Below are 71184 nucleotides of genomic sequence, written 5' to 3' on the forward strand. Positions count from 1 at the left end.
GACAACAAATTGAGTCTAGGTTCAATAGCTCCACCACCATCTAACAGAAGAATCAAGGGGATTGAAAGAAACTACTGAATTGAGGTCACAGACCTTGTTAAACGAGTAAAAAGAAAATGAAAATTCAAGACATAGGTAATAGGTTTTATTAAGCTACAGTACATTAATAAACATAGATCAGAGAGATAGTGTAGATATCAAAAGAACTGAAGGATAAGATTGAACACTATGCATAATATATGGTAAAACCAAACAGAGCCTTCTCCTGTACTTGAGATGCATATATAACTACAATTCAAATTCAAAGAAATAAGGCATACATTTTTGAGCGTTTTGCTGGAGGTGGCATCACACAGGCTGAGTGATCTATATTCTCAGGACTAACTCTTGAAGCAACCATCACAGAAGCTGTATCTACACTAGCAGAATTTCCTAAGGGAAATAGTAGAAAACAATAAATCAAGCTAAATTCAAATGCAAGTATATGACTTTCTTCAAATGAACACTTGTCTCTGATGGATTCCCATGTATGTCAGCAAAAATCAAGAAAAAGAAAATGAAAAGGAAAAGGAAATAGGGGAAAAAGAAAAGAAGATGATAATTCAACTAAACTCAACAAAGCCGCAGTCCAAACTATTTGGCTTTACAACATGATGAGTACAATTAAGTGGGAAAATAAAACCAATCATGTTTAAAGAAAAAACTTGGATGTTAACAACTTCAAAGAACATAAAGATTATATAAACCATCTAGGAGAGAAGAAACTTAGTTCGATTATCCGACCCAGGAGTGAAGCTTTGGCTTCCTTTACAAGCAAAAGTGATTTTCTGTTCTTGTTTCATAAATCATAAATCTAGCTCAACCAGAAGACAGAGGAGCACATTTAGCTACCATCAAATTCTACAGGTGACAATTGCAGCCAAAAACCCCACACTGTTTCTGTTTTACTACCCCATACCCCCCCCCCCCCCCCCCCCCCCACCCCCCCCCCAAAAAAAAAAAGTCATAGAAACTTTGATGACCTAATAAAGCAGGTGTATTTGGGGAAAAGCATCGACACAGAAGGATTTTACAGAAAGAAACAGACAGAGAAAACTCCCCGAGGTCACTTCACATTGATCCATCAGGAAATCACAATGTGAATGCCTGCATGTCGACAAGAAACTTACTTTTTACATCCACGGACAAAGAAGAAGAATCATCATCTATAGACTCCGGCCTTTCTGCTCCACAACCGGTGTCGTTGGTTTAAAAGAGGTTAAGAACTCTCAAATTATCAACCAATAATTGAGTAAAAATTAATCTGTACAGAACCAAAATACAAGAACTTAATTTAATGAAATACAAAACTCAAAGATTAAGGGGGGAGACAGCAGAGAGGAGATTAGTTCTGAATGTGACGGTATCATACCAATTTTTTTAAGCTACATTAAGTTAACATATCATTTTAATATGGGAAAAAATGGTCCACAAAGGAAATTTTCTAAACAACAAGTGCAGTGTGTAAAATGGCCTATGAGTCTTGCAAGAGAAATACTTATAGGGTGAAAAAAAGAAAAAAGGATACTAGCATAAGCTGTAAGTAACTTTTTCCTCTCCTTCCTTGGAGGTTTCCTATTCCCTGTACCACTATAAACATCCAACATAGGTTCCCCTGTAGCATTTAATGACCTACAAAGTTCTGAAAAAATCAAGAAAACAAAAACAGTTCAGTGAAGCAACAGCATCATTCCACTGGAAGAGTTCTAGCATGGAACCCCAATACAAAAAATCAGTGAATCATCAAGACAATCAGAAACAGGCAAGTAATTTTCCCATCAATAAGCATATATTTTGTTAAAATCACCATCAGGATCCTAATCACCTGCATTAATTATGGATCACCAAGATTTGTGATAGTTCAGTTTACAGAGAAACAGGGAATATTAAAATGAGATAGAAATGCTTTTAATTCAGCAGATAACCAGGAGAAGGAAAGTGCATTTAGAATATAACTTAAGTCGACCTAGTAGGACAATGACCAAGAGACTCATATGAAAAATGTAAAAGAAAGCTCTTTCCCAGTTATTATATATTAGGTTAGAAACCAAGTCCTAATTGACAATTATGGAATTGATTTCCCAATTCACATGATACAGTCAATGCTGATACTAACGAGTTTGTGTTGTTAGCAGCCAAAACACTCAGGATGACGAAGGCTAAGATTATTAATGAATCACATCACTGTGATCTTGAGTCTTTCCATTAAAAAATATGAGAGAATCATTTACCATGTCTTTTATTAGCTCAGATGTGTTTCGGCAGATTATGAAACCATACCAAACTGTTCAAAAGCTTAAGAAAACATGAGCAAACCTGCATGAGCAGCATATTGACTGGCTTTTACTGGCTTCTTACAAGCATTGCAACATACCTTCATGATAATGTTAACAATTAGATAAACAAAGTGAAAGCAACATTTGGATGTAAATGCAAATGTATAGCATGAGTGGCCAAACCAAAGATTGCAATTGATCACATAAATCAATAATTTCCTGAAGGTTTAAGAAAATAAAAATAAATTAAACGAGAGATAGAGAGAGAGAGGGAGGAGGTAATGAACAAAGCAAGAAATACTCTTATGAAGAGTTTCCATATAAACTCCAGTGTGAAAATAAAAGGACTTTCTAATGCAATGTTGCCTGTGTCTCCTTTATTTACAAGCAGATGGGAACAGATATTCTGCTTCCAAGCTCAAATGTTTATATTATATCCATAAAAATAAATAAATGAATGGAAAAATTCAAGAAGACAAAACTTAGATAATTAACATGAAAACAGTAGTGAGTTATTAAAAAGGACAAATTTAAATTATGACAACACTTACCAAATGTAAAGAATCAGCCATAGGTTTCAAACCAAAGACATGCATATCTGGAAAAGTCATTTGTCAAGCAGTTAAAAGAAACCAAATGCGAGCCAAATAAAATATTTAATAAAAAATTCTCAAGAAAGCGACTACACTTCAAAGTTCTTATTTTTTTTTTTTTGTTGTTGGAAAAAGCCAACTACTTGATGTATGATACAATACAAAGGCTTAAAACAATAATAACAATGTCCCAACCCAGCAATAAAACCTTCATCTCATTTTTATTCAACACTACACTATGGATCTATACAGTACCTTATAATTTCAAAGGAGAATCTTTAATTGAATCAACCCAAAAATTAATAATTAGTCCACATATGAAGAATCTTTAATTGAATCAACCCAAAAATTAATAATTAGTCCACATATGAAGAAATCACCTTCTTCATCAAGCAAATTAGCTTCATCTGCCTGACGTAATTCTCTGTAAATGTTTTGAGCAGCTAATTTCTGATGGGTTACCTCATCTGCCAAGGACAGAGAAATGTCAATAAAAAGGTGAAGCAACCAATTCAGTGTTACTTACCCACAAAAACTTCAAATTTAATCTGCTAAAGAAGTTAAAGATAACTAGATGCTATGTCATAGAAATCCCCAAAATTTCTGACATATAACATTTTATGTTTTGTATAAATTTCATCATGATGAATTCTTAGTTATACATACATTTACAGGCAATAACCAAAAGCAAATGAAGTAGACACTCAACTGAGGAAACATAAAAGTCAGAAGTTAAAAACTATTTGTTATAGAAAAGTTAAAGCTGTAGTCTTTTTTTTTCTCTTTGTGTGCGTGTTGTGAACAAGGCTCAAGGGTGATGAGACATGTAAATCTGGTAAAAGTACATAATAAAAACAACTAATACACCATAACAAAACACAGGAACCTCAAACCCCGTTCTTTACATTCATTTGCAGTTCATCTAATGAATTTTGGTACTCTGGAAGTTCTTTCAACTTCCAACACACCATAGGTTCTACATATTGAACAAAGAAATTATTTTGTTCAATTTTGTTTATCTTTATCCCACCAGTACATTTGGACCAAATCTTTGTGTTCCTTGAACTACTAAGCGCAGAGTAGAAAGTGTAAATTAACACCCAAAACACCATTAGACCCACAGTTTCTCTTCTTTTGTTTCCATAACCACATATCATGAAGTTTCATCATAGTCTCTTAATATTTTTCTTTTAACAGAAACGGTACAAGAATTTTAATGTATAGGTAAACAGATGTTCATAGGAGCGAACAAACTAGCATAAACAAACAACAAAGAGTTCATCTTACCTGCTCTATTCGGCGAGAACCTACCCACTTCCAGAAGTCTAGCCATAACTGCCATTCTCCCACTTCCTACAGAGCATACCATTGGGACAAAAACTACCCTTGTATCTGTACCTTAAAACATCCCCGTCCAAAAAGAAAAAATCAACTCCTCTTATCACATTAATAAACTATCAGGATACCAGCCTGAACTTGATTGGCACAGCCACTAAAAACCCGCTGCTGTATACACTCAAGCTTAACTTGTAAGCCACCTACTTCGCAATTTTATTTCTCTTTTCTCAAGAAAACTTACGTAATTGCATGTAAAGAACATCGGGGTCGAAATATAACAAAAAGACAAAAAGTAAGGGTTAACAGAGGAACAATCAAGGTACATTTACGATACACAATGTAATTTCATGAAAACGCAATTCAAATCATTTCAAAAAAGGAAAATGAAAATCATTCTTCGATGTATTTAGTCAAATAACCTCGCGTAACCTAATTAATCAAAGCCCAATTCCTCCAAATCAAACAATAAAAACTCACCTTAACCTATAAATTAATATTTCTACCAGTATAATCGCGATAAAACGTCGATAAATTGAAGAATCGAAGACGATTGGTAAAAAAGGTCGGTTGATGTCTGAAATATGAGAGAATGCGAGAAGAAGAGAGACAATGGGGAAAGTGAAGACCTAAAGAGTGAGTATTTGGGTAATGGTTTAAGTTTATCTGGATGTCGTACGTTCTTCTCCTCTTCTCCTCGCAGTGGTGGTGGCAAATGGCAAAGCTAATGCTCAAAATGGAAACTTCTCTGCGGGAGTTGTCTGATTGAAATAAATGATAATAGTTAACGCGGGCCTGGGGAGATTTTGTACAGCCAATAATAATCGAGTATTTTCAATCTTTTAAGAAGTTAATGTGATTAGTAAATGAGTGGGGTGTATTTAGTATTACCCTTTTTCCGGCCCAGATGAAAAGCCCAGACTATGTCCATCCACATTTTCGGTGCCATTAGAGTGTAGTGTAGCCCTCTTCTTAATTCGAATTTTAGCTCAACTTTGGCAAAAAGTTTTTCATCTATATGGATCTAATCAAAAGCTAAATTCAAAGTTTTCTCATGCATTAATTACAATAATGTCGATTTATAAAGCATACAAAATCTATATTGATCCTGTTATATACAACGCTGGATGTAAAGTATTTATGAATTACACTTTCACAATAATATTGAACATTTCTGACAAATTTAAAATAATATAATACAGTATATACAATCTTGTCATATAGAATGAATAGATACATAATATCAATTTGATAAATACTCAAACGAGAAAAAAGATATGTCAATCAATTATTATGTTACATCAGTTTGTATACAAGAGTTTTTAAATTTAGTATGTATATGTAGCATATTAAAAATATCCCACTAATTATAAGGTAGTATTAAGTTAACATTATCTGAACGAATATCACATTATTTAAGATGCTCAAAAATTGGAGAACAAACTTTATAAACATATTATTTTTCTTCCATTATATGTCAAAATATATTATTAGATTTTGGAATATTAAATGAAGAATTCCAGAAGAACAACTCTTATTGTATTCAATAGAGTGTTCATGTTTTGTATACAATAATCATGGTTTATTCTTTTACCATAGTTATATAGTTGTAAACCAACAAACTAACTAAACCAATCTTAACAAACTTAATTGCTACAGTAACAACATGTAACCACTTCAATAACTAAACCAACTATTACCAATTAACTACTACAAACAAGCAATATGCCACCACCCCCCAAACCCCCACCGGCCCCGGCGCCGCCCCGCCCCCACCCCCCCCCCCCCCCCCCCCCCCCCCCCCCCCCCGGGGCCTCAAGTTGGTGGGTGATGAATATCAATTACTCCCAACTTGCATAAGAGATGTTGATGAAGGATACTGCTAACAGCCTTGGTGAACAAATCGGTAGGCTGCTCATGTGTAGAGATATGAGAAATCTTGATCAATCTTTCCTTGAGTTTAGTACGAACAATGTGACAATCAATATCAATATGTCTTGTACACTCATGAAACATGGGATTTGAAGCAATATGAAGGGCAAATTGATTTTCACAAAAGAGAGGAATCGGAAGCAACAATGGAAAACCAAGATTTGTAAAAAGTTGTGTGAGCCAGACAACCTCGCAAATTGTAGAAGCCATTGTTTTATACTCAGCTTCAGAGGAGGACTTAGACACAATGGCTTGCCTCTCAGATTTCCATGAAATAAGTGAATTACCCGAAAAAATACAATAACATGTAACTGACTTGCAGGTCGTAAGACATGATGCCCAATCCGATCACAAAATCCCTGCAACTGCATAGAACCATGAGCTGGAAAAAATAAACCCATACTAGGAGAAGCTTTAATGTATCTAACAATCTTTAGAGTAGCAGTGAGATGAGATTGTTTTGGATGTTGCATAAACTGACTCAAAAGGTTGACAAAGTAACTCAAATCAGGCCTAGTTAAACACAAATATAGCAACTTGCCAATAAGCCTTTGAAACACAAAAGGATCAGATAAGGCAGGATCTTCATTACCATAAAACAACTTGTCATACTCTATAGAAGTTAATTTCAAATGTTGATCCAAAGCAATAACAGTAGGCTTAGCTGCAAACAATCCTGAGGCAGTAATGAACTCAAAAGCATATTTTCTTTGGCATAAACTAATACCCTTAGAAGATCGAGCAACCTCAAAACCAAAAAATAATGCAATGAACCCAAGTCTTTGAGCTTAAAATGAGAATGCAACTGATCTTTAGTATTCTGTATCAAACAAGAATCACCTTCGGTAATGACTAAATCATCCACATATACAAGTAAAATAACAATATGTGAATGAACTTTCTTGAAAAAGAAAGAATGATCTGAGGAAGATTGTTGAAATCCACCAGATAGCAAAGCAGTAGTAAGCTTGGAATTCCAAGCCCTTGAAGCTTGTTTTAAGCCATAGACTGATTTGTGTAGTTTACACAGTAATGACTTACCACCTTGTTTAGAAAATCCTTAAGGAAGAGTTATATAAATGTCTTCTTGAAGATCACCCTGCCAAAAAGCATTATCCACATCCATGTGGTAAAAAGGAGAGAAAGTCTCTTCATAGTCAACTCCAGCTTGTTGAGTATATCTTTTGACAACTAATCTTGTCTTGTACCTCTCCAAATAATCATCTACCTTATACTTAAGCTTATAAATCTACTTACAACCGACTGGACTCTTACCAGGGGGCAGAGGAACTAAAGACCAAGTGTCATTTCTTTCTAAAGCTTTAATCTCTTGTTGCATAGCAACCACCCAATTAGGATCTCTAGATGCTTGGTTAAAAGTAGTAGGTTTAGTATGTTGAAAAAGATTCCCACAACTCAAACGCAAAATTATGGCAAGCAACAAAAAAAAGAGCACACCAAACACAAGAATTTTAAAGTAGTTTGGCCCAATCAATTTAGCGTATGTCCACTATCCACTCAAATAATCCACTAAGTAAAAGCTTACAACTATACAATTTTTAGAAGAGAAAAATTGCAAACTCCTTACACTATCCCAAAAAGCCCAATTACACCCTTAATAACAGCCTACAATGACTAACTTTTTTTTTGTCTATTTTACATTTTTTGAGATACTTTAAAAGCTCAATCTACTAGTCTATTTAAAAAGGAGAGTCCCCTTGCAACTCCTATTCCCAAGTAATATGGGATTCAAGGCACAATCCTAACATAGTAAGGGTAGAAATTTTGGACAAACAACTTTGATATGATGAGGAAAGGTGAGCATAGGAGATGTAATTCTGAATTGGATATTGAGTCAAAGAAGTAAGATTAGATTTAGGCAAGGTTGGACAGATAAAATCAATGGTCCATGTTGGTGGTTTTGATGTTCTACTGGATTTTCGAGGTGAATAATGATTTATAGGTTGCTATGAGGATTAAAGAGGTGAGGAATAAGAAGGAGATAAAGAGGAAGTTGGTTTTAATACTGGTAAAATGCATGTATCTTTAGGACAAGTAGTAAAATCGAAGAAGATGAATTGGAAAAGTCTTCCTCCATGAAGGTTTCTGATAAAAAAGTTGTTGATTAGATTGTTTCCAAGGAAAATGAAAGATAGTCTCATAGAAAATCACATCTCGAGTGACATGAATAGTTTTAAAATGTAAATCATACAAGATATAACATTTCTGTGTGGAAGAATAAATAAGGAGTGGATCTTGGAGATAGCTTGTCTTTAGGTGTCAAAGTAGTAGCATATGCCAGGGAACCAAACACCCTTAAAAAAACTTTTCATAAGGTGACATGCCATTAAGAACTTTAGTAGGTAACCTATTTATAATATAGACAACAACCTTAACAGAATACCCCCAAAAATGATTTGGAATATGAGACTGAAATTTAAATGCTCTAGCAATTTCTAGGATATGCATATGTTTCCTTTCTATCACCCCATTTTGTTGTGGCATATAGACACATGTACTTTGATGTATGATGCCTTTTTCAAGAAATAAATCATGGCATTGCTGATTAAAAAATTACAAACCATTGTCAGTCCTAATGCATTTGCGAGTCTGTTGAAACTGATTTTGGACCATGTGAAGAAAATTTTTGAAAGTTTGGAAAACATCAGACTTATAGTGCGTGAGAAATAGCCAAGTTGTCCTAGAATAGTCATCCACAATAGTACGGAAAAATCTAGCATTACCCTATGTTAGTGTCTTATATGGCCCTCATACATCTAAATGCAAAAGCTCAAAAATATGAGAAGTGACTGGAGTACTCAATGTAAAAGGTATCTTAGTTTGCTTGGCTAAGGGACAAATAGAACAATGAAGTGTGTCCATCTCTTGTAAACCACGATGCAATTTCCTCAGAACATAATAGGATATATGCCCCAACCTATTATGCCAAAGTGCTACATCACTTTTTATAGAATGTGTAGGAGATGTTGAAGAAAAACAAGTGCTTTTTAATGAAGCAACAAATACATCATTAATACCACAAGTTGGTGTACAAACACTTTTATTAATTCCCAAATCTGAAGAGTTCGAATTTATTCTTGAAAAGGGAAGAAAATAGTATAGTCCCTAGCTTTACTTACCAATCCCCTTCAACTTGTCACTCCAAAGATCATGAATGACATAAAAATCAGGATAAAAAGTAATGGAGCAATTACAAAATGAAGTCAACTTCGATAATCATAAAAGGTTATATATACTATCAGGTAAATGAAAAGCCTTTTCAAGACACAAATCATATTACTTTGTGACAGAACCAACGTGTCTAATAGGAGTTTTAGTTCCATGTGGAAGGCCTACAAATGTTGTCATGGATGAATCACTGGCAATCGGAGATTCTACATTACAAAAGTTATGGGTCATATGGTCAATAGCCCCTGAGTCTAATATCCAATTTTCACCAATTAAACAGTAATATAAGGAAACAATTTTACTTGCCAGATTTGTCGACGAAGTTGCTATATTTTCTTTGCCCAGTAATTGACTATATTGCTCAGCTGACAGAACATTCCCAAGACTGGTTCCACCTTTAATACTATCTGACGAAGACTTCGAGTTTTGTGTCTAGGATTGTTGTGATTGCACCTCATTAACTTTGGCCTTTGTTCCAAATTTACCTTTTGTGAATTGAAAATCGGCAGGGTATCCATACAATTTGTAACAATTTTCCTTCTTGTGTCTTGGCAAGTGACAATGTTCACACTCAATGTAAGGCTTCTTCCCTTTGTATTTGGAATTTTGTCCCTAGTTTCTTTGATGACTTTGTGAATAGAGTGTCCGTTGTCCCTTTTGTGTTATTATTGAATCCAGTTAACACCTTCTAACTTTCACCTTGACTTGCCACATAATACACTTTTTTAACTGATGGCAAGGGAGCCTAAGCAATATCTGACTTTGCACCAGTGCATAAGATTCATTCAACCCCATCAGAAATTGCAATAGCTTCTGTTGATTAAGATGATCCAGATACACTTTAGTAGAATCACTATCTGGAGATGGCAAACTTACTAAAGAACTTAGCTCATGCCATAATGTCTTGAGTTTATTGTAATAGACAACTATTGAATTTGTCCCCTGAACTAAATTAATAATCGCCTTATGTATTCCAAAAACTCTCATTCCATTGATTTTGTTGTACTGCTCAAGCAAATCTTGCCATACCTGATGAACACTTGTTGAGTACACAATACTATTGAATATTTCTTTTGAGACCATATTAAAGATCCAAGCCAAGACCAAAGAATTGCATCATTCCCATTGTGCATGTAAGGATGGATTGAATTTCGATTTCTCACATGTTCCATCGACGAACCCTAGCTTATTATTTGCTCGCAAAGACACAAACATTGCTTAACTCCAAATCCCATAGTTCTCTGTTCCATTCAATTGTTATGAGATTAACACTGATCTAGGCGTATTCGATGGATGGATGCAAAGAGGTGAACTTGAATCTGTCACATTCACCATTTGAGTAGTTGTTCTTGAAGAAAACAGCTTCGAACAATTGTAAAATGAAAAGAAATATAGACGAGAAGCTCGATTGAAGAAGCTAAAGCTTAGCTAAGCTTAAACTCTACTTAATCAATGCGCCTTGTGCTCTGATACCATATTAGATTTTGGAATATTGAAGGAAGAATTCTAGAAGAACAATTCTAATTGTATTCAATAAAGAGTGTTTATGTTTTATATACAATAACCATGGTTTTTTCTTTTACCATAGTTGTATAGTTGTAAACTGTAGATGCAAAAATCTACTTGTACGGAAAGAGGGTCTGATCCTGTGAGGTTGAGGCCACTAGCGATCAGTTGCACTTACACACGTAGTAAAACAAACGTGAAGCAACGGAAAACACCGGGGTGGTGTTTGCCGTAGGCACTCCGACGCTCAAGTCAGCAAGGCTGAAAAAGGCTAATTTAGTGAGGTTTAAGGAGTAGAGAGGTTACCAGAAGTCTAGTCGGGGACTGTGACTACGGCGGTGATGTGAAGTTCTCAAGTAGGAACTCCGGGTGTGAAGGTGTAGTAAAATGTACATTGTGAGAAGGATGACATCTGATTATATAGTGACTGTTTGGTCTCCCAATCCTGGTGGGAGTAGGAGTCCTAGTGTGACTCTGATACGAACCCTAGAGGAGTTAGGGCGGTGGTGAGCCGTCTTACCAGTGTTCGAATAGGAAAGTGATCCTGAACAGGAAAGTAACTTCGAGTGGAAAAGTGATATGAACATGAAGGTAACCTCGAATAGGAAATTGATCAGGAGTAGGAAAGTGATCTATGGGGGCCGTGGGCTCTGAACTCGCTCATAAGTCCAGGAAGTGAATTGGGATTGGGAGGCTTGGGCCCGGATGGTTTGGGCCAACTGTACCTCATATCAAATGGGTCTAATTCAGATTGGGCCACATTCGGGATTGGGTCTGTCTCTTCCTCATTGTCAGTCCCGTTTTCCTATTTGGGCCAAGAACAATTTTTGGCCCTAACAGTTTGCCCCCTACTCTCTGAGTTAAGATTTTCTTAAGTCAGAGAGTAGAAAGCGATCGAGGTGTGCTCGGTCTCTCTTCCCAGATGACCGATCGTCAGCACAGTTGACCAGTTTGATGTAGGTGATTTGTAGTCAAGGGTCGCTCAGTATCCAAAGCCGATCCGAAATATGCAATCATCCCAGGAGGTGTGCCCGATCGGTATGAAGGGCCGAAGGTACTGAGATAACGAGACTTCTGGAGCTCATGTGTTCATTCGGTATGTTCGGCTGACTGGAGAAGTGAGCTAGCATCCCATGATAGGGGTATCTGCTCGGCATGCCGGGTCGAGCGAGTTAGAGACCATTAAACTAAAGGTTCATTCGGTCGAGGTACTCGGATGATCAAGTGGATGAAATGCGCAAGTTTCGACCTTTGCTTGTCTACTCATCCGCTATGGAAGACCAAATGGGCAAGGCCTCCTGCCTTGATCATCTAGAGAGTGAACACGAGCCGAGCCGTTCCAAGCTGATCGACCAGTCGGGAGGATCTCCTGAGCCTGTGAAGCATGGGAGTGTCAGCTTCGTTGCAGAGCTGGCGTGTTGCAATGTGTTGGCTCGGTCTGGTAGGAAGGGCGATTGAATCTTTAGACAGGTTTAGTTTGTGTGTTGACCGGTGGCATGGGGTAGGGTGAGTGGTGATAGTCATCAAGTTTGAAAAGGTCGGGTCGGTCGGTGGTGTAGGCAGAGTGATGATCCAATACTTGGTTTCTGGGGGTGAGGATTGCAGCATTGAGTCGGTCGATAGGTTGGGTAGAGTGGATACGCTAAAAATGTCTGGTTCGAGGTCGAATGGTTCTAGTGGAGCTGGGACAGATGTCAGGAATGAGTACGAGAATGCCCCGACCATGGTGATGATGCCCGAAGGGGGCGTTCCAGTAGGTTTATCGACCGATGTGAACGTAGCTGCCCAAGGGATGAATGCTGCTAATCCGAGTGGTTTGGGCAGACAAGGGGGGAGTGGGGAAGACTCCGAAGGAGTTGGTAGTCCATTCTCATCCAATAGTAGCTCTAAGGACGAGCCGAGTCAATAGGGAAGTGGGATTCTAAGCAGGGATTATCCGCTCGTGTTTAAAGAAAATGACGTGTGGCGGCTCCGAACAATGTATCACATTCCGGATTCGATCCAGATCAGGGTGCCACGTTCGTATGAATGGGTAGACTGGGAGGTAAAAGGCTGGGTGAGTGTTGGCGATAAGGTGACCGAGTCAGAGATGGGAGAGACGACTAGCACCGATGACACTTAGTTTTATTTTTCTTTTGCTCATGTATTTTGGGGCCTACGATGCCCTTTCCTGGCGTGTGTGCCTTTCATTGTATTCTGAACTTAGTCGCTTGAGGCTTCTTTTATACGGTACTTGTGATTCTGTTTTTTATGCTTTTCCTTATAGTGAATGATTTGTTGATTGCTTCCTTATTCGTAGATGTGCTAGGGGTTGAGTCGTATGCTTGTGTTATGATTTTGGTGCAGCCCAGTTGCTGAGTCGTGTGAACTTTGTGTTGGGTTGGGTCGATGACTTGTCGATTTTGAGGTGTAAGAACCTTTCACTCGGTCTGGCTGACTGAATGTATGGCTTCATAAACCGGGCAGGGCTGATCAAAGGTGTAGATCCGTGAATCTGGCAAGGTCGATTCGAAGGTGAAACTGTGGATCGAGTAGGGTTGATCCGAAGGTGTAAGTATGTGGATCGGGCAGGGCCGATTCGAAGGTGTAAATTTGTGAATTGAGTAGGGTCGATCTGAAGGTGTAAATCCGTCGGTCGAGCAGGGTCGACCCGAAGGTGTAAAAAATTCGTGAATCGAGCAGGATCGATCCCAAGTTGTAAATCCGTGGATTGAGCAGGGTCAATCTGAAGGTGCAAAAATTCTGTTAATCAAGCGAGGTCGATCCAAAAGTGTAAATTAGTGGATCAAGCAGAGTCGATCTGAAGGTGTATTTCTGTGGATCGAGCAGGGTCAACCCGAATGTGTAAATCCGTGGATCGAGCAGGGTCGATCTGAAGGTGTATTTCCGTGGATCAAGCACGGTCGATCCAATGGTGTCAATCGGTGGATCGGGCGGTGCCAATCTGAAGTGTGAAAACTCCTGAATCGGGCAGGACCGATCCGATGGTGTCAATCCATTGATTGAACGGGGCCGATCTGAAGTGTGAAAACTCATGAATCGGGCAGGGCTGATTTGAAGGTGTCAGTTGCTGAATAATGCTTCATTGAATTCGGGCCATGAGACCGACTGTCTATGAAGGAGGTGGATGGGCCCACTCATCCTTTTTAAATAAAAAATGAAAAGACAACAAATATTTAGATTGATTTCACCTAAAAGTAGTAGCGTGTGGGATGGATTGCATTCCGACTATTGTTGATGTCTTTGCCTTTGGGAGTTTGAAGCCGGTGGGCACCCTTCCCTGCTTCTTTGGTGATCTTATAGGGCCTACAATCGATCTGAGCTCTGGCCTCCTGTCATTCTGCATTCAGTCATACCTGGCGTGAATTGCCCGATTCATCTTATCTTCCTCCCACCTTATTTGAATCACTGCTCTATCCAAGGCGTCCTCCATCGTAATGCAACCAAGCTTCGTCAATTCTTTGTATAATTCACCGTCCGAGAGGAGACCTTTCCTGAAGGCATCTATGGTTGTCTCGGGGTTACGGGAAGGGATGGAAATCTTTTCTTTGTTGAATCTGCTGACATACTCTCTCAATGGCTCCCCCCTCCTCTGGTATACTCTGTATAGATCGGTCGACAGTTTCTCGAGTTTCTTACTGTTGGCGAACTGCTCTGCAAAGGTGTCGGTGAGCTGAGCGAATGAGTTGATGGAATAGTTTGGGAGATTTGTGTACCACTGTAGTGCTGGACCGGATAAGCTTGAACCAAAACTCTTGCACATGCAGGCTTCCCTCAGCGCTCGGGGTATTGAGACAGTGAACATCCGCTACTTGTACGAGGCCATGTGATCATCTGAGTCGGTTGTGTCGTCGTTGGGTTTCATGATAGGTATAGTGAACTTCTGGGGCATGTCGGCTAGGGCGATCTCATCCACAAAAGGTGAATCCGCGTAACAGTAGGGCCTGCTCTTCTTGGTCAGGACCGACATTCCTAGGATGCGCCTCATCACTGCCTCTACATTAGCCAGCCTCTTGGATAGTACTTATTCCATGGGAGAGGAGGATACCACTAGGTCATCCTGTTTGACTGGGTTAGCCATTGTATTCGTCCTCGGCATATTCTGTTGGGTCATTCCGCGCGGTGTAGTCTGGTGAATCATTCCTTCGTGTACACACTGGTAGCCTTGATCTCCGTTCATTCCCTCCGGTCGGATGACTCCCATGGTAACTGATCTGGTGTTTCGTCCTACATGAATAGTCAGGGGAGCTGTTTGATAGTCACTTAGTCTGTCAGGATGGGTGGGCTCGAGTGTTGTGGTTTGGTTGGATTGGTCGTTCAACCAGTGAGGATGAGCCGAGCCGAATGGTGTTCGTGTTGGGATGGTTGACTAGAGGTGAGGTGGGATGGTAAGAATGGACTAGTCTTGCAGGTGCGGGCTTTCTATCACTTGGGCGTCTTGATCTCAAGACTGGGGTGGATCGACTGAATGGGGTTCTGTTGGCATATCTTTTTCTCCATGAGTCAGGACTGAATCGTCGACCGCCAATGAACTTACTGGACAAGGCCTTTTACCGGAGGCCGCGGGTCTGTGCTCGGGGGTTTGGAGAGGTTGCATAGATGGAACCGAGATGCGGAACCGATTAGAAGGTACTTGGCAAGGCAGAAGCCAGAAGCTCTAGATAATAAAACTGACTCACCTTCTCTTTTAGAGACTGGTTCTCGGCCCTGATGGATGCGTTTTCAGTCCGGATTGCATTGTTCTCAGCTTCCAGTGCGGCCACCTTATCTGAATTATGTTGTATGAGAGCGATCAAAGCCTCCAGTTTGGCCTCGAGGCCAGGTTTAGCGTTGTCTGAAGGGTCAGCCATGGAAAATTCCTCTACGTAACAGGGTTTGTCGAGCTGAATGATTGCTAGAGGCCCCACGGTGGGCGCCAAACTATAGACGTAAAAATCTACTTGTACGGAAAGAGGGTCTGATCCTGTGAGGTTGAGGCTACTAGCGATCCGCTGCACCTACATACGTAGTGAAACAAACGTGAAGCAACGGAAAACACCAGGGTGGTGTTTACCGTAGGCACTCTGACGCTTAAGTCAGCAAGGTTGAAAGAGGCTAATTTAGTAGGGGCTAGGGAGTAGAGAGGTTACCAGAAGTCTAGTCGGGGACTGTGACTACGGCGGTGATGTGAAGTTCTCAAGTAGGAACTCCGGGTGTGAAGGTGTAGTATACTGTCCCTTGTGAGAAGGCTGACCTCTGCTTATATAGTGACTGTTTGGTCTCCCAATCCTGGTGGGAGTAGGAGTCCTAGTGTGACTCTGATACGAACCCTAGAGGAGTTAGGGCGGTGGTGAGCCGTCTTACCAGTGTTCGAATAGGAAAGTGATCCTGAACAGGAAAGTAACTTCGAGTAGAAAAGTGATATGAACATGAAGGTAACCTCGAATAGGAAATTGATCAGGAGTAGGAAAGTGATCTATGGGGGCCGTGGGCTCTGAACTCGCTCATAAGTCCAGGAAGTGAATTGGGATTGGGAGGCTTGGGCCCGGATGGTTTGGGCCAACTGTACCTCATATCAAATGGGTCTAATTCAGATTGGGCCACATTCGGGATTGGGTCTGTCTCTTCCTCATTGTCAGTCCCGTTTTCCTATTTGGGCCAAGGACGATTTTTGGCCCTAGCATAAACCAACAAACTAACTAAACTAATCTTAACAAATTTAATTGCTACAGTAACAACCTGTAACCACTTCAGTAACTAAACCAACTATTAGCAATTAACTACTATAAGTCTATAATAAGCAATATGCCAACATATATTTATACACCCTTAATAGCAAATATGTTATGTTACTGAGTACAATATTTATCTCTCACTAAATATTTCCTTGGTTTTATAGTCGACGTTCTTAATATTTAAAATCAAAAGTCATTTACCCCCAAAATATATTATCTCTCACCAAGAACTTCCGATGCGAGAATTTATCATCTTTTCAAAAAAAAAAAAAAAAAAAGTATATTATCGAATAATTATAATTAGTTGAAGTTTTATAAATGGGATAGTAAATTATAGAATATTACTTAGCAATGGAAACAAAAGCTAATTATAAGATAGTTTAAGTTAATGTTATTAATTTGAATGAATATCACATTATTCAAGATGCTCAAAAATTGGAAAACAAACTTTATAAACATATTATTTTTCTTACCATATCAAAAAAATAAAATATACTTAATAGCAAACATATTATGTTACTGGAGTGTCTAGATCAAGCTTGCATATACCTTAACTAATTCTCCTGAACCTTAGAACTACCGGCCAGGTAAGAGCTTCAGTGGTCAGTCATGTTAAATCCTCCTTTTGCTCTTTTATCATCAAGAGAACTCGAACTTGGAAGACCATATTAGATCATTCTTTACTCTTTTACCATCAAATAACTCAATAGTGGTTAGTGAGCATAATATTTATCTCTCACCAACTGTTTCCTTGGTTTTATAGATCACACTCCTAATATTTAAAATAAAGAGTCATTTACTCCTAAATATGTTATCTCTCACCAAGAATTCCTGGTGCAAGAATTTATCATCTTTTCAAATAAAAATAAAAGTAAATTATCAAATAATTATAATTAGTTGAATTTTTATAAGGGGGATAGGATGAAAGGTATATACATTTTTTAACATAAATTTTGACATGCACAATTAATAGTTTTACAAAGTTAATCATTTTAAATTAACGTAAACCCTTTCAGTATATATTGTTATTTACTACTCATTTGTATTTCATATGATTAATATTAGTATTACAAATAACGATATACACGTAAAAGCATCAAAATACACTTTGGTTTGGACCCCATTTGTTTGATAAGGAGACAACCAAACGTGAGAAATTCATATTAACAACAAAACATAGTCAACCACGTAAACACACCATTACTTAATCAAAATCGACAGGATCATTTTAAAAATCACCACGCGGCTGCCTTACCCGACACAGCTAACGCCAAAAGTAGGTGAAATCTCCCCCCACCAAATCCAAACACTGCCTTAACGTGGCAGAACCGCAACCCTCCATCCTCATCTAGATTTTTCACAATTCTACAAGAAGGACTCACAATAGATGTTGAAGATTTTTATCCCGTTTGGTTCATTATTCTGGTACTTTTTAGAATAATATTTAAAAAAAAAAATTGAGTTATTTTTACGAATATAATTATTAATGTTTTGTGAGATGAATAAAATAGAATAAAATTTTAAAAATATTGAAACATATATTTTTGGGCTTTAACTTTATTAGAAAAACAGAATAACATTTGGAAGAGTGTACCAAATGAAGCCTTTAATTTTATCTATTTCCCTTGTTATAATCGTTAATTCTCCTGATGAAGAGAGTTAAACACGACTACAACTAAATTCCCTCGTTTACATAATAAAATTTGTATTAGCATATTATGTAATTATATAATGCATGATATGTAGCTTTAAATTAATATCATATTATTTGATTGGTCAAAACTATAATACGAATTTGGTATGTTTAATTTTAAGTGAAAGTGTGACATAATAGATAGCATAAGACCATTAATTATACTACTCATTACATTATAAAGTATAAACCTTTAGACTTGATGTTGACGCGTGGCTTGCTTAGTTAGGAATTATTATTATTATTATTATTATTTTTATGATAGAGTGTTCGGGTTAGCTTGTGTGCACATCAATTAATCTTTTAGGATCTTAAAGTTGATGATCAGTGACTATCCCTAATAGTAGATCTAGAAATTTTTGTTAGGGTGAGTCAAAATAAAAACTAATTATATATTAATATTTTTGTCTATTAATTTTTTTGTTAGGATGAGTCAAATATAAAAATTATACATATTAGTACTTAAAAAAAAAAAAAAAAAAGTTGAGGGTGGACCATAACCATCCAAAATTAGGTTAGATCCGCCTTTGATTATCGTTATTAAGGCCTATAGAGTCTCGAACCGATAGACTCATATAATCTTATTTTATTCTTTTACAGTTTACTATCAAGTGACGGTGACTAATTAGTTAAGAATAGTTAAATATTAACGTGATGTGAAGGTGGGGAAGAAGAATACCAAGGGAGTGATGATGTGATCTGCCATTGTGTGCAAATTTAAAAACAAAAAGTGTGGAAGATTAAGGTGGTCGTGGTCGGTAATTATGGCTTGTTGGCCATAATTACAAACAATAGTGCTCATTTTATACAGCAAACCTACCACCACCCGTACAGTTTAATTCGCTTTTATCATGTTAATAACCTCTCAAATGTTTCCTTTTTTTTTATGCACGTTATCATCACCAGCACGTACGCCTTCCACATCCCCCATCTTCTTAGTGGGATTAATGTTTTCTAATTGTCTTTATATTAGAAAAACCAAAAGCTAATTGAAACTTCTCCGATTTTTTTTTTTTTTATTTGGTGTTTAAACCAGTTTGTATATATCTTAATTAATCTTCGAAGTCATTTAAACATTTTATAAGTTCAAAGAATTAGATAAATCATAATGTGATAGGTGACTTTAAGATTCGAATTCAAAAAATCAAGTAAAAGAATAAATCTCTTTAACTGTTAGACCAAACCGATTAACTCCTAGGATCTTTAATACCAATTTTGGCAGAGTTTTAGTTAGAATTATGATGTTTGGTTGGAGAAAAAGCGAGGGAAAATCCTTCAGGTGGGGGGCAAGATCATTGAGACCGAGAATTTTATTATCACATTCAAAGATTAATTTTAATTTATGAACAACACTTTTCTAGAAAGTAAAAGTGAACTTTCGCTTTGAATTTAAAATAAAAAATTAGTTCTTTTTTTTTTTTCAGTTGACTACAACCAAAATGTTTCTTTGATGTTACCTCCAATCAGTTACAATATCTAATTACATTCACTTAAATATTAAAATATACCTTAGTTTTGGAAATTAAGCAGACTTAGAATAATATAATATTTTTTAATAAGGAATTATTTTCTAAATTATTTAATTAATGACATGGCGACAGGCATTAACTTCCGAAAACAAACTTGGTCACTATATGTTATTGAGCAAGCAATTACGATTGCACTTACGTTTAACGCTTAAAATGCATGAAATGAATTGGCCTTCTAATTTGTCGGATTGCCATTTCCTGCTTTCAAAATTTAAGACCAGAAAGCGACTGATTAATTATTCATTCCTTATAATTATATTAACAAATCAGTAAGGTATGTTTTTTAAAGACCCCTTGTTGTTAATTATTCAAATTTGATTTTCATTTTTTTTTTTAATGATTAAATTGTTTAGACCAGCTTACGTGTATCTCAACTAATTATTTAGGATCCTAAAATTATGAGTAATCACTCATATTAGCAACTGTGAGTATGAGTGTTCAAAAGCAGTTAACCGCTTTCTTGAATCGAACCGAACCGGTTTGGGAGAAAAACCAGTTTGAAAAAACTGATTAACCGGTTTTCCTCTTTTTATTGGATTAAACTTTTTTTTTTTAATTTTTTCTAAATTAAATTGTAAACATCAACAATACATATCAAATAAAAATTAAACATTCAGACATATCCATTGACCATAACTAACAATACATTAAAAATTGATACAAATAAAAGTCCGTAATGAAACGTTCATAATAAAACAACAAAGTAACTAAATAAGTTCTAATGGAAAACAACAAAAGAAATTGTACAAATATAGGGATTAAGACTATTATTATTATTATATATATATTAGTAAACCAGTTTTCATTTTTACCTGAACCAAAAACCGAATCTAAAATCTGGTTTTTTGAATTCTTTAAACCGTAACCGAATTATTTTTTCGGTTAACCGATTTTTTGGTTCAGTTCGATTCGGTTTTTGTATTTTTTTGAACACCCCTAACTGTGAGGACTTAAACTAGAGAGACCATGATAAATCATTCTCTTACTCTTTTACCATTAAGGGGACTCGAATTTGGGAGACCATGTTAGATCCTCCTTTGTTCTTTTATCATCAAGCCACTCAATAGTGGTTAAAAGTTTGTATAATGTGAATGCTTAGTGATGGTTGAAAATATTATTTTATTTTTATTTAATAATTTTGTGTGATTGGTCTTTCTTTTAAAAAAAAAATATAAATGAAAATAATTTTTTTATCTTATTTTATCTTTTTTCAACGAATTGCGAAATGATTGAAGAAACTAAAATGTTAGATGAAATTTCACAAGCGTTGCGCACGTGAGAGGTTTGTGATAACTGATAAGTTGACATGCATATGATTCGAAGTAGTGTAGAACAGCACATGGCCATCACACGAGTGACACGACGCTTCAATTTATACCTTTCATTTATTTTAGAAAACTAATTAATTAATTTATAAGTCCAGTTCACTCACTGTGTTCGCCTTCGCTTCCATTTCCAGCTGTTTCACCCAGTCACCATGCTTGTTCCAGAACCCGATCCAATATAACGCATATTTTTAACTGTAATATATTCCAGGATTTATCATGTATTAGACAAAAATTCTTAATTTTTTTTTATATTATTGTCTTTTTTTTCAATTATGCAATTATGTGCACATGGAGACATAGTGCCGAAAGCAACAAAGATTTATATAATTTATCAAACATATTTTAGAAATAAATAAAAAAGGTAAAAAACTAATTACTTAATTTGTTGGAAATTTAATTCAAAAATCCTAAAAGCATTGATATACATAAGCCAAAAGAATCAAAAAGTTGCTATAGTTGTAGAGATTCCGACGACAAAATCTTACACGTGGACCCCTCATTTCTATTCAATTTTTAATTTATTCCCCTCCATGAACGTCAAAATATCTATTAAAACTCTACTTTTATAGTTTAACCATTTTAAGAATATAATAGAATAGAATTTCGCCTTTCCTGGTATTTGCTTTCAATTTAAGCGCATATATATTTAATGATCAAAGTGTTCATATTAATTTATGTGTACCTTAATTAATCTTTTAAAAAATTTAAATTATTAATCAAATAAGAGTTTTGATAACTATCTCTATTAACATCTAAGAAAAAATTTAAACTTATAATCTCTTAAATAATACACCTAAAAACCTATCAAATTACTAGACTATCAAAAATAGTTTTAATTTAACTGCATTAATATTATCACTTTTTTCTCAATAATTTTGATTTTTTAAAGAAGAGTTTTAAAATTATGAAATAAATCTATTAAATTTGAATAATTGGATGGTTGATTTTAAAGGTTTATATAAAGGTTTCTTTGGCGGCCTTTCACTTGCCAATTGCCATCTCTCCTCCCCCGTCTTTCCCTCTTTGTCCTAACTGTACACGCTCTGTCATTTTCTTTCTTTCTCACAGTCTCCACAGTTGGAGATATTTTCTCTCTACACTTCTTTTTAAAGCTAAATTTCGTCAAATCAACGTGTACTTATTCTAACTGAGACAGCTTTTGAACTTCATTTTTGGATCTAAATCAGATCATTTCGTTGTTATTTCTCTTTTGTTTGCTCGGTGAGTGACTCTGCAACACAGCTTCTTTCTTCAAAAGCATTTGTGTAGTTTGAAAATCTATGTTTGAATTGTTCATTCCCGTTTGGCTGGTGAGAAAAACATATATCTCGAGGAAAAGCAACTTAGTATCTTTTTTTTTTTTTTTTTGTCTGTTTGGAGTTCTTTTTTCGTATTTGTTTATACCTCAAATCTTGCTTTCTCTATTTTTTTGTCTTTTACCAGGCAATGGACCTTTTGAAATTTTCATTTCTATTTTCTTTCGCTCGCTTTGAATTTTCTCGGCAACCAAACATGAAAAATAAGCTCTTTAGGTGATCAGTGAACTGATATGAAATGAAACTCACTTTGCATATATGCGTTTTGCAGGGACTGCTTTGTATGTGAATGACACAAGTTTTCTAAAGGCTTGAAGAGAGAATTAACGTTTGATCTTTGCTATTCAGTATTGTAATTTCTTGGATCAATTTTTTGAGTTTGTTACTTCTAGATGGCGATAGACTTAGGTTCTCTGATGGAGAGATCGTTAGCAATTTATACGTCTGATCACAAATCAGTGGTGTCAATGAACTTGTTCGTTGCACTTCTTTGCGCATGTATTGTGATCGGTCATTTACTGGAGGAAAATCGCTGGATGAACGAGTCAATCACGGCTCTAGCTATTGTGAGTTTCTATATATTTTACAATAAAATATTCTTAAGGAGATTGAAATGGTGAAATTGAACTTGACTTTGATGAGCTTGTGGCAGGGTTTGGGTACCGGTGTTGTTATTTTGCTGACAACTAAAGGAAAGAGTTCGCATCTCATGGTGTTTAGTGAAGATTTGTTCTTCATTTATCTTCTTCCACCTATTATATTTAATGCAGGGTGAGTTGGGTAATACATAATGCCACTTCGTTTCTCCTTGTCAGTTACACTTGTTTTAATTTGGAGATAACATCTTAATTACCCACATCTACCTTAATTTTTTCATTAAGCTGGATTTTACTGATGATTTTTCAGTTTGACATGTCTTCTTATATAACTGTGTGTCACATAATAGCTATTATCTAAACAGACATCAAGGGTGCTGCTAGATTACTATCTTAGAATAAAGTTTTCTTAATAAAAAAACGGAGGTTCTTACTATACTTCAATTTTATTAGATCACGTGAAAGCTCAATAAACAGTTGTAATAGAAGGAACTATCTGGTTTGAACTAGTAAAGAAAAAAATAGATTTATCTAAACATTTGGTTTATCTACCACAGAACAATGTAATTGAGTTTCAATGCCGTGGAAGCCAATTGAAACATAAATTAGTTTGTGCCATTTTCCATTGAAAATAAGAGCCCTAGGGTAATTTACTTTTCATCTCCATTTTTCTGCTGCTACCGACGCATTATGTTTTCGGTTGACAATATATTAGTGAAACAACCAAAATTTGTTTATTGGTCAAATACATAAGTCAGTGATGATGGTTGATCCTTCTCTGCATACCAGGTTCCAGGTGAAGAAGAAGCAATTTTTTCGCAACTTTATGACCATCATGCTATTTGGGGCAGTTGGCACTCTTATATCTTTTGTAATCATATCATTAGGTATGCTCAAAAACTTGATGGATTCATCTATTTTGTTTCTTTGCTTGTGTGCAGAAATTAAAAGAAGTCTGGCTCACCAATCACGCTTTATCAAAACTATCTTGTAGCTCTATTTATATGGATTGACCATGCATGAAAATTCCACCAAGTGATTATTGGCAATTCGTTATTGCAGCCTGTGCATTTTGATATAATAAAAGGGATCCAGTAGGCTTGATACACATTTTCTATTTTTCTTTATTAAACTACAGAACTATATAAAATGGCCCCTCACTTTTGTTCACTGGTTTCTTGACAACTAAATGAGTTTTGTCACGTTTTTTTTTCAAAACTCCAACTTCAAAGGGAAGAGAATTGATTTGTACAGCACTCATACGAGCTATTCACAGATGAAGGAACTCAATGATTTCTTTTGTTCTCCATTCTTTATTGATGTTTATAAATGAAGAAGGAAACCATTGCATCAAAGATCCTTATAAATATGAATGCATGCCATATATCAATGTTCATTGTTTTAGAGTTATTTTCACTAAAGCTTATTTGTTAATGCGTTCTTCCATATTTTGACCCAGGTGCTATACACTTTTTCAAGAAAATGAACATTGGTACCCTCAAAATAGGAGATTATCTTGGTATAGTCAATTCCAATTTATATATATAACACTTCTTTTGTCTTGCAATATTTGGATAAAATCCTTCTTGTTTACTCATCTTGTCCCTTAATTGCAGCAATTGGAGCAATATTTGCTGCTACAGATTCAGTTTGTACCTTGCAGGTATAGTGCCATGCAAAGTGTTGTCATGTTGCAACTTAAGCTGAATAACACTGCTAAGTTCAATTATCTATATGGTGCAGGTTCTGAATCAGGATGAGACGCCTTTATTGTATAGTCTGGTGTTCGGGGAAGGTGTGGTAAATGATGCCACATCTGTAGTTCTTTTCAATGCAATCCAGAGCTTTGACCTCTCTCACATCAACTCAAGCATAGCTTTGCAATTTGTTGGAAATTTTTTGTATTTATTTATTGCAAGTACAATGCTGGGGGTTCTGGTAAGTCCCTACACTTTCGTTTGTTCGTGCTTGCTTGTGATTTAGTATATTTATTTGTAGGACTTTTTTCTTTGTGTCATGCAGGCTGGACTGCTTAGTGCATTCATTATCAAAAAACTGTATATGGGCAGGTTTGTACATAGGTGTCATATTGGTCTTTTGCAATGTCTTTGTTTAGGGAACATTGAGGTACCTAATCACTGTTAAATGGATCCAAAAATGTAGAACAGATTATTTGCCAATCAAATTATTTATGTGTAAATGATATCTCCTTGCCATCAGTCATCCTGACTTCTTCTTTCCTTATAAGAGATGATGGAGTCTGAGGTCCTAGGTTCATTCCCACTTGAGTGTCTGAGTATTATTTCTTGGCAATTAATTGAAAAAAAAATACAATTGAATAGGATATATGTTCCTCTATTTCCATCATCTTTGTCATTTTACCTACTTCTTTTCTTCTTCTAATGGTTCCTTATAGTTATTTTATGTCAACATTACATGTGTAGAAAATCAATATATCAAGTTTACATGTGAACCTTATGTTATTTTTAGGAAGTGTTTTAATGCCTTTTATTTTCTAATAAACACCAGGCACTCTACCGATCGTGAGGTTGCTCTGATGATACTCATGGCTTACCTTTCATATATGCTGGCCGAAGTAAGATTTTTAGCAACTTGTTGGACACTTATCTTTTTATGCTTTCCTGGTTCTATTTCTGGTTTTGCAGTTTGAAAATATAATAGTGATGGTAATTTGGTTTTGACTTGCAGTTATTCTATTTAAGTGGCATTCTCACTGTATTTTTTTGTGGGATTGTTATGTCACACTACACATGGCATAATGTGACTGAAAGTTCAAGAGTAACAACCAAGTATGTAAATCTCAAGTCTTGTAATTAACAATTGGAATGTATAGGTTCGTTGCTGTTTTGTTACAAGGGAATGTCAGGGAAGCTGCCATGTTTATAATATCTCATTGCTCCTTACCACTATTGCAGGCATGCTTTTGCCACTCTGTCATTTGTTGCAGAGATCTTTATCTTCCTTTATGTTGGCATGGATGCCTTGGACATTGAGAAGTGGAGGGTTGTAAGTGATAGGTGAGGTTACACATAAAAGAAACTTAGTAGCTTTGACGCTTCTGTAGAACGTATGAAATAACTTAGAATGTGCTGATCAATATTTTATCTTTAACTGAACGTGGGATAATACTTTTTTCTTTTCTATTTTCCTTCACAGCCCTGGAAAATCTCTTGGCGTAAGTGCAGTACTGTTGGGACTGGTACTTGTTGGGAGAGCGGCTTTCGTTTTCCCCTTGTCCTTTTTATCCAACTTGACCAAGAAATCTCCATGCGAGAAAATTGGCTTGAAGCAACAAGTAAGAGTTTTGATCCACTCTTAACTTTATTGTTCCACTATCCCTTAATAACATGATGTGACGCCTTTATGGATTTCTGTTTTGCAGGTTACCATTTGGTGGGCTGGTCTTATGCGTGGGGCTGTTTCCATGGCACTTGCTTATAATCAGGTATGACATTGAAAAGTATCCTTCTCCAATGACCAAAAACTAAAATTAGTTTCATTTTTTCTAATTTACCCTTGACCTCTGAACTAGTTTCATTTTACGGCTTTTTCTGTAGGTGCAATAATTAGGATAAATAATACTACTCTAGTGTTAAATTACCAAATGTTTGAATAAACTACATCTTAAAATCGATAGACTTCGCAATTATGGATTTGATTTGATCTAAGAAACCTGAGTTATTATGTGTTAAAGTCGTATTATTTGGTAGCGAATTTACATTAGTGGACGAAAGAAACAGTCGGATTATTTGATTAACTCCTTGTTATGCATGCAGTTTACCAGTTCAGGGCATACTAAGTTGCATGGGAATGCGATCATGATCACCAGCACAATCACCGTTGTTCTTTTCAGCACAGTTGTAAGTCATTGTCTCATCCTAAAACACGAAAGGAAGCCTACAGCCTACAGTAAGAGGCCATTAAACTTTTATTGTCGCATTTATGCAGGTGTTTGGGTTGATGACTAAACCACTGGTGAGGATTTTGCTTCCTTCCTCAAAAACCTTATCCAGGATGGAGTCTTCTGAGCCATGTACTCCAAAATCCTTCATTGTGCCACTTCTTGGGAACAGACACGACTCAGAAGCCAACCACAAAAACGAAAATGTGCCTCGTCCAACTAGCTTACGGATGCTCTTGAGCACCCCGTCTCACACTGTTCATCACTATTGGCGGAAATTCGACAATTCCTTCATGCGGCCGGTGTTTGGTGGCCGAGGCTTTGTACCTATAGTTCCTGGCTCACCGCTTGAACAAACTGTTAATCAATGGCAGTGAGAAGGGAATTCAAACAACAAAGGCACTAATTTATAGTAACTTGTAGCTTGGGCTTGAGAGTGAGCGGCTTTGAGTGTGCCATTTTGTTAATAGTAAAAGGATTTTGGAGGCGGGGTTTTGACAGCATTTTGATTGGGTGTGGCAGCAGCGGCAGCAGCAGCTTGCAATTTGATTTGATTGTGGGGTGATTCTCAAGTTTTGCGGTCTATATTGGTTGCCAACGAGATTGTATTCCTAACAGTAAGGTTCCTACTAATTTTTGTATTGATTGTAATCCAATAGTATATGAATTTTGATTATCCAGTGATTTCTCAAATGCCTAAAGTAGCTTTATCATGATAGTTGTTTTCATGGAGTTGCCTGAATCCGCAAAATCGACTGCAACAACTTAGCTAATCTCTAATTTTTCAATTGAGAGATCAGTTCTTTTTAGTTTTTACATGCAAACCTCAGCAAGTTTATACATCACATATCACATACAATGAAGCCACATTCCTGGTGTTAGAACATCACAATTGAAAGGCCTTTTGCACAACAAAAGACTTGTTTTCTATTGATGGCTGAGGTATCCCACTACAAAACTGATAAGAGCGACCATGCAAACATAGAGCAAGGGGAAACCGACCTGAACTGTTCTCACTGTATTTTTCCTTCCCGGCAACACTTCCTGCAAATAGGAAAAGGCAAATATCAGAATATCTTTGTTTGACAAACAAATGAAAGGAGCGTCAGATACAAGAAGATTTTAGCCTAAGTAGGAGGTACAACACCGAAGAAACAACACTATAAACTTCTTTTATCAACTCCTCTTGTTAGCTCAAAATATCATCAAAAAAATTCTTCTATGGCTAGCAGGGAAACACTTCTGAAATTTTTAACCTTTAAAAAGCGTTTCGAAACAATAATAATAGTAATAATAACACAAATAGAGGCAGTAGCAGAAGAACACTCACTAATTCATGCTTAAGCATATCCTTCTCTCGAGTGGCAAAGCTACTCTCTTCTGTCAGCTTCTTGATGGTATGTTCAGCCTGCAGTGAATTCCACACTCTTCGTTACAGTCTTATTTAGAAATTTAAGAATAAAAGGCCACTAGAGTGGCATTTACCAACTTTCTGGCAATGCCAACCATTGGATTGGTTCACAAAACTGTGAAATTATGCACCATCAACCAAACCAATGGTTAACACTGATCTGATGATATATCATTGCCCCACCACCCATATTCACACGAAGGAAAATGCAGGCAACTTCCTAACACATTAATAAAGGAATTCAATCTTCAAATCAGGGCATGAAACAGAGAGTTATCATCCTAGCCAAGGATCAGACAACAGACGATAGGCTTCGTTCATTTTGATGAAACTATGTTTGTCATCAAAATGAAGGAAAAACACTTGTGTCAGAATCCAGAAACACATGCAAACAATACAGATGTTCACCATAAAATTTGATATTTTGTGATAACTTTTTCACTATAGCCAAATTCTAAATGATTCGAGGAAAATGTTATTACTTTCCCAACAAGTACTAAAGGAGTTACATGCCTAAATTACTTGTTTGAGAAGATAAACAGCCAAAAAGTGGGTGGTTAACATTTCCAGGTTGTGTACTACAATGTTAAACCCAAGATGAAAGAAACAAACCTCTCTTAACCGTGAATCTGCTAGATTTAGTTTTGACTTCAACTGCTCAAAATCCTTTGCCAACTTCAGTTCCAGTATGTCTTTCTCTGGTTTCAATTCCTCTACAACCTTTACAGGCCTTGAGGGCACGTCCTCAGCTGATCTCCATCCATTGTTATCCTTTCCCATTTCCAACCCCTGCACATCCTTGGTTGGTCTTAACTCATCTGTGACCTTAGCAGTTTCAGGGCCCTCCACATCATCAGCTACCTGTCATGAAACAAAAGAAAAATGGTGACATGATGAACCTTATTGTAAGTAGTATATGCTTAACTGCAAAAGAAATTTTGTTATGATTCTTACACATGAAAATGTATTAAAAAGGAAACTTCATATTCAAGCAAAAATACGGATAACAACAGTAGGCACAGATGTGGCATAATAACACATAATTAGACCCGCATTCCCATGAACAATACAACAGTTGCGACTGAATATAACTCAGGCATAAACTGCAGGATAGTGAAGATACTTGATAAGAGAGAAAGAGACCGTGGGAGGGAACGATGCTCTATCAAAAATATATCTCTAAACAAAGGAAAAACAATTTACGTTATTGCCTGGAGGTATGTTCTCGACTCCAGTCAGTGCTACATCCTTCAGCATTGATGTTTCCTGTAATGGATCTTGCTTTAATTCTCCATTTCTTGGTAACAAAATGGGCGATTGGGGTGGGCTAATAAGGACCACTCGTAGCTTCTTCTCATCAATGTATTTGCCACTATCTTTTGCAAACTGCCAGATGACAAAAATGAATAAATACAAATTACAGATAAACTAAAAGAACAAGAACTTTCAATATTTTACCATATCAGATGTAATGTCCTCATCAGTTGTCCCAAAGGGGACCACTGTGCTTTGAATAAGGAACTTGTCTTTGCACAGAAAATCTGGTGGAGCTACACGCTGAGCTTGCATAGTAACTGCACCAAAATTTAACTTTAAGCAATGCAAGCGACAATTAAGCAGGACAAGGGCAGGATAGGAATAAATACCTGCAAAATCATATGTTGCTTTTGGCTTGATGATACCTACATTGGGTCTCACACAATATTTCTTTGGAGAGGTAGTCTTTACCTGCCAATACATTTTGTAAATGAACAAGTCATTCCTTCAATGTATGTTGTTAAACCCAAAGATTCTAAGCTTGTACATACTCTCATGATGGTACATTTGGATAGATGTAAAATTGCAGTAAAAATATGAGAGCATACGAGGAAGAAATTTTTGCCAAATAAAATTACCAAAGAAACAGTAAACTAGACTTAAAACTGAAACAACAAAATCTATTGAATAATTTACGTGATAAATCATCCGCACCTTAAAAGCAACATACTGATCAGACTTATTGCCAAGTTGAATTGAGCATGAACTTTGTTTCTTCACCTCAACTAAAGAGAGAAGGAGAGCATGTCAGTCTAGCCAATATTACAATGCATAATAAAAAGAAAGAAACCACAAAGCATCCTGCACAAGTTACAGGATCCTCAAGACATCACTTTCTAGCACAAGTATATAGTATCCACAAAACAATAATCATGCGCCCGAAATTAGGATAGAACCATCCATTAACAATGGTAGAAAAGTCCAATTGTTAATATAATCCCCTTCAGAGTCTTCAGAGAAGGAGTATGACTATTAAAACAAAAAGATGTTAATAACATTGGGAGCATGAAAGAGTATTTAATTTAAAATTGTTCCCCAAGCAGTACCTAAACTTACACCCCAACTGAGATATCAATTTCATGTTTTTATCAACAAGCCATAACATGAAAACCATTAAAATTAAGATTTAAAACCATGATAAAGGGAAAAACAAAACACAGTAACCCTTCACTTCCAGCTCATTGGATACCAACAAACAACAAAATTTTAAAATTAAAAAAAAAAAAAAAAAAAAAAAAGGGACATGGGAATGTCAGCATTCTTAAATACTTACATGTAAACTTGAGTTCAAGTGGTTGAATTTCCAATAGCTCTTGAGCCATAACTGTACCTGAACAAGAAACCAAACGAAGCAAATCACTGAATTTAAAGTACAGATCCAACTAAACCCCACCAGCAGTACATTATATACATAGATTTTTTGAAGCAACTAAACTTAAAACAGAACATGCCCATCAATGTTTCTGAAAGAAAGAAACAGAGTAATGGAGCTTACGTGACGTGTTTGTAATTGTAGCTGAAAAGAAGGAAGAAAGAGGAGTTAACGTGAGAGGATATGAAGGTAAAAACAGTTGGTGATCTGAAACATGATTTGAAATTGCATAAGAAGTGAAATAAAAGCAAAAGAGGCAAGAAAGAAATGTGAATGGTGGTGTTGGTTACGTGGGTCTCTTTGTCAGAGCAGTTTGTTGTACCCGCTCTGCCCTCTTTGTCACCGCTTGCTACTACTGCATTTGCGTTTGGGTTTAGTTTGGTTTTAATGGCTCGGCTCCATTGCAACCAAAAGCCACTCAACTTTGCCGACACCATTAAAAGTAGATTTTGAATAAATCCAATACCACATTCCACCGATCTTTCCAGCCGAATAAAAAGTTGTTTGACATTAAAAGTAGAGTCTTTAATTTTTTTTTTTTTTTTTTTTTTTTTAGCTAAATGGACATTAATTTCCCTAAAGTTTATTAAATAATAAAAACTTTCCTCGAAATAATATAAATTCCCATAATGTTAAAGTATTAAACAATTAAAATAGAGACAATTACTCAAGAAGTATTGAGTTTGATCCACCTTAACTATTAATAAGAATGGTCATTGAAAACTTATCTGATCGTTGCTTCAAAACTGGGGATTAGTTAAGGTGTCGTTAATAGGAATTGTCATTAGAGACTTACCCGATCGTTATCCTTAAAACTGTGGGATTAGTTAAGATGTTACTAATAGGGGTGGTCACTGGAGACTTATCTAATCGTTAACTTCAAGGCAAAAGGATTAATTAAGGTGCGAGCAAGTTGACTCAAACACCTCCAGTCATAAAAAAAAAAAAAAAATAGAGGGTAAGAAAGTAATTCGCTAACTATGTATAAACTCATAATAATGTATATTCTAATATGGTTATTAACAATAGGAGAATTTTTATTATTTTCGAAATTTCATTATATCAAACCCTAAGACCTCAATGTCTTTAACTTTTATCTATAGATAAATATTCCTTTATGAAAATTTGGACAATAAAGTATGAGGTACTTACATAATATTAATGTTGTTAAAATTGGTACAGCAAAATTATAACCAATAAAATGCCAAGACGTAGCGTTTAAGAAAAATGGAAAGTGATTGCTGTATTAATCTTTCGTCTCACTCATACAAAACTCTAAATCAAAATGGACCAATTTTAAGATTTATTATTTGATTTTACAAATAAAAGCTTGATCCTTTAGAATATGGGCCTAAGGCTTTTTAGCCGAGCCAATGGACCCAACTTTACTTTTTGAAATTTAAAATTTAAAATTTTCAAAACAAAATTAATTATTTAATTAATACTCACCGAAAGTACCCACCAAAAACTTTTCACATAAACAAACAAACATTTAAAATTCAAATTCCACCCTAGCTGGCATCATAAATGGTAACACATCTCAAACATTTTTTTTTTTTTTTTGAAATATTTATCTCTTTTCAAATAAATTACAACAATATACAACGACTCTCCCACCATAAACTAAATCTAATATAAAAATAAACCGTAAATAAGTAATACTATACTTACAATTCAATCTCATAAATTTTCTTTCAAAACTCTGATATGATAGTTCCTTATTGATTTTTGATGAATTTTTTCACCCAACCAATTGCGAGTTGTCGGGTCAAGGTTATGAGAGAGAATTTATGAAATTTGATTGTGAGTTAATCTTTATTGATGGTAAATTACCTCAATTTATACAATAGAAATGCTAACGACAATCGCGATTATCCTTTTTCTATCACGTATTCACGTGTCAAAAATATATATAATATATTTTATTTTTTAATCGCATTCGCAATTATAGTGCTCGTAATCCTTTTTCCACAAATCATTACATGTTACTCCAAAGTCCAAATAACATTTGAGATTGTTGTCCTAATGTTGTATTGAAGGAAGGACTGTGCCTTCAATACAATAGAATGATAGATAACAAAAAGTAAATAAAACCTTTTAGGGTATTTATGATAAATATTTAAACTTTTAAGATCAATTTGATAACGGAAAAAGGTACTCGTGAATAGTTTTTAAATTTTAAGGGTTCATTTCGAAAAAGTACAAAACTTTTCATCAACTTGAAAGTTCAAACAGTAAAAGGTATCTACATAATCTCCTTTTAAAGATTCATAATATAATACATACATAATTATTTTAGTACAATCTAAGAGTTAAAAGATAATTAAAAAAATGATATCAAGAGGGGCTTTGACGTAACATTGATTGACTACTTCAATTATATATTTTCTATCATTTGTTAAAATAAAAAATGAACTGATTAAAAAAAAGGGATTCAAAGATTGCATAATCTATTATCTTATGATTATATACAGGTTGCATTATTTGCATAATCTATTATCTTTTATATATATATATATATATATATGAGTAATGCTACCATCACCGAAGATTTCGCATCAAATTTGTGTACCGAATGACGTAACAAAATTCTGATTGTTGATTTATTATCAATTAATATTAATAAACGGTTAAGATTTTATCACGTTATTCGATGCACAGATTCGATACGCAACCTTCGGTGGCTCTATCATTTTTCTATATATAAGATTATGATACGATTCTCCACTTGGTAGTTAATATAATTATATATATGACTATGATACAATCCTCCACTTGGTAGTTAATAGTTTATTATCACCAATTAATATTAAAAGACAAAAAAAAAAAAAAAAAATTCATTGGAAATTTTGAAATTTTATATTTTAAAATTTTTTATGATAGCTGATAGGTAAATTGTCATCTACATTTAAAAAAAATGTGATTAGTACTTAGTTTGTATCTGATTTGTGTACATATACACTTCAAAATGACGTTGTGAAACAAGTACTACATTTTAACTTTTCATACAAATTCAATTAATTTAACATCCCAAATCTATGAACAATGTTTAGATGTTAATATATTTTTTGGAGGTTGAATTGATGACATTTTCTAAACTAGCGGGTGGTCATTGTAAAAAAAGGCTAAACACACGAAAGGATAGGTCGCATTTCTAAAACCAACAAATTCTCACAACAAAAAAAAGATCAAACACACGAGGGTTTGGGTCACAGTTTTTAGACCAACGAATGCTCACAAGAAAAAATGACAAACACACGAAGATTAGGGTCACGTTTTTGAAACTAGTAAATACTCACTATAAAAAGGTCACATACACGGGGCTTTCCTGTCCTATAAAAGAATCCCTCTTATTTACACTTATTTTAAATCATAATCGTGAATTAGGACTTGTATTATAAAGTCATTTCAAATGTGTGACACCCACGTTTATTATAACATATTTTTGTATTTTAAAATAATTTCTTCAAGAAAATAATGTATTAAAAGTAGGTAGATCCCTTAATTAGGTAAAAGAAAATTGTACCAAAAGAATTATAAGTAAAATTCTATCCCAACTCGTTCTTGTTTTTTGGTATTCGTCTCATATCAGATGTGTGATTTGTAAGGATTTCAATAACATTCAATAAACAGAAAAAAGATTAGGACCTGAAATAAGTTTTTTTTTTTTTTTTTTTTTTTTTTTTTTGTGATCGGGGTGTCTGGGCTAGCTTATGTATACCTCAACTAATCTCCTGGATCTTAAAGTGAACAACCGGTAAATCCTCTCAGTGACTATCCCTATTAGTGTCCAAGGAGACTTTAATTTAAAAATTCATGTTGGACTTATTTACTCTTTTATCATCATGCCACCTAAGTGATGGTTAAAAATTAAATTAAAAGAAATAAGCTGGTTCCAAAAGCAACGCAATTTTGCATTCTATTTTAATATTAAATAAATTGTATTATATTTTCAAACTTGCACTTTAAATTATTGTTATAAATAAACTTTGATCTTACCCTTTTTTTTTAATATTAAGTACAAGCTTGAAAAAGAAAAATCAACTCTAAATTAATTAATATTCATATGGGCCATGCTTTATTAAGAAAATAATATTTAATTAATTTGTTAAATGTAAGTTATTATATTCCAATGAGAACTAAAGTTAGGCTTTGGTATTCATCTATAAAGCAACCACTTTATGATTAAAAGAGTAAACGACTTTTTCTCACCCAAGGTTTGGCCTAATTATACTTTCTCACCCAAAAAGTTTTAAAATGACACTTTATTACCCACATTACTGATCCCTTAGCAAATTTCATTGCAAAGAAAAGTATGATGATCAAAAGTCCATCATAAATAAAGGTGGTCAATTAAAATTATGCATAAAAAATCAAAACTTAAAATTCGAAGTGTTTCATAACATGTCGTTGGTCACTAAACCTGGCAAACTTTGAATTGTACCCACGGGTCCACGAGTACCTGGGTAAAACGGGAGGGTACGAGTGTCTATAATATATACCCGGACTAGAATTATTCGTACTCGACCCACCCATGAAAATTACGGGAGGGTCAGGTGATACCCGCGGGTACCCGCATTTTATTAAAAAAAAAAAAAGATAAAACCCTAATTTCCTAATTTCATTTTCTGCTACCCAGCATCCATGTCGTCCAACGCCCAACCATTTCTCTTAATGCTAAACCAACACCCACGCCCAGCCAGTAGCTCTCAGTCTCAATCTCTTCTCTCCTAATTTCTTCCTTACACAGCCATTTCTTTCTCTCTCACGCAGGCGCAACCATCTCTCTCTTACGCAAGTGCAACCATCTCTCTCTCACGCACTGAACTATTTCACCCATTTCTCTCTCACGCAATCTACAAGAGTGACAATTCTCTTCTACTTTCCAAGCTATGAGCTTTTTGGCCATCTCTATGACTATAGCGCTTGTGGTCTGTTTCATGTCAATACAACGACACAGACGAAGTAGCCAAGGAGGAGAAATGGTTGTTGCCTTCATTTGATCCTAATGTATGCCTTTCTTAATTACATTCAGCAGTTTCTTTTTCTTTTTCTTTTTCTTTATAGATTTTCTTGTATGTAGATTCGGGACAGGATTATGTTATTTGGATAAACAATTTAGTGATCCCTTCTGCGCTGTCCTTGCCTAAGAAATATTACTTCTTTGTAAGGGAAGGAATCATCAAGATGGTGATTAAATGTCAACTAGGAAGGTTTCATCATATTATAATTGTTGGAAATAACATAGAATAACATATATCCTAACATTATCCCAAGATCATAGTCACCATTGCAATCACATTTGTACATAAATGAACTACAATGAATTTACACAGCATAAATACCTCTACTCCTTATCTCTGAAGCAATAAAGTTAATCTGGAAGAAAGGCACGAATGTATTTCTGTTTTCCAAATTTTTTAGAGAGAGAGAGAGCGTACTTTTCCTTTTCGTTTTTTTTAGAGTAACAGTGTTCGTAACGTTTCTAAAAGGAAAAGGTTTTCCTTTTATATGGCAGCGGTTAGAGAGAAACTGCATTTGGCAGTTTCATCTCACCCACGTCGCTTGGGGTAACCCATCATGGGTGTACCCCTTATCCAATAATAATGAATGGTATATTTGAAGTTGGTTTTGAGAAATCTTCTTACAATTTTTGGTGTTTATATCGATTGTGTGAAAATTGCTTTTCTGGAAGTTGGAAGACCTTCCCTTCGAGATAAAGAAAAAAAGAAAAGAAAAGACAAAATTCAGATTTTGTGGGTGACCCACAGGTCGACCTGTACTCGTATGGGCAGATACGGGTAATTCCTTTTCCTACCCGTTCAAAAAAAAAAGTACCCATCGACCAATTACCCGTGGCTACTTAACCTACCCTTTGCCAAGTCTACTGGTCACCGCCTGTTGTTGGCCACCATCCCCTCATGTCCCATAACCTCTGTAACCACCACCTGTCGTTAGAAAAAGTAAATACATCAAGTTCATATAAGCATCAGTCAAAGTTCCAAACCACAAAGATTCATAAACTTTAATATAACAATCCAATTCCAAAACTTGCTTCCTTACTCAAGTCACCTTCCGACCATCCTCCTCGCCATTCTCGATCTTTTCATGTTGCAACTAGCCCTCTTTCTCACTGTCACAGCAACCCTATCCGTGATTGATCGCAACTAGACATCGTGCGGTCGATCGCAAAAACCCAGCTGCCTAGTGTGACGCCTCCAAGGCTCTTGTCATCAACCTCACCTACGCAACCGGCTACCCAACCGGTTGTCAAACCGNTAATTTCATAATTAAAAAAATGGGTATATTGGTAATTAACTATGTTGACATGACATAAAATTAAGATCAGATAGCAAAGACTAAAGAGTATTTTTTGTCTTTACAATGAATATACACTGTATTTAATGGAAATTGCTAACGGAACATAACGTTTGGGTAGTAAAGTGTCGTTTTGAAACTTTTTGGGAGGGAAAGCGTCATTAGACCAAACCTTAGGTGGGAAAAAGTCGTTTACTCTAATTAAAACCAAATTATTATTTTACTTTCAATTCATCAATAATATTTAGGTCGAACGACTTGTGCATACCCAAGGTTTACCGTAATGACAAGTTGGTACCCAAAAGGTTTTGAAACGACAAATAGGTACCTTCCGTCATGTTCTGTTAGTGATTTTTGTTTATTAATAGTGAAAAGACTAAAATGCACTTCAAAGTTTCAATTTTAGTTTTTTATAAATTTAAAAATTTCTAAAAAACCCCCTAGGTTTGCTAATTTAATTAAACACCCCCATATATAAAAAGTTTGTTAAATGACAAAAACTCCCCCACCACCCCAGTGCCAGATTCCGGCCACCATCGCCGGAATCTGGCCGGAAAACTACATTACGCGTAACGTGCCGATCTGACCTTTTCCGGTCAGATCCGCCACGGATCTGGCCAGAAAAGGCAAGATCTGGCTGTCGAAGCAATAGCCAGATCTACTGCCAGATCTGGCCGTCGACGCCGCAGATGGAGTTTTGCGGCGTCAACGGCCAGATCTGGCCGTAGATCTGGCCTTTTCCGGCCAGATCAGCCACGAATCTGGTCGGAAAAAGCCAGATTGACGCGTTACGACACAGATCCGACCGGTCTGTGTCATAACGCAACTTTCCGACCAGATTCCGACGGTGGTGGCCGGAATCTGGCACTGCAGGTGGTGGGGGTGTTTTTGTTATTTTACAAAATTTTTATATATTTGGGTATTTAGTTAAATTTGTAAACTTAGGGGGTTTTTAAAAAAATTTTAAATTTACGAAAAACTAAAATTCAAACTTTTAAGGGCATTTTAGTCTTTTTACTATTAATAAACAGTAATAAACAGAAATCACTAACAGAACATGACGGAAAGTACCTATTTGTCATTTCAAAACCTTTTGAATACCAACTTATCATTACGATAAACTTTGGGTATGTGTAAGTCGTTCTCCCCTAATATTTATGAAGGTGCATGCCACGTTTTGGATCTCATAATACTTTTACTATATTTTGGAATATCCATAATGACAATACCGACGTAATAGTGAATGTTTAAAGGGCATTCATGCTACACTTTTTTAATAAAAAGTGTAAATCTTGCCATCAATTTGAAACAGTTAAAAGGTAGCCTACCATAATCTCCTTTTAAATATTCATAATATAATACATACATAATTATTTTAGTACAATCTAGAAGTTAAAGAGATCATTCAAAATATAAAATTAAGAGGGGCTTTGACATAATGTTGATTGACTACTTCAATTGTATATATTTCTATCATTTGTGGAAAATAAAAAATGAAGGAACCGATTAAAAAAGGGGATTCCAAGATTGCATAATCTATGGCTGCGTGTGGTATCCTATTCTAACACTATCTTATAACACTATCCTATCTGAAAAAATGAAAAATGTGTTTGCTTTAATATTCTTCAAAATTCAATCATATTCTATTCAACTCAAAACATTTACCAATTACCTTTCTCAATAAAAGTTTTAAAATTAACAAAAACACTCCCACCCACTCAATAATTGCCAACAACCGGTCACCACCGTTGAACAGTGGCCGAAAGCCACCGATTTGTCGCACAACCAGTTGGATCTAACCGGTCATGTGTCAATCTGTCTGTTTCCATGGGAAACGACCAAAAATATGGTCGTTGATAGCCAAATATGGTCGTTGACAATGACTAAGATATGGCAATATGACAATTTGACCTTAGAAATAGTATTAGGAAGAATAATGAGTAAAAATCCCATCTTAATTTGTAGAGTTTTTTTTTTTTTTTTTAATAGTAAATCTCATGATTTGACATTTTTATAGTGAGCATATGTTAGTTGGAAAATATGACCCTAACATGTGTGTTTAGCTTTATTTGTAGTGAGTAACTGCTAGTTTTTGCAATGTGACCCTAACCCCCATTTTTATGCACTGTTAGGTTATTCGGTTTAAGTTTGAATGAAATAACTTTTTTACTGTTCATCTAAATCCAATCAATGTAACATCTAATTTCTTTCAACAATGTTTAGAGGTTAATAAATTTTTTTGGAGGTTAAATTGATGAAATTTTGATAAAATTTGAAAATTGAATTGATGGCATTTTTTAAACCAGCGGGTGCTCATTGTAAAAAAAGGCCAAACACACGAGGGCATGGGTCACATTTCTAAAACCAACAATTGCTCACAACAAAAAAGTGCCAAACATATGAGGGTTTGACTTGCTCACAATAAAAATGTCAAACAACACGGAGATTAGAGTCACATTTTCAAAACCAATAAATGTTCACTATAAGAAAAGCACAAGGAGCTTTCCTATAATAGGAACCCTCTTATTTATACTTGTTTTAAATCATATTCATGAATTAGGAGGACTTGTATTATAGAGTCATTTCAAATGTGAGATTTGCAAATGTTTCCTACAAGACACTTTTAAACTCTATTTAAAGAATTAAACGTGTCATTTCTTTTGCACTCACCATCTTTTATTAATCACGTAATTGACTCGAGTCTAAAATTTCAAATCAAATTAAAATTGTGCTCACCCACAAAATATATTATAACATATACTTTAAAATAATTTCATCAAGAAAATAATTTATTAAAAGTGGATAGATCCCTTAATTAGGTAAAAGAAAATTGTACCAAAAGAATTATAAGTAAAATTCTATCCCGATTTGTAGGGATTTCAGTCCTACATATGTGTGATTTGTAAGGATTTCAATAACATTCAATAAACGGGCAAAAGATTAGGACTTGAAAAAGTTGGTTCCAAAAACAACAAAATTTTGCATTCTATTTTAATATTTAAATAAATTGTATTATATTTTCAAACTTGCACTTTAAATTATTATTATAAATAAAACTTTGATCTTACCCTTTTTTTTATATAAGTACAAGCTCAAAAAAAGAAAATTCAAGTCTAAATTAATTAATATTCATATGGGCCATGCTTTATTAAGAAAATAATATTTAATTAATTTTTTAAATGTAACTTATATATTCCAATGAGAAAACTAAAGTTAGGCCATCCTATTCAACTATAAAGCAACTACTTTATAATTATAAGAGTAAACAACTTTTTCCCACCCAAGGTTTGGCCTGATGACATTTTCTTACCCAAAAAGTTTCAAAACGACATTTTACTACCCATAGTACATATTTGTTAGTAAATTTCGTTGTGAAGAAGGATATGATGATTAAAAGTCCGTTATAACTAAGGGTGGTCAATCAACATTATGCATCAAAAATCAAAATTTAAATTCGAAGTGTTTCATAACCTGTCATTGCCACCACCTGCTACTGGCTACTGGCCACTATCCCTTCCTATCCCATAACCTTCGAAACCACCGCTTCTAGTCGGAAAAAGTAAATGAGTAATATTACAGTACTTATAAAGAAATTTTACAAAGATTTTCATACAAAGTGATGTGGCAAAATATGAATAGAAGAGTGAATTTAATGAGTTTGACTTTTTGTTTCACTCTTCCATTCATTTTTTGCTACCTCACTTTGTATAGAAATCTTTGTAAGATTTCTTTGTAAGTATAGTATTATTGAAAGTAAATACATCAAGTTCATATAAGCATCAGTCAAAGTTCCAAACCACAAAGATTAGTAAACTTTAATATAACAATCCATTCCAAAACCTGTTTCATTACTCCGGTTCACCTCCCGACCATCCTCCTTGTCATTCCCAATCTTTTTCACGTTGCAACCACTGTTGCAGCAACCCTATGCGCAATTAATCGCTCCTAGACATTATGCGATTGGTCGCAAAAACCCAACTGCCCAATTGATGCCTCCAAGCCTCTTGTTGTTGACCTCATCGCACAATCGGCTGTCGAATCGCACGTCGCACGATGCCCGCTACTGTGGTTGTATGTTTTTGGTTGAGAGATTGTTGGATTTTGGAGAGTTGTTTTGTTTGTTTTGACTACTGGTTGGAATTGAATGAATGGTGGGTTGATTGATTTGAGATTTGTGGTTGTTTTCTTGGCTATTCTCCTCGCCACCATTAACCTTACCATTGCCACGCCCACCAACTATTTTTATTTTTTTTAGTTTTTTAAATTTTTTTGATTTGGATGATGATGTTGTGTGTTGATTTGGATAACGGTGGAGCTTTTGTGAGTTGATTAGTGTGAGAAGATTTTGGTGATCATAAGGGAAGGGATAGAGAAAGAGGGGGAGAAAAGGACAGAAAATGGTCGAGTACTGTTGAGAGAGGAAAGAGAAGGAAATAAAAAGAAAGAAGAAAGAAGAAAAGAGAGGAAGAAGAAAGAGAAGGAGAAAAAAATCAAGGACAAATTGATAAATTTAATACATAGTTAGGGGTATATCAATAATTTTATAATTAAAAAGTGGGTGTATAGGTAATTGACTCGGTTGACATGACATAAAATAATAAAAAATTAAGTTAAATAATAAACAATATTTTTGTCTTTACAATGAATATGTATTGTATTTAACAGAAATTACTAACAGAACATAACATTTGGATAGTAAAGTGTCGTTTTGAAACTTTTTGGGTGGGAAAGTGTCATTAGACCAAACCTTGGGTGGGAAAAGTTGTTTACTTAATTAAAACGATTTTATTATTATTTTATTTTCAATTCATCACTGCTACATATGAAGGTGCATGCCACATTGCCACGTTTTTTATCTCATAATACTTTTACTTTATATGGATTTGGAATATTGATAATGACAATACCGATATAATAGTAAAGTGTTTAAATCAAGAAATCACATAAAAAATAATAGAAAATAGATATCACATCTTCGTGGGGTTGAGGATTAAGATTTCCAATTCAGATATTTAGGAAATGATGAAAATAAAAAATATTTATGATAATACAAATGCCAATATTAAGTTGGAGGACACTACTTTAATCTAGAAAAAAAAATTATGAAATGTCAAATTATATATAGTGTTCTTAAAAAATAAATAAATTGAATATATTGTTATACAATATTCTTTAATAACAAGAAAAACAAATTTTTTTTATAAATATTAATAATTATAAAAATGGCTCGTTTTTATGATAATAACATGTGGAGAATGTCAAGACTACTTTAGTGTTTTGAAATTTATCATGCGGATAACACAATTTTCTTTAATTTTGAAATGAACCTTTACAGTTTGAAATCTTTATCATTGGTACCCTTTCATCCTATCTTCGTTAAATTGCCATTAGCTCGAACTCATAGTATTTCTTTAAAAAATGGTAATATTATACTTACAATCCAATCTCACAAACTTTCTCTTATAACCTCGACATGATAGCTCGCAATGGGTTTTAGATGCTCGCTATGGGTCATGTATGTCTAATTACGAGTTACCACGTCGGAGTTGTGAGAGAAAGTTTGTAAGATTGAGTTGTGAGTCAATCTTTATCCCTTTTAAAAAAGTAATACTACACCCATAATTTTTTTTTACAACCCCGACATGGCAACTTGCGATTGACTAGCTCGCAAATGGGCAAACGAGATCCATAGCAAGCAAGCGGGACTCATTTATGAGCTGACCAATCGCGAACTACCACGTCGGGATTGTGAGAAGAAATTGTAAACATAACATTTTTGTTTTAAAAAAAAAAAAAAAACTTTTTTTATAAGACAAATATTACTAGTTTACCCCTCTCAACATAACGAGTTAGAATAAAGGGATATCAGTGATAATTTTCAAATAGTTGAGGGTTTCTTTGTAAAAACACAAAAATTATCGTCCAAATAGATTCAAAACCGTAGCATGTAACATGCTTAATGGAATCGATAATTTCAAAGAGAGGCAAGCCAACTGTATCTGCCAACTGCCAACCTGATATTAAGCCCATAACCAAACAGCTGGAGAACAGAAAATTCCACGTGAAGAATAAAAAAAGAAGAGTATCCAAACAGAGTAAACGTTTCGATGAAAACAAAGCAGAGTAGGCAACAGATCTCAACAAACACAACACCTCCAAGTGTTTCAACTCTCAAGTATAAAAGAAACAACAAAACGCTCAGAACTCCCAAACTCCATCTATAAAACGTTTCAGTCTTAACACTCACCTTTCTCGCAGACACAGTCTTCGTGCTCTCCGCCATTCTCTTTTCTTTCTTTTTTTCTCTCAGATCTCTTCTCTTTCTTTTTCGTTTTCAATGGCTTCTGTTGCAGGAACTACTTCACTGTGCATGACTTCTATGTCTTGCTCTTTGAAACATACCCAGGTTGTTCTTTTGAGTCTTTTGTATCTCATTGTTACTTTTGTTTTGAGTGATTTGGATCTTTTTGTTTATTTTCAGATGGGTTGTGTTGATTTGTTTGATTATATGTTTTATTTTCGATTTTAGAGTAATATTTTGAGTATTTGTTGTCGCTGATCAAGGGTTGTAATTTAAAGTATAGCTTAGATCAGTAAGTATTTTGATATGAATATGAATTTTGAGTCTTTGTTTTAAGGTAAAAGTATGATTTTTTAACAGGGTAGGGCTTGAAAGCTATCAATTAGATCTTATAGTGTATATATATATTGTAAACATGTTTAATGTTTATTAATTTCTTACAGTTGTTAACTTATAATTCTGCTTTTTGAGCTTCCCAAAATTTTGCACATGCCGAGTTATTTAAGGGTTTTATTATTGAGTTAATTATCAAGATAGTTGCATTATAGATATTTGTTTTCATTTAAATTGTGTTATATTTTGTAGATTTATTAATTTTTTTGTTTGAATTGTTGAGCAGGGCAGGATCTCTAGTGTGAATTCAGTTTCACTTCCCATCAATGGGAAAAGCTTCCCATCTCTTAGGTCGCGGTCGGCACCTCGCTTCCGGGTTTCCTGTGCGGTAGGCTTTTCAAATTGTAATACTAAAGATTGTATTAAATAATGTCTGTTAATTGATGTAGTCAGATATATACTTTTCAAATCAAAAGCTTGAACTTGAACTCGATGAAATCCAACATTGTCACGTCGAGTCTTGTTGCATTTTGGTTTAAAATATCTTAAATGCAGATGTTCAACATGGTCACTTGGTTACACTTCTGGATTGTTTAGTCTTCATTATGCTTAATGAAATGCTGTTCAATGATTTTTATAAAATGTTTGTTTGGTGGATTGATTGTTCTTTATCTTATGCATTCAAGAAGTTGTTTCTTTTTTTATATTTGTGTACTCTATTGAGATCATGTGTGTTTATAGGATGGAACAATTTGGTCAAGTAGGTAGACGTCCTTTTGATTATGTAGTTTACCATCTTGCGAAAACACCTCATGCTCTAGAATATTGTCGAGCCTGTTGATGCATTTGTCAAATAGTGTTGCTAATTCTAATATTTGTTGCAGGCAAAGCCAGAGACAGTGAAAAAGGTGTGTGATATTGTGAAGAAGCAATTGGCACTACCAGAGGATTCTACAGTTACTGGAGAGTCAAAGTTTGCGGCCCTCGGAGCTGATTCTCTCGACACGGTACCTTAATATGAACTCTGTTTATGTCATTTTAACTCTGCATCAAATCAATCCTGCTGTAATTTGTTTGTTTTTATCAACAAGTATCTTGAAGTATTTACATTATTGTGTTGGTTTGTCTTTTACTCATCTTGAAGTATTTACATTATTGTGTTGGTTTGTCTTTTACTCATCTTGAAGTATGTACATTATTGTGTTGGTTTGTCTTTTAGTCATAGTTTTCTGACTTGACGGAAGATACTGACCTTATTTTGTGCATTTTCATCTATCATTGGAATTTCGGTGGATCAATTGAACTGAAAATCTCTTCTGCAATAACCAGGTTGAGATTGTGATGGGGCTTGAGGAGGAGTTTGGCATTAGCGTGGAAGAAGAAAGCGCCCAGAGCATCTTGACTGTTCAAGATGCGGCAGAGTTGATTGAGAAGCTCATGGAGAAGAATGCTTAAAATGGTGTGGGGAAAGAGCAGCCGGAAATCTACTTCAGTTTCTATAAACCTTTTTAATTTATAGTTGAATATTTTCGTAATGCAGTTGGTTTGGACTTTGATTGGATGTGGTTTTTTCTTTTGTGGTTTTTCGTTTGATTAGAAGAACTGAATATGCTGGCAATCTATCATAAACATATTCCATTCTCCAATTATTCACCCTGTTTTTACTATAGACTTAAAATAATTATTCTATTCAAAAAATAAAGAAAAAGAGAGATGGGATTATGCTAAATTTTTCTAGGGACATCAGTTTCTTAATCTTTTATTATCAACAGAGACACAAGATGCACGGACATCAGTTTCTTAATCTTTTATTAACAAAAACACTTCCATTTACCCATAGTTGTCAGATTCCTGCGACCATCGTCGGTGGTAGTCAGAATCTATCACAACGGTCTAAAACAATCGGAAATGATCGGTAATTCGTTGATATCTTTTTCGATCATATCCACAATGGATTTGGCCGTCAGTGATGGCCAAAGAAATGGCTGTTAGACAGCCATTTCTTTGGTCATTTGACCTTTTCTGGGCAGATCTGTGGTGAATCTGGCCAAAAAAAGTCAGATCAACGCACGCTCAGCCAGATCCGCGTAATCTGTGCTGTAACGTCAGATTTCGACGGTGATGGTCAGAAGTTGGCACTGTGGATGGATGGGAGTGTTTTTGTCATTTTAATTTTTTTTTATATATATTTGGGTGTTTAGTTAAATTAGCAAACCTATGGGGTTTTTTTTATAAATTTTTAAATTTTACCTCGTAATAATCACCCTATTCAACTATTCAATACTATCCTCAAAATTCTATCTAAAATAATAAACTAAACGCACATTTAGCGGCTTACTCAGGATGAGTATTCTATGATAATAAAAAATTACCCAGAAATTAAATAAAATAAAAACTACTCAGAAAATCAAAGATAAACAAATATGCTTTGTGATTTTTACAATCAGAGTATAGGATAATTGTTCCTATTATTCCTTATACCGAATATTCAACTAAAACTCTTACTATTCTTCTCTCTTTTGTTAGTGACTTTTTTTTCTTCTTTTATATATTTAACAACCAATAGAACTAAATATGATTATTAACATAAGAAATGATGAGATTAGATACATTTCTTAAGGCAATACTATATTTATAATCTAATATCACAACTCTCGTCACAGCTTACAAATGGGTTTCGTCGACTCACTATGGGTCTTGTTTGATAAATTGTGAGGCTCAATATGGGTCTCGTCTGAACAATTGCGAGATATTACATTGGAAATGTAAGAAAAAGTTTACAAGATTGGGTTGTGAGTCAATCTTTTTATTATTTGTTTAAAGGTAGAGTTGAGATTATTAGGAATACCTTGGAGGGGTTTTATAGTTTTTTAATTGATTATCTATTATGATTGACAGTTTTATTTTATTTTAATTTTCATATAAGTAATGACCAATATAATTAGTGATTTTAGTTGAATACACATTTATCCTATTTGGTTAATGTTAAAAAGAGGGCATTGGATGCCTAAGCATAAAATTTTGAGATGAGCAAGTGAGCAGGAAGAAAAAGATCCACATCCACTTAAAGACTTCGGTGGAAAAGTGCGAGGACAGTAACAGACAAAACTGGTTACCTTACCTAATCATCATGATTTAATTAATTAATGCCAAGATTTGACACATTATTATTCAACAAATTCCCAACCTAATTTTTCTCAAATCGGTGCTCCTCACATGTCCTTTTCGAATAGAAATAGTTTCTTCCCATATGGATTTGACACCGAGCCATGTGATCTCCTGCAAGTTCAACTTTTAACCAGGAGAAGATGATTCCAATTATATTGGCCCCAACATGTTCATTATTCATCACTCAAAACAACCCACTGTAGCTTTCATTTGCAGCAACACAAACTTCTCTTGAATTGATGGAAAACTTAAATCATTAATTAAGATTCAGATAGTTCTCAACAAAACAGAATAACTAACTACATACATTATGACTCATGTTACTTTGATCAAACCAAAAAAAAAAAAAAAAGAGCATAAACAAAGATTTGTAACCTTTTATTTCATATCCTGAGAAGGTGGTGGCATGACCAAAACGTTGCAACATATAGAGGTAGCTTCTTCAACTGGCCAACTAGATTTCTCTGTGCCATGGAGTAAGCGGCCGGCAATTGGCTGAACGGCGAAAAAGCAGGGCCAGGGGCATCCGGGTTCGGCGGGCTGGGGTTGGAGGGAATGGTGGGCACAGAAGAGCCAGTTGGAGTAGGCACCACCCCACCAGGAGAAGGCAAGAGTGGAGAAATATCAGGCGAAAGTTCTTGGTAAGTAGGACTTGTTAAAAATGCAGGCGAAGCTGAGATGGAAGAAGGAGAGGCTTCTGAATTTAGATGATGATCAGAAGCTAAAGAGAGCAAAGGTGAGTTCATAAAAAGAAGTAATACGAGGAGGCAAAAGGAGGCCATTAATGATGGAGAAATCAATGCAAACACTTATTGCTTGGACTTGGAGAGTGTAATTTAATGGGTATATTTGTGTAAAATGGGCAACTTTTCTTTCTTTTTCGGTTAAGGAAGGAAAGTATTGAGTGATTGAGTGAATGTGGGCTTTTGCTGGAAGAATTTATGATGGAAGTGTTTTAAAGGTATGACTAAGAGTTGTTGGTGGGGTCAAGTGCCACATGGCATGTTTTGAGTGGGTAATGATGAAAAATTACAGGTTGGCATGTTCGAGGAAGAGACAAAGGTTGGTCCGATAACTTTTGTTTTGATATGTTTGTTAGAAGAGGGATTCCCTTTATGACCACCGTGATTTTGGCGCTCCCTGATTTTCGGTTAATCAATTCATTCAACCTTGGCTGAAACAAACCCAACAGGTTATTTATGAAGTTATGTGTAAGGGATTAGGGAATCAACAACACCTTGTTAATTAATTGCCTGTTTACTACTCTTAATTAATCCAATTATATGCTAATAATAATTTTAATTATAGCAATAAAGAAAAACATAGGATTATTTTGAAAAACAAAAACTTTTATACTCAGGTAAAAAGAAGGCAAAATAATGAGCTATGAGAAAAAGTTATGTAAACAACATTTTGAAGAACAAGAATTGCATAGAAGGTGATCTAATTTGCTTATGAGCAAATTTTCAGGAAAAAGAACTCATTGAACAAGTGTATAGATGATACAAAAGTATACGTAGATTATACAAGGACAAGCCTCACATTTCATTTATCATTGACCTCCCCCTCAAGATTTCACGAAAATAGCTTTTCATGTCCTAGTGAAAAGCCGATGAATGAATTCTAAGAGCACTTGCAACTTAAGGCAATAAATTACCCGAGAGGCGATTGCTGAAAACAAGATGGAAGAGCAACTCACATGCCGTTTCCAGGACTTCAAATGCATCGAGGCAGCCGCTGCAACTCAGAGGCTGCAAGCAAGGCAGCATTTGTTAAAGCAGGTATACCTGAAGTTTTCAGCTCAGCAATAATGGCTTCAATCCTTGAGATTTCCGGAATAGATATGGATAGAATCATTGCGTGTGACAAATATTGACTACAAGAATAACCAAGAGCATGCAGCATCCGCTGCAAAATGAATTGAGAGTTGTTCCTGCGCCAAGACTCAAGGATCACAGTAACCTTTGGAAGATTAGTAAGAAATCCTGTGGTGGCTTCTCTTGGAGCTGACTTGAGTAGCAATACAACACATTCAGATGCCACATCGGCAATATTTGGTTCATGCGATCCACTTAGGTCCAGCAAGACACCGACATTTCCACCAAAATCCATTATGTCTCTTATACATTGCTGTTGATCAATTGCACTGCTAAACTCAGAAGGGCAATCACCTAAGAGTGCTGGTTCTTTGTTGATGACGCCTTTTCTACAGCCTACTGAACGCAGAAGAAAAGCTCTACACAGGCCAAGAGTTGGTTCAAGAAAATCTTCCATACCCTTTGCATATACAAACTCCAAAAGGTTTCCAATCCTCCTAACTACTTTCAATTGAGAAAGTAACTTGGATTCCATTTCAGGAGCAGATGCCAGAGCCAGGCACAATTTAACACTGTTTACATTTGCACTTGATAGATCACCGAGCAAAAACTCGAAACATTGTGAAACTGTCTTCAGATGTAGAATGTCTGAAATTTTAATATAATCAAACTCTATGAGCATCACAAGAAGCTTCTGTGCATACATGGGTATGGGATCTTCATCTTCAATGAAGGTAGGGTACAGAGGAAGGAAATGAGAATTGGATATGGACTTCAAGTCTTTCAATCTCTGCTGATCCTCAAAAGGTTCACTCAGAAAAATGATCATCACGTCAAATAAAATTTTCAGGCACAAAAATCTGGCATCACCATCCTTATTACCCTTATATAGAACAGCCAGACTAGGAAGAATTTCACGGGTAAAAACGTCAGGGCTCCCAAGAATTGACGAGGACTCCTCCGCAATAGACTCCAGAATTCGTAAAAGAGTTATTTGAAAGTCATCTCTCCCCTGAAAATAAAAAGATGATTTTTATACCCTAAAGTTTTGCTTGACAGTCAGAAAGAACACAAATGTCTTTTCTATGATGAAATCCAGTGATGACCAAGCAGCAAATAGTGGTTACTTACCTGAAATGGTGTCTCCACAACTCTAATAAGATTTGCCAGCTGCTGCAGGACCAGAGGGCTCACCACCCTATTCTTAAATGATGAGCTCCCAAGAAGATGAAGAACAACTGGAAACAAATGAACACTGGTTTTTGGCGCAGCTCGGCTGGTGAGGGAAGAGATCTGCCCATGGCGCCTTCCTCCCATCATTTGTTGAATATCTCCAGTTATAGTATCTAGTAGACCTGGTATAATAGATGTCACAACATGTACAAATGAATCCAGACATTGCTGCACAAAACTGTCCTTCTCTTTTGCCAATCTATCCACTGACGAAAGTAACCTAGCATTGCAAAAAAAGTGCAGCAGCCACCTTTTTCCATTCTTACAAAGGAGAGAAACAAAAAGAAGTGCTTTTCCCCTTAGAACTTCACTTCCCTGTTCGATTAGAGACACAAGACTAGGGACCAGATTCTTATCCTCCACCAAGGATAGAAGGTGTCGTCCAAGATTGGTAAACATATGGCTTCCAAGCATGGCCATGTTTAGAAGATTTAAACTGATTTGCTGCTCACGTGGACTACCCTTAACAAGGACAGATGCTATGTCCTTGAAAGAAAGTTTCTCCATAACTGGCTGAATGCTAGGAGGATTGAAGCGCACAAGGCGAACTAAACATGATCCTGCAGTTAGCCTCATGCTTTCCTGTTTCCCTGCAGCTCTGTATATATAACACAGGTTGGTAATGACATCCTGGGTAATGAAACGAGCAACCCAGTGTCCACCTTGACTGCAGATGTTTTCAATTGTCCTCAATGCATAAAGTTGAGTCATATCATCTTCCCCCTTACGTAAAACTGAAGACACCAATGAAATCAACGAATTTGGAACCTGCTTATCCAACAAAAGAAAGTTAACCAAAAAGAGAAAAGTAGAAGAAGAGCAGGCTAATAATGCTCAAAGGATCTAAGTTATCCTGTAACCAACAGCTATCTGAGAGCATCAATTTTAAACTTCAATAGATGCACAAAAATGGAGAAAACACATACAGTAAGCGAATTAACGGAGTACAATCACAAGTTCTGGCTTTTTGGAAGTATATAGAACCAAAAATGCACAGAATAGTTAAATAGAAACACAAATGATGTGTCACAAAAAAGAAATGTTGTAGCAATAGATTACAAAGCTAACCTGCCAGCCAGATGCTGCCCGGCTATCCTTTGATGGAGATTCTGGTGGATTGCTATCTCTGGCATGTTCATTCTGTGTTGAAATATAGAAAAGCAACTCACCCAAAGCAGCCATCGAAAACCTCCTCACTTTTTCTTGCTTGTCCCTAAGGCCATCAGTTAGTGAGCCTAAAATTCCAGAATTTGCCAAATCATCTTCAATAAAAGTAGAATGCCGAATGAGCAAGCCAATAAGCGAAGCTAGCTGCACTCGCAAAGCGGATGTCTTAGACAGCCGAAGCATTTTAACAAGCAAGAGCATGATTGGCCCATTGGTCAAGATATTGGCTGCATCGGCATTATTGCTCAACATTTCAAGGTATCTAATCACATTCTGCTTCTCCCCAACACTAGCGTTTCCATTAAGAATGGCTAGAATCCTATTGTTAAGAGCATCCAGCTGCTCCTTTGACATCTTCACAAAATCAGATGCTTGCAGGGCCTCAAATGGAAGTGAAGGAAATACTTCTGATACTTTATCAGCTTTTCTGCTGGGCATTACAGGCCGGACTGAAAGATCTGATGGATGCCAAAGTACCTGTGAAAGGATGTTAGATGATCTTGAAGAATCAGAATCATGGGCAGGCACTGAACCTTCTTTAATTCTCTGAATTTTGAGTTGAGGGCTGACACTGGGTGGAGTAGCAGCCACTTCAACATGCTCTGAAGATGACTGACGATCAGGTTTCCTTGATTCATCTGAGGCAGGCATATTATATACAGGTGGTGTGTCTAAATGATGTAAGTTGCGGCCACTCTCTTCCAGTTTCTCATGATGTGGAGTTTGAATAGGTGATTGGTCCTCAGTTGTACAAGGAGGATTATCAGACCCATCTGCTTCATCTTGTGACTCATCTTCAGCATTTTCATTAAAATCAAGTTCCATATTAGTGTCCTCAATTTTGACTTCAGAATCATTCTCAGAGCCATTAGGCAAGGGCCTTCTATAGTTTTCTTTCTCATTCTCCCTCTTTAAGTTTGTTTTTGCTATTCTTGACAAGCGTAAGAGATTGACACGCCTAGTAGCACTGGAAGCATCTTTCTGTTTCTCCTCGACTACTCTGCCAGATGCCTTAGTTTGTGTCTTCCGGCCACTTGGTGTACCCCTGACTGGAGTTGATCCCAATATAGAATTCTCATCCTGTTTCATACCACCTTTTGCATCTTTTTCACGTGATTTAGGAGGAGTCTTGCTTTGTAAAGATCTATCACCGTTACGTTCTGAGAGGCATGGTTTAATGTATGATTCTATCATATTATCAAAAGCAGGCTGAGGAGGTAAAGGCACTACAGTCAATTTAGTTCTCCAAAAAACATGTCCACACACATCAGGCCACTGCATTCTTTGAGCTGGATCTTTTACTAGTAGAGAATTGACCAAATTGGCAAAAGGACGGCTTGGAGTACCCGGAAGAGGTGGCGTTGACTCTGAAAGGATGGATCTTACTAGATGAGTGAACTCCCTTGCCATAAAGGGAGGCCGACCTGCATAGCACTCATATAGTACACAACCTAGGGCCCACAGATCAGATGCATAAGAATGGACTCCTCCATCCTCAAAGAGCTCAGGAGCCATGTAACAGGGTGTTCCACGTTTTGCTTGAGGCAACTACAAAAGTTCATTGAAGTACAAAAATAAGAAAAAATGTAAGAAAAACTAATGTCAAATCTTGATGACTAAGATCATCCAAACCATAAGCATAACAAGTAAAACATTACAGTATGTAGGATAGTAGCATACCATGGAAGAAGGAGTTTTAGATATCTCACTCAATTTCCTTGCCAACCCAAAATCACATAGCTGCATTCACAAAGATAAGGATGCTTGTTAATAAATTACAAATATCCTCACAACATCCAAATCATAAGAGGAAAACAAAATGCATAATCACCTTTGTATGTCCATTCTCGTCCAATAGGATGTTCGATGGTTTCAAGTCACAGTAAATGATTCCCTTTGAATGTAAAAACCTGACAATAGTGACCACAGCCAGAAAACATTACATGTAACAACTACACAAGAAGAAATAAACAAAAAAATGAGCATTTCTTACTGCAAAGCTTTGACAAGGCCTAGAGCAAGATCATGAATAGAATCTTCAGGTAGCTGATTATCCTGCAATTCATCTATAAAGAATTACAATGCAATTCTAAATTTGCATAACATAAATAAAAAGACTCCATATTAGTATTATGACAATGTTCATTACAATATTAAGTTGATACTATAACATAACTTTGCAAACCAACAATTCCACTATTGCTGAATCATAAATTTTCCATGTATTAGAGCAGTGGTTTATTTTAGACAGCCCTCAAATAACTCAGAGGAGACATAATGTAGAGAAAGATGCCTTAATGTTTTCTTAGAGCACTTAATACAGCTGACCTAAGGAATTGTTAACAGACAGGAACTTGATGTTATCCGCAGTTGCTTTAAACAAATATATGTATTGAGGATCAAATATGCTAAGTTGGTTAAAGTACAAAAGTCAGTAGTTAGATTAGAAACAATTACATAACTGCAATCTGTCTGAAAACAAAGTATCAGGATTGAATAGTTTTCCCATGTATGGGCATATTTTGGTGGTTCAGAATTTTTGGGTAAAAGATCAAGTGCAGCTCAGAGTTATATCATCTTTCTGACGTTTTGAAAATTACATACTGTCAAAGATCATATGTTTTTTGTTGGATATAACAATCCATGTATGTGTCCTCGTTACTTATAATCTGTTGAAATATATCTACCCATGGAATTATCAATGATGTTGTCCAAAAGTTGACCACGCCCTTCGTGCTCAGGAAAAGAACCAAAGCATAAAAAGTGAACGCAAAAACAAAAGTGAAGGATACCTGCCGTAGTAAGGTCATTAAATCACCTCCAACGCAGTATTCCAGAACTAGCCACAAATGAGCAGATGTTTCATACCTGGTTGGCAAACAAAAATACTTGTAAGAGGGAAGCAAAACTTTTGATTAAAAAATAAAATCAACCATAATTCCCAGTGAAAAACAATATACTAAAATTCAAAGAGGAAACATCAAGCAACACAACTATACCAACCATAGTGACTTTTGTAGTTCTGCTTATTAGCAAACTTACCAGGAATAGAATTTTAAAACGTCTGGATGATCTAGAGAGTGAAGTATCCGCACCTGCATTAAAATCAAAAAACAAAAGGCCCAAACAGTGAGTCAAATGGTGCTGGATTTCAATTGCAACCAATGTGAAATTAACAATGTCTTCGGTAGAATTATATCTCTGGACTTTGATTTAATCTACTCATAACATAAATTTCAAAATTATAACCAACTAAAATCTGATATTACTTTAAACACCACATTTCTCATACTTGCTTACTACCTAGTGATTAAGCTTAAAATCTTTAGAAATCCACAACTTGCCGAAATCACTTTAGCCTTAAAACATTTCAAATTGGCTCAAAAAGCATCAAACCACTACACAAATATCATATCCTTTTCATCTAATCTTTTTTTTTTTGTTTTTTTTTTTTTTTTTTTAGCAGATTCACGTTTTAACCCTCAATTAAAATAAAACACAAAATCACGCAAATTAACAATCAAACTCAACTACTAAATCTCGCTTACTTCTTGAAGAACCTTGCTCTTCTGCGATTTATCGACGCTCTTAATAGCGAAATACTCGATAGTCTTCTTCTTCCTCCCTTTATAAACAGTCTACACACAATCCGAACAAAGTTAAGTGAATCTCAAACTAATTTCAAACAAATTATCGGAGCCAAAAACTGAGAAAGAGTTGAGAGAAGTTACCGAGCACTTGCCGTGGCCAATGGCCTCATAGATGTGATAGTGATTCATTTCAGCAACCTAGGGTTTCAATTTAGCGATGAAACTCTGCCGTGAGGGAGATCCCGACAGAGAAAATGCCAGTTTGCGGTAGTGTGGGAATAAAAAAATTGGGAGAGATTTTGCTTGAACCAAGGAGTGGATATGATTAGCGTAAGAAACGGCTAGTGATTGATTGGTCAAATGGAGATGGAGAGAGAGAGAGACAGAGGACGGACAGTGTGTATGAGCGGGAATATGAATGCAATTGAAAATCAAAAGCTGGAATTAAAAAAAACCTGTCGGGGATGAAGTGCGCCTCGTATCCAAACAACACGGGATTTGCAACGGCATTAAATAAAGTCACGTGATTTGCACCTCCAAATGGTTACTTCATATACTGTTTGGTAATTTTGCGTGCCTACTTTTTGGCTTTAGGATAGAGAAAGAAATTTAAAAAAAAAAAAAATTGTGTATTTGAAAGTTTTTAAGCTAAAATAATTTAATTTTAAAATAGGTTTTATAAAATTCTAAGGCATTTAAATTTTTTAGAAATAATAAATAATTTTTTTTCCAAATGTTTTATAATGAACTCCATTTTTGTTACTTATTTTATATTATTATTTCATTCTTATATATATACAACAGGGTGTCAGAGGGTCAATTTGCATGCATCTCCAATAATTTCTATGTCATAGGATCTATTGAACACCCTCACAAATGTGGTAGGTTCACGTTTGTGAGACTAGAATACAAAATCTTTTGATAACCTAAAGTCTTGTCATCTGACTAGGTTCACGTTTATATTCTCATTCTCATTCCATGTAATAATATAAATTAAACAAATTATGTAAGATTATACGTGTTTGTAACACAACAATACTGTAGGGTGTCGAAGGGTCAGTTTGCATGCATCTCTAATAATTTCCACGTCATAGGATCTATTGAACACCCTCACAAATGTGGTAGGTGACCACTTTATGAGACTAGAATACAAAATCTTTTGATAACTTAAAGTCTTATCATCTGACCAGGTTCACATTTATATTCTCATCCTAACTCCATGTAATAATATAAATTAAACAAATTATGTAAAATTATAAGTGTTTGTAACACAACAATAATGTAGTAGTTTACAGACTTTGTCTTATGAGAAACAATACTAAAGCAGTTAACAAATTTTTTTTTTTTTACAAGAAACATATTAATCTATTTAACCAACTTAATACACCTAAATATTATTGAAATAAATCACTCCTGAATAAACCTTAAATTAATAAACGAGGAAATATTAGGTACACTAAACTTGTTTTACATTCTTTTCACTTGTGATTTCATCATATTTAATATAAAGTAACTTGGATTCACTTAGATCATGCTTTTAAGCTAAGAAAATTCATGTTCTAAAGTAGATGCGTTACAAATAAATATTTAACAATTAGAAAAAAATTACATATAAATTATTTTGGTCCGATCAAATTAAGGTTAAAAACATTTTTCTCATTACGTTATTTAATAATTAACCGTCCATCTCATAATTATTTTTTGCGTATATCTTATATATTCCACCTTAGGGAGCTTTGTGACAATAAAAAAAAAATGATAGTTGTGATGCCAAGGTTTACTCAAAACCTTAGTGATTAATTAAAAAAAAAATTCAACTTATATTCTATTAATGAGTATTGTGGGGGAAATTCAACTTATTTCAATTTGATAAACGAAGGAAAAAGATGAGATTCTATGGATTGTGGATAACCATCCCTGAAAAAGCCCAATGGGCCAGACATTTTTGTTAAATGTGCAATAGATCTGAGTCGATGGGAAGTCGACATGTGTCTAAATGGCAATGGACTTGGAAAAATCCAAGTATAGTTTTTATCTGGTTTAATGGGCCGAACAATGGTAACTAGGCTACTGTTTGCCCAAACCCGCAAATTTTGCCTAGAGGAAGGAGACTCGAAAGTAACTGCAAATTAGTGACAATTAGCGTGGCATACTGGCATCTGTCATTGACATGAATTATATTTGGATAAAATTTGGTTACGACTCAATCTTACAAACTTTATTTCATAAGCCTAACGTGATATCTTGCAAATAAGCAATGCAACTCATAATGAACATACGAAACCCATTTGCGAGCTGACTAATTACAAGTTGTCACGTCGAGGTTGTAAAAGAAAATTTATGAGATTGAGTTGTAAGTGTAGTATTACCTATTATATTTTCATGTTTATAGACATGTTCTTAGATTCTTATCACATTAACCTAAATTAATGAATGACACATTTTCCACCACTTGTTACTTTTTTAGCCAAATTGTGACCAAGAGCTACCATCTCACACACCGTCATGCCACCAACATTATGGGACAGAGCCAAGGACGCAGCCAAGATTTTTAATGACTGGGTTCAAAACATTCAAGTTGATAAAATTTAAAATAAATTTTTGCGGGGTTAATATGAATTTAAATAGGGTCAAAATTGTAAATAATATAAAATATACAATTTTTTTTATTTTTTTTTCAAAGTTTGAGTGGGCTCAATATGAATTTAAGTAGTCAAAATATTTTTTTTATTTTTTAAGTTTGAGCGAGTTCAATTGAACCCTTATATTATAGTGTGATTACGTCTCTGGATGGAGCATAGAAAAGCCTATATACATCCGAAGGTTCGAGGGCTCAAACCATATGAATCCTATGTGGAAGTGGTTTAGGGATATATGCTTAGCTAATAAAAACTCTTCTTCATTTTTTTATCAATTTTGTAATTTTGTTATGTTGGAAAACCCATCGACACCCTTAACAACAGTGCATCTTTATTGAGTGATTATAGGGCAACAAATTTTCGTTTAGTCATTGCAAGGTCAATAAACAGCTCTCAATTTGAGTGAGTTTATTACTGTAACGATGTTTTATTGAGTGATTGCAAAGTCACAACAATCCCTCGGTGTGAACAAATTTGTTTCAGACCAACATTTCACACAATAAAACTTAAGGGGGTGTTTGGTTGGAGGTTATGTGAGATTGCTAGAGTTATGTCATTTTATATTATTTGATTACCACGTTTGGTTGTCAAGTAATATAAGATTCCGGTAATTTTCAAATACCAATAGTAGTTACTGTTGGTAATATTGGAGGTAATTTGATTACCTATATTTTCTTAGGTATTGTAAGATTACCAAGGTAATCTTTTTTTTGTTACAATTTTATCCCTTATTGATAAAATTTTAGGACAATAATACCCTTATTTTTTAATTAATTTACATGAATATGACTTTTACTATTTCACACCTATTAATTAACTGTTTGGACAAAATTACCCTTGAATTCAAAACAAATTATAGCCCACCCAAGCCACCACCCCCACCCACCTGCCACCGTCGGCGACCAATAGCAACCGCAGCCGGAACGACGCACGGAATGCCAGAAATGGCCGTCGTGTGTTGATATGGCCATTTCTAGCCAGAGATGGCCAAATTGTGACAGATATGGCTATCCAGAAATGACTAGATTAGATCTAGTTGTTTTTCAGCCAGAACTGTCACGATTTGACCATATGGCGCATGGAGGCCGTTTCTTGGCTTCTGTGCGCCGTTAGGTTGTCGGCTGTCAGGGGTCGGTGGTGGTTGCCGGTAGTGGTTGGGTTGGTGGGGGTGCATTGTTGATTTTTCAAACTTTTATTATTGGGTTGTTTTTGCTAAGTTTTTAAATGTAAGGGGGTTATAATAATCCAAAAATAATCTAAATAACAATATTAAATAATAATATTTAATTAGAGGACAGTTCAATAATTTAAGTAACATACTCACCAATTTATTCCTCCAAACCAAACATATTAATAAAACATAACCAAACACATTTTCCTAAAAATTCACAATAATTTTCAGGGTGCGTTTGGTGCGGGGTGAAATAGGATAAATCCTATAATCTTTGTTTAATTTTCAAGATTCCGTCGTTTGGTTGTCAAGTAATATAATATTATAGTAATATTTTATTACAAATAGTAGTTACTATTGGTAATATTAGGGGTAATCAGATTACCTTCCCAGGGGGTGTTAATGTTAGATTACCGGGGTAATCATAATTTTTACCCTATTTTGCCCTTAATATTTTATCATTCCGGACACATTTGCCCTTATATATCCTTTAAATTACAAGTATCCCACATTGAGTTAGGATGACTTTTCTGTCCCCCAAATTCAATTTATTGAGACAAAAAAGCCCCTAATATTTGAAAAAACTACAATATACATATTAAAAGTTGGATTAAACCCTAATCCACCATCGTTTTTTCTTTTCCTCCACAATGAAAAGCAGCTGTGCTATTAGGGTTCTGTTTCTTCTCCAATCGACGCGAAGCACACCAGGTTGGTTCCTTTCACTGAACATTTGTGTTGCTATTTATTACATCATACGCTAATGCATTGATTTTTGTTTGTCGTCGAGCAGTTCTAGTCCTGAAGTGCAGCAATTTTTCTCTGTCAATCTCCGTCACTTTAATTGAGTTAGGTGAGTTGTGTAATACTGTATTTTCTGTCATTCAATTCGCCATTTTCAGTAATCAAACAACTTCGACAAAAATGGTCAATTTTTTTTGTCCATTCATACACGGAACTGCTCCTAAATATATTGATCTTGTGTTTGAATGAAAAGGGGACTGTTGTTGGCATGATAATGTTGGTTTGGAGTTTCAGTGTTTGGGCATGGTTTGATGGTCTGTAGTTTTTAATATGATATGGTCGCTGTAGAGAATGGAGCATGCTAGTTTAAATTCTGGGTTATGCTTCCCTGTTTTCTTTCAAATTGTGTTGTTTGAATTTGGGTTTGTTAAATTATGGGTTATGCTTCCTTGTTTTGTTTCAAATTGTGTTGTTTGAATTTGGGTTTGTTAAGGCGGTATGCATGTGTGATGCAGTGATTGTGTGGATGTTGCTTTTCTGTGATGTGCTGTTTGAAATGGATGGCTGTATCTTCCTAAACTGTATGCATTCGTAGCCTGTGGGTTTTACATTTTCTTGTTTGGGTTTAGCTGTGTTACACCTAAAAATATAAGGGCTGACGTCAGGACCCTTTAGCCTGCAAAAGTCAGACCATTGGATCAGGCATCGTCTGCGTCTGTCAGGGTAGTGGGCGCACGTTAGGCTAGTCAGGAGGCTGTGGCACTCCCACATGTCCAATCCCTGCTCTAAATCGCGCAAATCACTCTGGAAGGTGGGCAATGTGACATAAAGAAGGATTTGCACGGATAATCTCACCAACTCGCAGATTTAGTGATGATTGCCTCAAGACATCTGACTATAAATTAGGAATTCATCTCTCATTAAAGGGATTCGCACCTTTTTCACTCGATTAATTACTCTTTCTCTCTTTTCTCAGCAATCAATATCTTGTAATATCATTATAACGTCAGTCAGCTAATAGCGACCTGACTCCTATCATCAATATAAGTATCAATGGACGTAGGACTTGCTACCTTAGCATCCGAACCACTTTAAAAATTATATTTATTGCATTTACTATCCCTCATCCATTAATTTCACGTGTGATTTCGGGGCCCCCTACACCATTTTGCACGTGCATTTTGTTGGTGCAAAATCCAGCATCAACAGTTTGGCGCTAAAGGAAGGGCCTGATTTAGTAGTCATCCTTCATCAGGAGAGTCTCCAACCTACTGGTTCTACAGCAACGAATGGCCCGCCAACCAGAACATGAGCAAACCAACTAGGGTACTCAAGGGTCTCCCCAAGTTCAGGGGGATACCTCTTCCAAAAAACCTTCAGCCCTGCAGAATGTTGCGGGAGATATCCCGTCAAGCTCACAGCTTGACCCCGCTATAGAAGCTACCTAGAGAGGTTTGACAATACTCTCCAAACGGTCAACCAAAGGTTGGATCGTTTGGACCAAGGCGCGCCATCCAAGTTAGCCGCGGCGGTACAACCGCCAAAAACGCCTACAGGTCGTGCGAAAACGCGGCAAAGGGAAATAGCCCGTGCCGCGAGCGCTGCAGCGCGAAGGGCAAAGGGTAAGCAAGTGGCAAAAAGCAAGCCCACGGGCTCCAAAGGGCCAGCAAACACCGACCGCGTCCCAAGCAGAATACCAGTCTCGCTGAGACTTGGTGAAAAGACGTAGCCTGAGCTATCCCACGCCACGTCACAGGTACATACCCATAAGAGTGCTGGACGGGTCAATTCTTATCACTGTCAACAGGCCAATCCTGGTCGTCACCGTGCGAGAGGGTCCCACACTTCGCAGGGCGGTTCTTACCACCGCGAAGGTCGTGAGAATACCCCGCACCTCTCATCGCCATTGCACGCCTCTAGTCAGCGTGTGTTGAGAGTGGCTGGGACCTTCAGCAGAGGCGAAGAAGAGCCCGACCTCTGGGCATTCCTCAATCATAACCGTGAGAATCGAACTCGCGTGGGTGAAAGCAACCCCCAAGCGGCACTGCTGTCGCAAATCGAAGAGCTGCAGTGAGCTCTAGACAGGCTAAGGGCCCAGCATAACGAGCAGGGACAGGTCACATCTATGTCCCCCTTCTCTCCCGAGTTGTTAGCCGCTCCACTCTCGCCAGGATTCAGGATGCCTGACATGCGGGCGTTTGATAGAAACTCCGATCCGCAGGATCATCTGTACGAATTTAACGACCTGATGGAGCTTCACCAGGTCTCAGACTTGGCAAAATGCCACTGTTTGGCAGTAACATTGACCTCCCATGCCAAACGATGGTTCAGGTCGCTCCCAATAGGGTCGGTCAGTTCGTGGCCTCAAATGAGCACGACGTTCCTCAGGCATTTTCAAGCGAATCGGAAGTTTTTAATGCCTTTGAGCTACCTTAGCAACATAAGGCAAGAAAGGGATGAATCACTCTAGTCTTACATTGACCATTTCCACAGGGAACTCAACAAGATGGCTCATACCCCCGAAGAGTTTGTTTGGACTCTCATTATAGCCGGGGTTCGCCCGCAAACCGACCTTTGGAAGGAACTACAAGCTGAGGACGATGTCTCCCTCACTGGATTCTACAACCTTGCGGAGAAGTACCTTTGAATAGAAAATTCACTAGCGGCACTACGCTGTCGTGACCCCGGTGCATCGAGCAGTGTGTTTGGTCCGGGGGAAAGCAGAAGAGCTGATCGTAGAGGGGACGCTGACGATCAGCGAAAAGGGAAGAAACCCCGCTACGAGCACAAGAAGTCCTATGCTCATGTTCCTCGTCACGACCGCGACAGGGCTCATTACACTCTGCTGAATGTGTCCATATCAGCCATTCTTGATAAATCTGAGGAGGCCAGTCTGCTCGGTGAACCAGAGCCCATGAAAACTCCCGCGACAGCCAGAAATAATAAAAAATACTGTCGCTTTCATCGGGACAACGGGCATCACACAGATGAGTGTCGAGCTCTAAAGCAAGCGATCGAAGAGCTTATCAAGAAATGGCACTTCAAGGAGTATATTGATGACTCCGCTCCTGCAAAAGAGAAGAACCAAGAGGAACAAGGAAGAAAGCGTCGTGATCGCCGTGCGTATAGTAGCGTTAACATAATCTTTGGAGGACCGCACCTCGCGGGAAACACGTGAGGCGCGCAGGAAAGGTATGCTCGCGAAGCCCATCACGGCCCGATCAAGGTGATGAGCACATCGCAGCGACCACAAAAGGCTTGAAAGGAGGAGCCGATAACTTTCTATGAGAAGGAGGCAGCTCGTTTGCATCATCATCACGACGATGCCCTGGTGATCACGCCCCTGATAGGACGCCGTAATGTCCACAGAATGCTCGTGGACAACGGCAGAGCTGTGAACATCCTGTTCCAGACCACTTTCGAAAGAATAAACTTGGACGAGGCCGACCTGAAGCCCGCTTCGATCCCTCTTTACGGCTTTACAGGGGACCACTTGATCCCCAAAGGCACGATCCAGCTCCCAGTCATGCTCGGCGACTACGACGAGGTGACTAGGGTTATTGAATTCTTGGTCGTGGATTGCCCATCGGCCTTCAACGGAATCTTGGGGTGACCTCTGTTGAGAAGCTTCAAGACAGTCACTTCCATATACCATCTCAAGATGAAGTTCCCAACTCCAACGGGGATAGAGGAAGTGAGCGGATCGCAAAGCGCATCTCGCGACTGCTACATAAAAGCAGTGCAGAAGGCGTGAAAAGGAAAGAGCATTTCACGATGTGTGCCCCGCCAGGCTATGGCGATCAGCTAGATCGAACCGCAGCCTGGCCCAACAGAGGATAATATAGATCCTCGAATCCAAGAGATCCCTCCCAGCGACCCGGTTGAGGATCTGTCCAAAGTTTCGGTTGATCCAAAAGAACCGAGCCGAGTGTTAAGAATTGGAAGCTGTCTCAACCCCCAGGTCGCGTCTGAACTGATAAGCTTCCTGATTGAAAACATCGATGTGTTTGCCTGGTCGCACGCAGATATGGTCGGGATCAGCTCGGACATCATTTGTCATGCGTTAAATATCGACGACGAAGCCAGGCCAGTTCGCCAGAAAAGAAGAGCAATGGATCCGGAGCGGTATGCCACCTTAAAATTAGAAGTGGACAACCTCCTCCGAAATGGATCCATCCAAGAGGCACTCTACCCGACCTGGGTCGCCAAACCGGTCCTGGTAAAGAAGCCAAATGGCAAGTGGCGGACCTGTGTCAACTTCAGCGACCTCATTAAGGCTTGCCCTAAAGACAGCTTCCCCCTGCCAAGAATTGACCAGCTCGTGGATGCCACCTCAGGGCACGAGCTGCTTAGTTTTATGGATGCATACTCGGGATACAATTAAATTCCGATGTATGGGCCGGACGAGGAGCATACTTCCTTTATTACAGACCAGGGGCTGTATTGTTACAAAGTTATGCCTTTCGGCCTCAAGAACGCTGGCGCGACCTACTAGCAATTGGTTAACCGAATGTTCTCCGACCAGATTGGAAGAACAATGGAGGTTTATGTGGACGACATGCTAGTCAAATCCCAGGTCGCCTTAGAGCACATTGCACATCTCGCTGAGATGTTTAACATCCTCCGGCTGTATAAGATGAAGCTGAATCCTCTCAAGTGTTCATTAGGAGTATCATCAGAAAAGTTTCTAGGGTACATGGTTAATCAGCGGGGGATAGAAATAAACCCCGAGAAGATTCAAGCTCTACTCGACATGGAGAGCCCGACCAGCAAAAAACAGGTCATGTGCCTTAATGGGTGAATAACGGCACTTAGTCGCTTCATATCAAGATTAACATATCGCTGCTTGCTATTCTTCAATGTCCTAAAAGCCAACAAGAGGTTCGAATGGACACCCGAGTGCGAATAGGCATTTCAAAGCATAAAAAAACACCTTGGGAAACCACCTCTCCTGTCCAAGCCTTTTCCGCAAGAAATCCTACTTCTGTACCTGTCCGTTTCTCAGTTCGCGGCCAGTGCAGCTTTGATTCGGGACGAGGAAAAGGCACAGTGGCCAGTATACTATGCGAGCAAGCGACCGACGGATGCCGAGATGCGGTATTCAGAAATGGAGCGATTAGCCTATGCCCTGCTGATCGCCTCCAAAAAGCTGCGACCTTACTTCCACACCCATACAATCCATGTGATGACCAATTACCCACTCAGGCAAGTCCTTCAAAAGCCAGAGGCATCGGGTAAATTACTGAAATGGGCCATGGAATTAAGTCAGTTCGATCTCAAGTATAAGCCGAGGTCGACCATAAAAGGTCAGGTAGTTGCTGACTTCATCTCAGAATTTTCCTATCTTTCGAGCGAGCAACAGCCTGGCGAAGCCATTCAGGAAGATATTCAGAACCTGTCAACCTGGAGCCTCTACGTTGACGGGTCATCGAACAGAAAAAGGGCCGGTGCCAGTCTCTTTCTCTTGAGCCTCGAAGGGGCCCGCATTCATGGCATTCTTTAGTTTGGATTTAAAGCGACCAACAACGAGGCTGAGTATGAAGCTCTGCTCGCCGGGTTGCAGTTACCCAGAGAGATGGGCGCAACCACGATCAGTATATACAACAATTCCGTGCTGGTCGTCAACCAAATTTTGGGGGAATATCAAGCCAAGGAAGAGAACATGGTCCGTTATCTGAAAGAAGCCAAGGCCGTACTCGAGCCGTTCAAACATTATAAAATCACGCAGATTCCCAGAGACAACAACTCTGTGGCGGACGCCCTAGCAAGGATAGCCTCGTCGTTGGACTCAGAGGCACCTGAAAGCATTCCTGTTTGGCTCGTCGAAACCCCAAATATCAACCCGATCGAATAGGCTGTGAATGCGACTCATTCTGATTCTTGGATGACTCCCATTTTTCTATACCTCAAGAATGGGATCTTGCCGGACGACAAGGTCGAGGCAAGGGTCCTGCGAACAAGATCCGCTTGCTATACCCTCATCGGGGACCAGCTGTATAGGAGGGGATTCAGTGCCCCTCTCCTTTAATGTGTAACCAGCGAGAAGCAGACTACATTATGAGGGAAATTCACGAAGGGATCTGCGGTAATCACACCGCCATGCTATCTCTTACAAACAAGATTGTTCGTCAAGGGTACTATTGGCCCCGAATTCAAGATGACGCTTACGACTTTGTCAAGAAATGCGATAAGTGTCAGCGGTTCGCGAGCATACCGCGAGCTCCTTCCCACGAACTGATAACTATGATTAGCCCCTGGCCTTTTTCCATGTGGGGGATCGATCTCATTGGCCCCTTGTCGGTTGGAAGAGGGGGAGTCAAATATACCGTGGTCGCGGTAGATTACTTCACTAAGTGAGTAGAAGCCGAACCACTAGCCGCGATCACGACCAGAAAGCTCAAGGACTTCGTTTTTAGGAATATTGTGTGCCGTTTTGGAATCCCTCATACCCTCATTTCAGATAATAGAAAACAGTTCGACAATGAGGAATTCAAACAGTTTTGTGATGAGCTGGGCATCCATAAGAAATTTGCCTCTGTGGCGAGACCGCAAACAAATGGCCAAGTTAAAGCTGTTAACAAAACCATCAAGCACACTCTGAAGGCAAAGCTTGGCGCAGCTAAGGGGAATTGGGCCGACGACCTCCCCAAAGTCCTATGGGCATATCGAACAACTCCAAGGACCTCCACCTCGGAAACACCCTTTTCGCTGGCATACGGGTGTGAAGCAATGATTCCCGTTGAGGTAGGAACTGGTTCGCTTCGAAGAGACTTGTACAAGGAGACAGATAACGAAGCACTCATAAGGGCGAGCCTGGACCTTATTGAAGAACATCGCAGCAAGGCTTCGCTAAGGATAGCAGCCTATCAGCAACGAGCGAAGAAGTTCTTCGATTCAAAGGTCCGGCGAAGAGACTTCCAGGTCGGTGACTTGGTGTTAAAAGAAGTTCTCCTCGGAACCAGAGAGCCAAGCGCGGGAGTTTTAGGGCCGAACTGGGAAGGTCCTTATCGCATTGATAAAATAATCAGACCAGAGACTTATCATCTCAAAAGGCTAAACGGTTCCAAGGTACCTCAGGTCTGGAATGCTGAACATCTTCGGTCAGACTACCAGTAACTCCGAACTTAGCTTTCCTTGTAAATTAATTTCTGATTTTTTGTAAGTCATTTCTTTGTAAAGTTTTTATCTTGAGCGTCTGTAAACGATCTCTATGTATAATCCATTTCGTGTGAATAAGTTATGTCATCTTTGACTCAATGAATGTAAACAATTGGAAAGAACTCATGTATGATAAAGCGAACAGAAAATTGTAAGGCAAAAATGTATTTCATTGCTATAAAGTACAGCAGGAAGGAAGACATGATTACAAGACCCAATCCAGCCACTTCGGGGCCGACCTCCTCGTTCTAGGGTTGGTCGACTGGGGGTTTGTTCGCTGCGTGTCTCAAACCTTCTGGTTAGAAGGCCGCTGCTTCATCATCCTCCCGTGCCATGGACATAAGTGTTTCTTGCCAGTCTGCCGGGAGGTCGGACATGTTTAAATGAGGATTCTTTGGTTGCAAGGCATAAATAGAGTCGATTGCCCATTCGGCAGCCTTCTCATCAACCTCCTCTGTCAAGGATGCAACTTTCCTTGACTCTCTTGAAGTTCAACTTCAAGAGCCTGCCTTAACTTCTCAGAGGCCTCTCTCTCATTTTCTGCTCGCCCGACCTGCAAGGAGGTCGCTTTCAACTCCTGGTCCTTCTCCCTGGCCATTCTAGAGAAATTGGCTACGGTCCTTTGCAGCTCTTTATCTCCTCTCTCTATTTCTCGAGCTGCGCTTTTTGGAAATCTACCGTGCGAAGAGCCGCATTTCTTTCGTTCAAATAGCTGTTCGTTGATTTGAACAGGTTTCTCTCTGCTTCGGCAGCTTCCAAGCTTTGTTTAAGCACTACGTTCTCTTCCTTCAGGGTGGCACCTCCCTTTGCAGCTCCCAGTTGTGCCTTTTCCATGGACATCTTCATGGAAAGGAGAGCCTGCGAACAAAAGAAGAAAGAGTTAGGTAATCAAAAGAAGTTAAGTCCTCGCCGAGGACAGTTCGCTCACCTTGCTCATATGCTGGATCGATGTGGACATGAGGTCCATGTCGCTGGAACTTGCAAACTGCTCGAAAGATTCCGAGAGTCCGCATTCCAGCAGGGCATACACCACCGGTTGCAGGTACTCCGACAGATGTCCCAGCGAGTCCAATACTGATGGACCATTCTTCGCGGCCTTAGTAGCCGTCATGTCGTCCATAGGCGCCTTGCCCGACTTGCTCACATCCGGCTATGACCTCTTTGGCTGCTCGCTTTCGGATTCCGTATCTGATTCCTCTGCCTGAATCTGTTTCCTCTTTTTTCGCTGGGCCATGGTTTTCGTCCTTGGCCAAGCAGGCGACGGCTGGGCGACCTTCGTGGTTCGTGTGGGTGCGTCCTCTGCCGACTATGGCTGGCTTGGTGTCGCGCCCTCAGCCTGGGAGGCTGTTCGTGCAGCTTCGGCCGCCTTCGCTTTCTTCGTCCGAGGAAAGTTGATGGGCCTTCGGCGAGGTTGCTCTGGTTCTTTTGGCGGCATGGTTGCTGCTGCATGCAAGGCAAGGTTAGTGAAGGTATTTTGTTCCACGACCAAGAAAGGAGTCAATTAAGGAAACTTACATTGTAGGGGTTCTAACGACGCGCTGGCGTTAAAGAAACCGTACTTTCGCAAATTCGCGGTTGTCACAAGTGTCCTCGTGTCGCGCTTGTCTTCAGGAAGGGAGCTGAACTGCAAAATTCTTCTTCTATCGTGGAGCAGACCTAGTTCAGTTGTCTTGTTAACTGTCCAGAAAGGAAAATTAGGTCGTTAGAGCGAACACACTTCGAGCATAATAAGTTCGCCAAAAACAAAACAGAAATACAAACAAAGAGAAAGAAGCCTACTCGGATCCTGGAAGCGGTAATGGCCATCGTAACGAAAGAAGAAAAACTTCATTTCGTAGGCCCCCGCGTTGCTGGGATAATTGTGTATCCCGTTGGCAATGGTAGGTCGCCTGGACAAGTAATACGAATCCTTGTCCTTATTCTTCTTCAAATAATACGAGCAGCCGAGTTCCAAGGCTATCAGTTCGCCCAGTCCATTCTCCCGGCACGCTATGTACATTGCAACAACAATGACGTACGTGTTCGGGGTCAGCTGCATCGACGTGACCCCAAAGTGGTCCAAGAACGACCTGATGAAAGGGTGCAGGGGGATAAGTCCTCCACCCTTGATAATCTCCTCGGAGATCGCGACCAAGCCTTTTGAAAGGTATCGCGACGAGTGCTTCAGGTCGTGGAATACGTCCACTTCGATGCCGAATTGGCTTATTACCCTCTCAAGCTCTTCCTCGGTGCGTACCGAGAAAACTTCAAAAGGGATGCTAGGAGCACCATGCGGGGACGAGCTGGTTCCCTGCTCAGGTCTGGTATCAGAGTGGTCCATTTTGCTAGTCTGCAAAAGTGATAAGCAGAAGGATTATTCAGTCTCCGTACATTATATTGTACGATGACATGGGAGGAAATACGTTCCCTCAAATCCTAAATAAAAACCCTAGCAACATGGTTTGAGCCGCCGTTCGCGGCTCGAACCAGACACAAACGACTAGTCTCCGATGGGTTACCAAAGGACCGACATCATTAACTCATGGAAAAAACGAGATGATGACCAGAAAACTCTTACCTCTTGGAGTACGATGATGGTGTCTGCTTTAGATGCCGGAAAAATGCAAGTCTGGAAGACAAAGGTTCTTGGCCTACGAAAATCTTTTGTTCTCTGTGAAAAAGGCTTTGGTAACATTGCCTGAGCGCGATTTGTGGGTTTTATAGCGCGTGGATCGGCGTTTGGATTTCCCGGAATTGAAATGACGTTCGAGCGGTAAAGGTTTCTTACCGTGGATCCTGGCCACGTGTCACTCATCAGCGAGGAAGAGTGAGCGATACGACTGGATGAAGTCAAACTTATGCCCTTCCAGTTGAAAAGCTTAAACGACGGCCATATCTCTCTCAGAGCATTAATTGCGTCTCAAATCTTCATTTAATGCTCTGATAAGGTGCACCGTTCCAACGCATGTTACATTTAATGCCCTGATAAAGCACACAGTTTTGGCATGCAAAGCATTAAATGTGATTGGCTGTCATTCACCACGCAAGGGGTATACCTGTCAGTGCAGGAATAGCTTCATTAAATGCCTTCCCGTTATCAGAATAAACGGGTGACATCAGGCAGAACCAGGTCGCCCAACCTTGGGCATGCGAGGTCGCGCTCGTACAAATGTCGCTCCGACCTATTTTCGAACAGATTAAAGTTTTCAGGAATCATCTAACCGCGGCACGACCTGTAGTTTCCAAGGTTCAATCCTCAAACCTTAAAAACTAGGGGGCTTCTGTTATGCCTAAAAATATAAGGGCTGACGTCAGAACCCTTTAGCCCGCAAAAGTCAGACCATTGGAACAGGCACCGTCTGCGTCTGTCAGGGTAGTGGGCGTGCATCAGGCTAGTCAGGAGGCTGTGGCACTCCCACGTGTCCAATCCCTGCTCTAAATCGCGCAAATCACTCTGGAAGGTGGGCAATGTGACATAAAGAAGGATTTGCACGGATAATCCCACCAACTCGCAAATTTAGTGATGATTACCTCAAGGCATCTGACTATAAATTAGGAATTCATCTCTCATTAAAGGGATTCGCACCTTTTTCACTCGATTATTACTCTTTCTCTCTTTTCTCAGCAATCAATATCTTGTAATATCATTGTAATGTCAGTCAGCTAATAGCGACCTAACTCCTATCATCAATATAAGTATCAGTGGACGTAGGACTTGCTACCTTAGCATCCGAACCACTTTAAAAATTGTCTTTATTGCATTTACTATCCCTCATCCATTAATTTCACGTGTGATTTCGGGGCCCCCTACACCATTTTGCACGCGCGTTTCGTTGGTACAAAATCCAGCATCAACAAGCTGGTTACCATTCCACAGTTTGTCTTGACTGTCTAGTGTAGGGGTTGGCGCTGATGTACTTTGATTTGTGAAGTGAAATGGTATAGGTGTTTGTGAGTAATATTATACTTGTTCGTACATGGAGTAGGTGAAACAATTATGGCTCGTTTACCCCTAAGGCAGAAGATGCGTTTGGTCACAATCTTACTTTTGCAATTGCATATGATGGAAAGCATGTTCGCCATGCTTTCAATTGTTGGGCTTGCTATGCTGCATAGGAATAGGAATAATAGGGGTTTTATAACTTACACGGGTAGGCGTTATTTGAGAGAAATGGGTAAGTGTCTTATAAGATATGTGGCCGAGCAAATTGATAGGCATAATGTTAGGTCACTCAATTTACAGAACATGGTTTTCGCTAGTGATACACAATGTCTTGAGAACTGTAGAATGGATGTGAAATCGTTTGACAAGTTATGTCATTTACTAAAAAGTATTGGCGGGTTAGCATCAACTAGAAATACAACTGTAGAAGAGATGGTGGCTAGTTTTCTTCACATAATTGTGCACCATGTGAAGAATAGAGTTCTTAAAAGACAAACAAAAAGATCTGGTGAGACAGTTTCGCGAATTTTTCATAGAGTGCTACAAGCTGTGTTG

The 71184-nt window shown here is 37.3% G+C and overlaps 6 protein-coding genes across 8 annotated transcripts; 2 read left to right on the top strand and 4 right to left on the bottom strand.

Moving 5' to 3' along the window:
• Positions 1 to 1309: 1309 nt before the first annotated feature.
• Positions 1310 to 5003, bottom strand: LOC116105564. Of its 3 annotated transcripts, none has more exons than XM_031391965.1 (6): positions 4724 to 5003; positions 4196 to 4261; positions 3289 to 3375; positions 2867 to 2913; positions 2356 to 2413; positions 1310 to 1681 (listed from the first exon to the last, which is right to left on the bottom strand). In XM_031391965.1, exons 2-6 carry the CDS (start codon positions 4248 to 4250, stop codon positions 1443 to 1445), a joined length of 486 nt encoding a protein of 161 aa, XP_031247825.1. In that variant the 5' UTR covers positions 4251 to 4261; positions 4724 to 5003; the 3' UTR covers positions 1310 to 1442. The 3 variants fall into 3 exon arrangements, with proteins under 3 accessions (XP_031247825.1, XP_031247824.1, XP_031247823.1); XM_031391964.1 differs by having other exon boundaries at positions 4196 to 4306; XM_031391963.1 differs by having other exon boundaries at positions 1311 to 1681; positions 4196 to 4482.
• Positions 5004 to 22138: 17135 nt separating this feature from the next.
• On the top strand, positions 22139 to 27680 carry LOC116105490 (sodium/hydrogen exchanger 2-like). Its single transcript, XM_031391906.1, has 15 exons — positions 22139 to 22355; positions 22722 to 23016; positions 23103 to 23221; positions 23836 to 23933; positions 24506 to 24565; positions 24663 to 24709; positions 24790 to 24984; positions 25069 to 25115; positions 25576 to 25642; positions 25756 to 25856; positions 25983 to 26084; positions 26224 to 26362; positions 26450 to 26512; positions 26844 to 26927; positions 27016 to 27680. Exons 2-15 carry the CDS (start codon positions 22843 to 22845, stop codon positions 27343 to 27345), a joined length of 1626 nt encoding a protein of 541 aa, XP_031247766.1. The 5' UTR covers positions 22139 to 22355; positions 22722 to 22842; the 3' UTR covers positions 27346 to 27680.
• Positions 27681 to 27895: 215 nt separating this feature from the next.
• On the bottom strand, positions 27896 to 31403 carry LOC116105543 (vesicle-associated protein 2-2-like). The gene is made up of 9 exons (XM_031391946.1): positions 31192 to 31403; positions 30970 to 31026; positions 30351 to 30421; positions 30026 to 30107; positions 29838 to 29953; positions 29583 to 29765; positions 28992 to 29240; positions 28299 to 28376; positions 27896 to 28012 (listed from the first exon to the last, which is right to left on the bottom strand). The coding sequence occupies exons 2-9, from the start codon at positions 31016 to 31018 to the stop codon at positions 27896 to 27898; spliced, it is 945 nt and encodes a 314-aa protein (XP_031247806.1). The 5' UTR covers positions 31019 to 31026; positions 31192 to 31403.
• Positions 31404 to 43533: 12130 nt separating this feature from the next.
• On the top strand, positions 43534 to 45689 carry LOC116105561 (acyl carrier protein 1, chloroplastic-like). The gene is made up of 4 exons (XM_031391960.1): positions 43534 to 43792; positions 44307 to 44408; positions 44905 to 45027; positions 45350 to 45689. The coding sequence occupies exons 1-4, from the start codon at positions 43724 to 43726 to the stop codon at positions 45473 to 45475; spliced, it is 420 nt and encodes a 139-aa protein (XP_031247820.1). The 5' UTR covers positions 43534 to 43723; the 3' UTR covers positions 45476 to 45689.
• A 1784-nt stretch (positions 45690 to 47473) lies between these two features.
• Positions 47474 to 48353, bottom strand: LOC116105585 (classical arabinogalactan protein 26-like). The gene has a single exon (XM_031391996.1). It carries the CDS (start codon positions 47968 to 47970, stop codon positions 47572 to 47574), a length of 399 nt encoding a protein of 132 aa, XP_031247856.1. The 5' UTR covers positions 47971 to 48353; the 3' UTR covers positions 47474 to 47571.
• A 411-nt stretch (positions 48354 to 48764) lies between these two features.
• Positions 48765 to 55387, bottom strand: LOC116105482 (serine/threonine-protein kinase RUNKEL-like). Its single transcript, XM_031391896.1, has 10 exons — positions 55137 to 55387; positions 54954 to 55043; positions 54448 to 54500; positions 54198 to 54273; positions 53399 to 53460; positions 53237 to 53315; positions 53086 to 53145; positions 51307 to 52953; positions 50137 to 51006; positions 48765 to 50017 (listed from the first exon to the last, which is right to left on the bottom strand). Exons 1-10 carry the CDS (start codon positions 55182 to 55184, stop codon positions 48905 to 48907), a joined length of 4098 nt encoding a protein of 1365 aa, XP_031247756.1. The 5' UTR covers positions 55185 to 55387; the 3' UTR covers positions 48765 to 48904.
• Between the last annotated feature and the right edge of the window lie 15797 nt (positions 55388 to 71184).

The sequence above is a fragment of the Pistacia vera genome, unplaced genomic scaffold, assembly GCF_008641045.1.
Source record: "Pistacia vera cultivar Batoury unplaced genomic scaffold, PisVer_v2 Contig50, whole genome shotgun sequence".
In the NCBI taxonomy this organism is placed as follows: domain Eukaryota; kingdom Viridiplantae; phylum Streptophyta; class Magnoliopsida; order Sapindales; family Anacardiaceae; genus Pistacia; species Pistacia vera.

Coding starts and splice junctions, on each gene's coding strand:
- LOC116105564 (XM_031391964.1), bottom strand. CDS start 4,277: ATGGTATGCTCTGTAGGAAGTGGGAGAATGGCAGTTATGGCTAGACTT. Junction 3,376..4,195: donor GTTCTCGCCGAATAGAGCAG/GTAAGATGAACT, acceptor TGTCCTTGGCAG/ATGAGGTAACCCATCAGAAA. Junction 2,414..2,866: donor TGGCTGATTCTTTACATTTG/GTAAGTGTTGTC, acceptor ATTATCATGAAG/GTATGTTGCAATGCTTGTAA.
- LOC116105490 (XM_031391906.1), top strand. CDS start 22,843: ATGGCGATAGACTTAGGTTCTCTGATGGAGAGATCGTTAGCAATTTAT. Junction 25,643..25,755: donor TTTCATATATGCTGGCCGAA/GTAAGATTTTTA, acceptor TTTGACTTGCAG/TTATTCTATTTAAGTGGCAT. Junction 26,085..26,223: donor TGGAGGGTTGTAAGTGATAG/GTGAGGTTACAC, acceptor TTTCCTTCACAG/CCCTGGAAAATCTCTTGGCG.
- LOC116105543 (XM_031391946.1), bottom strand. CDS start 31,018: ATGGCTCAAGAGCTATTGGAAATTCAACCACTTGAACTCAAGTTTACA. Junction 29,954..30,025: donor AGCAACATATGATTTTGCAG/GTATTTATTCCT, acceptor ATTTTGGTGCAG/TTACTATGCAAGCTCAGCGT. Junction 29,766..29,837: donor AGGACATTACATCTGATATG/GTAAAATATTGA, acceptor GTCATCTGGCAG/TTTGCAAAAGATAGTGGCAA.
- LOC116105561 (XM_031391960.1), top strand. CDS start 43,724: ATGGCTTCTGTTGCAGGAACTACTTCACTGTGCATGACTTCTATGTCT. Junction 43,793..44,306: donor GCTCTTTGAAACATACCCAG/GTTGTTCTTTTG, acceptor ATTGTTGAGCAG/GGCAGGATCTCTAGTGTGAA. Junction 44,409..44,904: donor GCTTCCGGGTTTCCTGTGCG/GTAGGCTTTTCA, acceptor TATTTGTTGCAG/GCAAAGCCAGAGACAGTGAA.
- LOC116105585 (XM_031391996.1), bottom strand. CDS start 47,970: ATGGCCTCCTTTTGCCTCCTCGTATTACTTCTTTTTATGAACTCACCT.
- LOC116105482 (XM_031391896.1), bottom strand. CDS start 55,184: ATGAATCACTATCACATCTATGAGGCCATTGGCCACGGCAAGTGCTCG. Junction 54,274..54,447: donor GTTTTAAAATTCTATTCCTG/GTAAGTTTGCTA, acceptor TTTGCCAACCAG/GTATGAAACATCTGCTCATT. Junction 53,146..53,236: donor ACGAGAATGGACATACAAAG/GTGATTATGCAT, acceptor TTGTGAATGCAG/CTATGTGATTTTGGGTTGGC.